Consider the following 72,089-nt stretch of genomic DNA (forward strand, 5'->3'; position numbering starts at 1 on the left):
CAAATGATTCTCCACGTGTTTTTAACATTTCCTCAGACTTATTTGAAAATAGGTAAGGGAAGTGCTCCGGAAGGTTGGCTGAAATTGCTGCTTCCGTACACAATTGGCCGAAAGGGCCCTCGATTACAACCCTCGCTATCGGTAGGCAGACGCTTTGCTTTTCTGCCACCTGCCGAATCCAGGCACACTCTCCTATATAGTCTTCGGAAGATACGCAACTTGGATGCGCTACATCCATTGTGGCCGCCGAGTCCCTCAATACCCTACACATTCGGCCGTTCACTGAGAGTGTCCTCATGTAAGGCTTCAACAGCTTTAAGCTATCCTCTGACTCCTGAATTGTGGCAAATGCCATGTGCCTCTTACAGCTCCTGGCCATGTGGCCCTTTTCTCCGCAGCTGTAGCAAACAACTGGCTTCCGCGCTTCTAACGCATGCGCTATGTCACCAGGCGCCTTTGAACCTGATGAAGGTGCCGCCTTAGTCCCCTCACTGTCCTTTCCCTGCTGACTGTCTAATAACTTGGAATTCTCGGGTTTCCAGTTATTTCTTGCAAACCTCTTGCGTCCCTGGTTTCCCGACCAGCTTTCTACCTTTTCATTTTTTTCCGAAGTTCGTGGTGTACTGCGGAGACTACGGCGTGAGCAGTAATCTTCGGCGAGTTCTGCTGCCCTGTTCATGTCTACGTCTTTCATCCTATCCTGCACCCAAAGCCTTACCTCCTCGGGAATTCCCCGGTAAAACTGCTCAAGTACCATCAACTCAATGACCTTGTCATGGTTGCCATAGACTTGCGCGCTTTTGAGCCACTCTTCAAAGTTGGCTCTAATTTGGTAGGCATAGTCTGAATGAGATTCGTTGCCCCTCTTAGAGTGCCTGAACCGCAGGCGGAAAGCCTCTGTCGATAGGCGACATTTTCGTAGCAATGCAGCCTTTACCCTGTCATACACCTCGGAGTCCTCTTTATTCATTCTTGCGATAACATCGGACACTTCGCCTGGTAGTACGCATATCAGTTTTTGTGGCCAAGTCTCCCTACTAAACCCTGCATTTTCGCATGCTCGCTCAAAATGCACGAGGTATAATGCAATGTCGTCACCCGCCTTGAAGGTGTGGATTAGATCCTTTATCTTTGATTCTCCACCCCCTGAATTTCGATTTCCCACGGACATACGAAGCTCCAGTTCTTTCAGACGGATTTCATGTTCTTTATCCTCGCGATCCCTCCTTATTTCCTCCTCTCTCTGTTCACGGGCTAAGCGCTCACGCTCCTCTTTCTTTGCCAAAATGGTTTCTCTGGCCTCAATGGCCTCTTCTAAACTCACTTCCTCTTTTCCCAAGTGCTCCAAAATTTGTTGTTTTCTTTTAACCGAGCCGACCGAAATATTCAGCTCCTGACAAATTTCGAGGAGTTCTTGGACCTTAAACTTCTCCATCTTAGATATGCACACCGTTTCTCTTCTAAGGTAATTTTGCCCACGAGCCACCCAATTCTTGGTCTGCGAATCAAAATTTACCAAAATCACCCTACCACGTTACCGACCATCTGCGCTAACGAGTCTGGCGAAAAGAAGAGCAAACACGCGGCACTCACCACTTCGATGCAGCCGACGCAGGCGAATCCCACCGCTGCCACCACTGTTGCGCCATTGGGTAGCGTGGTGCGGACTCGGGCCATCCGAGTCCCCGGAGAGGACGAGTAGAGAAGCCGGAGAAGGAGAAAAAAATGTTTATATACAGTATTTACATGGTAGCGTGGTACAACGTGAAAAGAGAATCACACACGAGCGCCTCTGCGCTAGCGTTTTTATACATCGTCCGCCTTCCCAAGATCCCTTGCAAAGAAAATTTATGCGCAGGATACTCCAATGAGATCGTCGTCTTCCTCTCCGTCCCCGAAGAGGGAAAGCCAAACACCGCCTCCCTCTGAACCTAGGAAAGGGGCAAGGCATGCCCAGTTCGCTGTTTGGTGAGGGAGACCCCACGCGCCAGCGTGGCACCACAGTGAGATGACGTGGAATCCCATGCGCAAAGTCGCTCCCTGATGCAGCCAGGTTGACTCAAGCAAGGCAGAATACCCCGTACAGCTGCTGAGTCAACGCTGCTTCGGAGTGTTGCTCTCGGCGGCTGACAAAAGCTTGGTCAACGACTTTTGTGTCAAGAGGAGCCGGCGACGTGGTTTTTCCCGATTGTCCGCGTCCGTCGCCGTCCCGGTGCAGGGTTGACTCATCAACAGCTGCCAGGTGCCAGCAGGCCGCGAAGACCACGTGGAACTTGGGCGAGGCACAACAAGGTCGACGGTGACGTCGAGGTTTTCTTCATCACCGACATTTGGCAGCATGGCGTCGAGCGTCGTTGTCGGGTTCCTTCCGTAGACCAACTTGTACGGCGTCATCTGCGTCGTTTATTTTAGGCGGTGTTGTATGCAAATGTTACGTACGGAAGGATGGCATTCCACGTCTTGTGTTCGACGTCGATATACATGGCCAGCATGTCGGCGATTGTCTTGTTTAGCCACTCGGTGAGACCATTTGTCTGCGAGTGGTAGGCGGCGATGGCTTGTCTGGCTATGTCTCAACATCACTTGAGTCAAATCAGCAGTAAAGGCCGTACCTCTAACGGTGTGGACAACCTCTGGGGCGCCACGATGAAGAACGATATTCTCAACGAAAAACTTGGCTACCTCTTCAGGGCTAGGTTTGGGTAGGGCCTTTGTTTCGGCGGAGGAGGTGAGATAGTCAGTAGCTACGACGATCCACTTGTTTCCCGAATTCAACGTCGGAAACGGCCCCGGTAGGTACATCCCGATTTGTTGGAACGGTCGGCGAGGTGGTTCGATCGGCTGAAGAAGGTCTCCTGGCCTTTTCGGCTGTGTTTTGCGTCGCTGGCAGTCTCAGCATGTCCTCACGTAACGCGCGAAATCGGTGGTAAGGTGCGGCCAGTAGTAGCTTTCTTATATGCTGCTAGAGGTACTGGGATCGATACCCAGCACCTCCACCAGATGTCACGGGGTCGTGACAACGACGAAGGGAGCAGACAGTAGGTCAAAGATTAAACGGTTTATTCGGGCCGAATTTGTGGCCAATAAACGAAAAGTAAAATTACAGCGAGGCACTGACACTGATAACGGCGAGCAGAGCGTCGGCCGTCGATGAACTGACAAGTAGCGAAGCGCGTCGGCACTGATACACTTGCCATCAAATGTTCTAGCGCTATCGCTAGCGGCGACGTCGGTTCCAGAATAATCTGTACTGTTCACGATGTGGGCGTAATCTTAACACAACGATCTACTACAGCCTCGAAGATTTTCGAACATCGTAGGCGTTGTTTGGGCTGAACAAATTGTAACGGGAAGATAACAATACTTGAGGAAAGGAACGTGGCAATATGGTGGTTTTGGGACGTTTAACCCCACATATAAATCTAATCAGTCAAATGCTGGCGGGTACCCACTACGCCATAAATGTTTATAACTTAAGAATAGTAGGCTGGTATTCACTGTGCTATCCTTCGTCATTCTCCAGAGAAGCGTGTTATCCGCTAAACACTTGTAGCGTATTTCGTGTTGCATTCAGAGGCTGACGACGGTGTAGAATAACGCCTGAAGTTGGTATGGGCCAAAGTTAATAGGTTAGGAAAAGCTTTTATATTGTGTTGGAGTATCGGACGGCCAACTCGTTATGCAATTCACATTGTGTGACACCTGATTGGTTTTTGCTGCTCTAAAACGCTTTATTACTTATATTGACGCGACTACTTTCCCGACATCAAGCCTGCCTAAGGCAAGTTTGCAAACGAATCCCACAGGAAGGTTTACTTCTTATTTTGTGCGATAGTTGTTACAGACACCGGCGGCGGCGGACAACTACGACGCTCCGAGTGACGCGTGAAGTTTGTGATTTAATAACACATTTCGCTGTAAAACATCTATTTACTACTTCGGCGGTCGTATTCTTAATACTTTTGTAGTACAGCTAGGCTATAATAGTCTTACATAGGCCATCACGAGCATTTTTTCCCCTTTTTCAATCTTTTACAGATAGAAAAGCGGAAAGAGAGCAGATGCTACCGGCAATAAGATTTAAAAACAACTACCTGAGGATGTGCAGCTCAGAAAAAAAAGGGGGGGGGGGGTATAAAATGGCCGTATGGAAACTGGCGAGAGCAATATGGCAGAGATCAGATCGATAGCACTTGTACAGCTGTCATGCTTCATCTGTTGATGCAGCCTGGCTAAGGTGACCATACCGACAGGTTATACCTACACTTCTTATTTTACACCATGGCTGAGACATTAACCTTCCATAAACCGTTGTCCGGTTGATTATTACATACCTGTTTCGCGAAGCGCCGGCTGCTAGTTCTCGAGAGACTTTGGGCACCGATAATTTGGTGATTTGTGGTACAGGCTTACGGAGAGCTGCGCGAAATTAACTGGGGCTAGAGAGACACGCGGACAAGGGCAGATTAGCAATTCGAAATTTACTAAAGAAAGAACAACTAGGAAGAACACGAAAAAAATCACGTGACCCATTTGAGGTTGGCCCTATAGATAATCTGTCTCCAGTTTGTGCAACGTTACCGAAGGCCTGGTAGGCCACATATCACCATACTTCAGAATAAAAACACCTCACCTACTTTTCACGCTGTCCTATGTTTATGCCGGGATATCAACCATGTTTGACGCAGCAACAAATGACATTTGCAAACCTTACAATACAAGCACAAATAACACGAAGACTAAGCCCTCAGGGATACCCTGCTAGCCATTAAATGATTAATCAAACACGTCCCGGTTTGTCCGATACATTACTTTTCGCAAGACAAGCAAATAAGATACACAGCATGCTTTCCACATTCAACAAAGCCCTCGTTGTGATTAACTTCAGATCCACTCGACTTTTTTTTCTTTACCTTCAAATTTGCTATCCACTACTGCGCAGGCGTAATCTGATTTCTTTCTAAAAAAATTACCTTAACACCAAAATGGTTTCCCACCTTTTTCATACGGTGGTATGGTATAAGCTGCCTGACTAATTGCCTAATTTTAGAGCTCGTATATTGTCCCTGGCTCTCCTTAACCACTTTTAAGGTGTTTGCATGGTCTTCATATACGACACATCGCCAATGAATCAATCAGTATTTATTATTGACGCAATGTACCCAGAATACCGGGAAATCTGAAGTAGAAAACTATGACGAGGTTCTTGTGGCTATTTAGATTGTACAGAGAATTTGGCGTCATTGACGACAACGTCCGCAAGAAAATGGCGAGGCTGCTCACAGGTTTCGAACGACTATTTATGAAAACACGGAAAAATAAACGAGCGCACACACGTACACAGAAAACAAAGCAAGGACAGACATACGAGTCTATGAGCCTCTGTTAAGCATATGACGTCTTATTGAAAAGTCTGTATAGAGCAACACGGACGCACTTTCTGCGGAGTCGAACTCTTGGGCGGTGCGAGGTGGCGTGGTACAGAGACGAGGGGAGCACGCTAGATTGAAGAGGCCACCGACGGCTTGCGGAGGTTACCAAAGAACGTGGAGCCTTCGTTAAGCGGGCGTATGAGGCGGATGACATCAGCGGTCACGTTGAACCCGTCGAACCAACCGGTGAACCACGTCTCAGGGCGTCGACACTGGGGCCAGTAACCCAATCAGGTCGACCACCCAACATCTAGTTCTTGTTCTTGTTCACCTATTTATAGTGGCGCATACCCACTATGGGGGATTGGTCAAGGATTGAGTGGTTTTAAAAGTTATCGTTCAGATTTAGAATAATGGAGATATCAAGTCAAGATCCCTAATACCTCAACCTCCTTCCTCTTAATTCTTCAGCCAGGTTTGCAAATAATTTTGCGTGCCCCAGCGTCTTAATTGTCGTCTTCCTTATCGTGCCTCACACGGGGGCACAATACATATTTTGCGCGCATTTCACCACATCGAAAAAACACAGTGAAAAGAGCAGAGTGGTGTGGTTACACACTATAACACTACTTTTGCCCTTGAGATTGCTTGGACGTTGATGACATGTACAAAGTCGACGTGTGTGAAAAGGCTCTCCTCCCCCCCCCCCCCCCCCCCGCCGTCTTAAACACACGCACCAACTTTCGAGCGGTCTGAAGAACATGAGATGAATCTTTCGAAAGGTGCTGACGAAGTTGTTTGGCACCTCATGCCATAATGGCTGCATCTCCTCTGCTCTAGTGCACCGTCTTTGCATAATTTAATTACGATTGCCTACATATTTTCCAAGCCATAAATATAACTGTGAGTGCGGTGACAAATACGGGAGAGAAAAAAGTAAGAGGGTAAAGGTACAGTTATTGTAGACAAATAACCAAACTTTACAACGCTGTCTCTTGATTCGAGAAATGAATTCGCCGAGAAAAATGTCTCGCGTTCCATTTACTCTATCGAGTCTAAAATGAATTCGATAAACTTGACGTTTAGTTATTTTTTGTACGGACCCACACGAAAATAAAGAATCTGCTGGCCGAGTCACTGCTCAAATGAATGGCGTTTAAGAAACGAAGTCTTCACATCAAATTTCTTTCCGAGACGATTTGTTCCTGGCTGCCGGAGGCGTGACCAGCGGCACTTTTTGCTCCGCACCAGAAAAGGCTGAGCTGCAAGAAGTACGACGCCTTTCGCCATCGCGGCATGATTATCGCGGACTTGCGTCTTTCTTGGTTGTTATAACGCAGGGCCATCAATGATCGTCTTCGTTCCAAGTTCGACCGAGTGGAGTAGACAATCACGTTTCAGGTGGTGGAAATGGCACTATGTGAACCTTTTACATTTTGCGTTTTTTTCTCCTTCGTTTATTCCAAAAGTATACGATGTAATATTTGCTCAGGAAGAAATGGAAACTCGCAGTAGCTCTGTCGCAGTGGAGGTAGCGTAAGAAAAGTGGCGAAGGCTAAGGCTATATATATATACATCGACTTATTGGGTTGAATCACGCGTTTCATTTTTTTTTTTTGCAGACTCAGCGGGTTCATGGCTTTATCCGCCGATGGAAGTTGCCCGTAAAGCAGATGTAAGCGTTAAATCGCTGACCCATTTTTTATTTTCATTCAAAATTGCGTTCATAAATCATGTATCTATGTTGTGTACGAAGGAAACACTGCTTGATACTACGCCAGGAACGCTTATGGAATACGTAAGAATTTACATTACGCAAGTTGCTATACAAAAAACTTGAAAAAACAAAAGCGAAGAACATTTCATGAAGATGCCTTGTTTTATTTCGTTGATTTCATTCGAAGCCTTTAATCAAATGATTGGCTGAGAAAAGAATATTGTTAATTATTGAAGGAATGTTTTTTTGAAAGTGGATTTAAACATTACACTTGCATAAACTGAGCTTTAAAACACGAATGTTTGCTCTCCCGAATGTCGGTTAACTTTTCTGAGGTGATATACGTCATCGAGGCCAGGATCACCACCGACGAGAGCTGTAAACAGTTCTGCGTACATCTAGATTTGCCATTGACCCGGAACTCTACACGCAATAACTGCAGGTGCGAAGGAACCACCGCCCGTCTTCTGCGTCAGTGTTTTTATTTCATTGAGCCGAGGCAAGGACTTTCTGATGCGTTAGATATCCGAACGAAGGATATTTTGGGACAGTGTCAAAGTCCGTCCATGGTGCTTTTCGCATTGAAAACATTATTGCGTTTCATGCGCTCGCTTTTCAGACAGACCCAATTAGGCTTTAAGCTGACTCGTACTCTCCTTTCCTTTGTCAAGACTCTCCTTTCTCCTTTTCAAGTACTCTCCTTTCCTTTGTCGCACTATCCTTTCCTTTGTCGTACTCTCCTTTCCTTTGTTGTTCCTAGTCGGAGTAAAATGGGTGACCATGTCTAAAACTGTCATCATTATGAACGGTCATGCACCACTCTACTGTCATCTTTTATGCCCTTTACCCCTTTCTTAGCACAAGCCTACCGGTTTCTCTGCTTGTTTTTTTCTTCATTCCTTCTTTCCTCCCTCCTTCTTCATAATTGAAAATATAGTTGAAGTGCACTAAAAACGGACGGACAGAAGAGGCTGACAAGGACAGCGCTTGCTCTCACACCCGAAGGCTTAATATTCAGAAAAAAGGGTATTTAAAGCGGATACATGGTGTTTCGCGCAGGTGCATCAGAACAGGGTGCAACAGAAACCGCTCTTGTCAGGATTACGAAAATTGTGCATATTATGTATCATTTGTTATATTTTACAAGTACTATAGGTGTCGAGATACGCGTGCTCTTTATCATGCAGCACAATCGTAGCTTGGCTAACACAGTCACGTCCCCTCTTTCAGATGTGGTAAGATTCCACTGTCTCACATGTTAGCTGATCCTTGTGTCGAAATAATATTTCTGTTTTTTTAAACACAGGGTAGCATTCGCAGTTTTTGAAGTTATCGGCAAGATGACTATTGCCTTATGCCTTAAAATATGCGCGATGTTCTCTAAGGCGGTCGTTCACGCATCTTCCTGACTGGCCTATGTAGAGTTTTTCAGAAGAAAAGGGCGTCATGTATACTACTCCTTTTACGCACTTCACGAACGTGTTACTTTGTTTTACGGAGCAAGCTTTCGGAAATATGGGCTTATTGACGCGTTGACCCAAGCTTGCTAGTTTGGTTTTTGCCTAAAACTTCGCGTCTACGCTTTACCTATTTCCAACGTGCTTTAATTTGTGTGCCAACTTGTGGACGTATAAAATAACAGTCATTTTACTTCACTTTTTTGTCTCCGAACTTGATCTTTGTTTTTTTTTTGCCCTGTATTTCTCTGGCTAGAACCGTGCACACTGAGAAAATTAACTGTTTCGGGTAACCCGCTTTCTGGAATTTTTCCACCCGACTCCTGAAACTTTCGTTGATTAGATGCCCACACGATTTCTGGAAAGCTGACATAACACAAGACTTTACTATCCCCCTCTTTATCAACTTGGAGTGCCCAGACGCGTAATCTAGCACTGGCTTGGCACTTCTTGGTTGATAACACCAGCAAGTGTGTTCTCTACCAAGTTCCAATTTTAAATCCAAGAATTGCAACTCGCTATTTTCAGGCTGCTCGGTAGCGTACTCAAGGCCAATGCTACTTTCCTTAAACACCTTTAATACGTTCACTACCTCTCGTGAAGGATCAACGCCATTTGTGAATATCGGCAAGTCATCCACATACCTGAAGACGTGTTTAACAATTGCAAAAATGTGCTGCTCGATTCCTCTGTCAAATTTACTCAAAAATATTTCAATAAAAATAGACGCTACTAATGAGCCTATTCATATTCCATATCGCTGAAAGAAAGGCCTATTTTTCCATGAAACAAAGGTAGACCTTAAATAAAATGACAGCCGCTCCAAGAATGACTACGTTGACATGGGTTTTTGCGCAAAATTTCATTTCGTTATTTCGGATAGTAATACAGTCCTTTACGAACACAAACATTTTCTCGTGAGGTATGAAGTAGAACAAATCTTCAATCTAAATGCTGAAGGCGTAGCTATGACATGACATGGATTTTAAATTATGAACGTAATCCAACTGGCCCAACTTGCCATCTTGCTTCCTCCCTCTGTCTGCCTTCTTTCCTTCCTTCCTAGCGTTCTATCACGGTAAATTGAATTCCATATGTTCTGTATATTTTCGCAGCCAATTGTTTGCGTAAATAAATCCTGAGGCTATATAATAATAATAATAATAATAATAATAATATTAATATTAATAATAATAATAATAATAATAATAATAATAATAATAATAATAATAATAATAATAATAATAATAATAATAATAATAATAATATAATAATAACTTCAAAAGATATTACATGCCAAGGCACGGCTTGACTACAAGTTAAGGCATGACCAAAAAAAGACATCTCAGTAACAAAACAGCAGCAAATTACGTTCGTGAATGTGTGTCTGGTTGTTTCAGAGGGGTCTTTGTGTTGCAGTTGGCCTTGCTTAATGATGATGATACTCTAGCTGTGAGCGTCACTTTTTATAAGCAGACTGCAATGCATTTTGAGCATTCAACAAACTAGTTGAAAGTAATAAAACCAGTAAACATAGAGATAAGGATACCCTTATCGGCAGCGCCGGATGACAGTGTCTAGCTTATCGTCGTTATAGAACAGCGTGTTACCTCTCCCCATGTCCGGGTGCCTTATCCAAACTTTTCCGCGAAACGTCATTCGATGTAGTAAACGAGCCGATGGGTGACAGTTATCAGAATTACTTTTATTCGCAATATTGTCGGCATGTGCAGGAGTGCATGAGGCTCGCTTTAAGGCTGAAGAGAGCTAGAGGGGGACGTTATCATTTCTGAAAGCCTCATGGGCTGGCTATATCTTGACGTCGACTTCTGTCATAGTAATTCATTACTACCTTAGCTGCCATGACGATGTGACTACTAGGTGGCGACCTTTATTACAGACCTACATACCACAGGGTGTAATAATAATTGTTGTGGTTTAGAGTCTCAAAACGACCATATGTTACGAGATGTAATAATAATAATAATAATAATAATAATAATAATAATAATAATAATAATAATAATAATAATAATAATAATAATAATAATAGGGGTTTCACGCCCCCAAATCACCATATGATTATGAGAGACGCCAAAGTGAAGGGCTCCGGAAATTTCGACTACCAGGGGTTTCTTAACGTGCACCTAAATCTGATGACACAGGCCTCAACCATTTTCGCCTCAATCGAAAATGCTGCCGCCGCCACGGCTGGGATTCGATCCGGTGACCTGCAGGTCAGCAGCAGAGTGCCTTATTCATTAGACCAATGGGTGGGTGTGTATGCACCATTTTAACGCGATAGAGTTAAAGAGCTCATTCCGTAGAAATTCCGGCTTCAAAATCGGCACCGTTATGCGAGCGAAAAATCATCGTCTTGTACGTGACCGAAAGATCGAGAAAGGTTCAAATAAAACAAAACAAAATACATAAAAACTTCTAGGTCTGAGCGACGATCTAACACAGGCCGTTTGCGTGTCAAGCTGGCATTTTGCCACACAGCCACGCATTTTTTTTAACCTGGTGTTTAATAGATTACGTAATAAAATAGTATACGTTATTGCATAGAGTTGCACTGTTGCAGTTTTAATGCGACAATATTCGTACAAGCAGTATACTTAGAAGGAAACTCAAAGGCTAAATTCTTATAGTCTAGAGAGAGTTCATGTGCTACACAAGAAATGTGGCGGGGCTAAGCACCTCCCCAAGATTGGCTACCAGAGCAACAGAAAGTCAAGGTAATTACAAAAACCCCTTTAAAAATAGCCATTCGGATGAAAAGTGTGCGCGAAGAGGTGATCAGCTCTGCTTTGCGGTCCTGCATACGCGTGTTCCACATGTGTATACCGATAAGAAAAAAAAAACACAGCCGCGCATCTACTTGGAGCTACGTTTAAAATAACTCGTCTGCTTGGAGTTACATGTAATTATGCTAACGACTTCGTGTTTTAAAACCGGCCACCCATAACAAAAAGGCACACTCGTTAATGTGCGTATTTTCTTAAGACCGTGCGCGTAGTGGGTGCATAGCAAGTTCAAAAAATTATCAAGCACGTGATTGCTGGTGGTTTAACGCATGCTAGCCATTACACAGAATGCAGCAATATGCGAAAACATCGCTGAAACATCGCACTTTCAAAAATATTAGCTACATTGTAGTAATGCACAATTTAAACTTATCGAGTAACATCATACAATGAAAAGTATGTACTAAGCGGTTGAAGTACGCACTGGGGAAAGGAAAGCGAAGCTTGAAGGTCCCCAATTCATACGTGCCGTTTTTATGACGTTGAAAAACAGGGCTTTCTGTTCTAATGTCATAAAAATGATCACTAAATCGATCAGTCAATCTTGTGTCGCAGAACCCGAGGTCTAAATAGGCATGACAAGAGAAAACAATTTAGGAATAGTAGGAAAAGAGCCTGGTGGGATCGCCAGCTACGAGAATGAAATATATGAATAAAATATCAATAGAATAAACAGGGAAATAATAGGCAACAATCTGGACATCAGATGCTTTTGATAGACAGATACGAACGAACGGAGCTTGTCTCATAATTTAAAACGAAGGTTGAACGCCAGTCAGTGCTACATAAGACTCCAGATTAGACGAGGAGCATATAGCTATGTTCACCCGATGCTTGTTCCCTGCCCACGACTGGTTTGATGAGTGGGTGAAGTTTTCGACAATTATCGCAATAGAAATGAGCAGGCATCTTAAGTTGAAGTTCAATCCGGTGTGCCTGCGATGTGACCACTGTTGCTGAGCATGCGCGCCTTCCCCCCACCCCCCGTTCTCACCTCGCAATGACCAGCAAAAAAAAAAAAAAAACGCTGCTCGCGCTGCACAACCGTTCATTTGATATGTGGGGTTTTAACGTCCCAAAACCACCATATGATTATGAGAGACGCCGTAGTGGAGGGCTCCGGAAATTTAGACCACCTGGGGTTCTTTAACGTGCACCGAAATCTGAGCACACGGGCCTACAACATTTCCGCCTCCATCGGAAATGCAGCCGCCGCAGCAGGGATTCGAACCCGTGCCCTGCGGGACAGCAGCCGAGTACCTTAGCCACTAGACCACCGCGGCGGGGCGCACTACCGTTCATTTGACCTGGAAGGTAGTGCCGGTGGGTGATTTCTCCTGTGCGTAATTGCTGAACAAAGAAATTTCGCATCGTTCGTGTTAAAAGCACACTGCGGTTCCTTGTGTCCGATCGGAGTATTGTGTCTTTCATCGCCCCTTAGCAGCAATTGGCATGTTCCAGTAGGGAACACCAGTCTATCACTGCGCGCTTTGCGCCTCCTCAGGTTTCTCTCCAGTGGAACGACTGAATGATCACCAGCGTCAACACCACCGCCGCCAGTGTAAGCGTTAGTGCCCGCTTCTTCGCTTATTCACATGGTTCTTTTAAAGACGATACGACGGAAAAATTTTGGTCTGTCTGTCTGTCTGTCTGTTCATTTGTCTGTTTGTCCGCCCTAACGATACCTCAAGCGGCAACAAACGGCCAACCCCACCGCAGCGCCCACCCATATTGCTCAAGGTTTAGCGTTCATAGTTGTGCTATTGTCAATTAAAAAGCATTTATTGCGCACATCTGGGGCGCCATAACAACGCTTCGATGTTTTCTATGTCTGCCTTTATACTAGAAAAGGCACACACAAGTAACTCTAATGAATGTAGCGTTTAATCGCGCTACGCTGAGAGTGAAACGCGATGCTCCAAAAGGTGTTTCTAACGCTTTGCTACGACGTCATGGTGGTGGCACCTGCCCGTCGTTTTGCGTTCTACACCTTATCACCTCCGAGACTGGCGCGCATCTTTTCCCGTGGGCTGCGCGCCTTCGTTTTCGAAGACAACTGCCAGATGGCACTTGCGTCTAACGTGCCTAGATGCGCTCGTTCGCCTCCGCCACTCGCTCGAGGCACTCTGACGCAGCGCCTGCAGAATACCATTCACTAATTTTCTTGCGCAGAACATCAAATAAACGTTTTGTTCACTCTCTCCAGACGCAAACTATCGTCTTTCGACGAAATTTACAGTGTAACATGTAGATTCGGGTCAATTTTTTTAGCTGGAGATAGTGTAAGATTTTTTCACAAGCGTGGCTCTTTTTCTCTCTCTATACACTATTGTGCATCATTGTGCACGCTGCGTGAAGCACATTGTCAGGGCCCAATAACACGCTGAAATAAGCCGGGAACTTTGTGGATTTAAACAATGTTTGCACCCTCAACCAAAAGTGTGGTAAACTAGAAATAACAAGTGGATATTTTCACACTTTTTCCTCAAGTTTTGTTATCACCCTGTAACACATTAAGTAATGTTCAGCGAAAACCATGCCATCTGTGTTTGAGAAGCTTCGGGACTGTAGTAAATCATTTAAGATTACGCGCGCAAAGCGATCTTTACAGATTAGACACTTTTAGTTGGGCGTACGTAACGAGCCTACATACGCAGCACTGCCACAGGAGAGAACTGCGCATGCGCAGTACGTAACGTATGGATTTCAGGGGAGCGCGAACGTCCGAAATAACACGCCGCGTACGTAACGCAACGCCTACTACGTTACGTTCTCGTGAGACCTCGGAAAAAAAAAAAAAAACAGAGTGAGAGTACATGGTGGCAGCAGTGGCGTTCGACACAGGCAGCAACAGCGGACCTGATGCAAGGCATGTGTATTTCACAATGAAAGGCGATGTTTTCGTGCCAGACAAGGTAAATTCAAGCGGCGCATTGTGGCATCCTGATGATTCAGAACAAATTGCCTCACGTTTCACGAAAATCCTCAAGAATCGCCTGCGATAGATTGTTTGAGGGAACGCGACTTTTTCTGCTAGGCCTAATCGGTGAATGAACCCGTAAATAAAACGGCACCTTGGTATGCATTTTTAGTGATAGTGCAACATAACACACCTTGGACGTTGTGCAAACTTTCACTCCTTGAATGTGCCGGTAGTACATCCTATAAGGTCACGAATACCTGGATTGTGACCACTTGCTGCGTGGTACGCTAAGCCTTATCCGCAGCTGTACTAGATAGAACGCTGTGGTTGATCGAGTGCAGGTCATGCCCGATCAGACGTCGTTCTTACATAGCGCACCCAAGTTCAAAACAGCAAAGGTGAATGTGCGCTTCCAGTGCCCCCAGGAACGACGCTAAAATATCTACACAGCGAATGCTACGGCCTGACTTGTACGACGGTGAGCCTTCCACTGGCAATCAGGATGTGTTTCGTGCAGATCAAAGATGCCACGTTAGTACTGGGACCATGGTAGTGGGACCCATGGCATGCTTCTGACGTCATTGGCGCTGATAATCATTACAAACTCTTGCATCCCGCATAACATGTATCTGAGTGAAATGCAGCAAGATACGTTAAACTAAATGTGCTGTCGCGCGCTCCACTTTCTGCGCACGCAGAGTAATTTACAAAGCGTACGAAGCTTCTCAATTTACCCAACTAAACATGTCTATCCTTATAAAATTTACGTGACCACCAGCGATAATAATGATGGAATATTCCACGGCACATGTATATATTCCGACGCGCTTCACCGCTTGTCAGTTGATCGACAGCCGACGCTCTGTTCGCCTCTATCAGTTAAAGTGTGTATCGCTGTAAACTGACTTTTCGCTGACAAGCCACATGCTTGGCAAGACATGGAGTTTCATCTACGACCATCTACAGTCTTCTCCCTTCATCGATGTCATGATCCCGTGACAATATTGTGGTTTTCGTTGGCTAAATCCGCTTGGGCCTCGAATAATTTCTCCCGCCAGTGCCTTCGGTTCAAACGAGCACTGCTTGTAGGTCAGATGAACTTCTAGACATATTTTTATAGTTCTCTTACAGAAAACCAGAGGGGGGCTAGGGCTAAAGTCACAAGCATACGCCTGACTGGGGCCCTGACTCCTGCACAATCAGTGCTCGGCAAGCGATGTAATAATAACAAAAAAATACTATGTAGGCACTAATCATATGATGAAAAACATAATAGACATGAGAAACATAAGAGAAATAAATCACATGAATGAAGGAAGTAGCATAATGAACAACACGACATATTATTAAACCTGCGGCCATTGGCAATGACAGTAACACGATACAAGGACGACAATATACGACAACAAATGATATTTGCAGATCTGTCTTCGGTACACTCTTAAAGGATCAATTGTTTTATTATATCTAAAATTTTTTGTCTGCATTTAAGAGCCAAGAAATTTTGTACCTCAAGAATCGCGTGCAATAATTTTGTCTGGATTTACGTAGCGTGTAGTTACTCACGCATAGGTTAATTGCGGTCTGTAGTTGTTTGAAGACAGCTGGACTCAGAGCTTTGCCCAGCTTTCTTTACTTTACACGAACACATAAAGTGGGAGCTTCTATGTGTAATGAAGACTTGGTAGAAATATTTTATACTTGACTTCATGCCTAACGTCTATGCATTAAAAAAAGTGTCCCCGCGGTACGAAGCCCCACACGAACGACTGCGCGATGGACAATGTCAGCCTCACTGGGGACCAGTGCCGACTGATTTCGACCAACCACGAACCCTTCGTGGCTTTGCTGGCGTCATGTCATGCCTTCATGCCAAGACATCACCGGCTTTCTTTAACATCCTAGGTAGGCGTGTGCTATCGCACTAAGAAGACGATGCGCGAGCTAGAGGGTAGTGCGAAAGTGGCGGTAGAGGGGCACCGACTGTATTTAAGTAGTTATAACGACAATGGTGAAATATTAACATTCGCTTTGTTACTAAAAAGAATAATCAGCATGATCAATCACTATCTATCGCAAAAGTTTTGGTCAGAGTAGATTTTAATGACAGCGTGATGGTGCTCCCATTTTTGTACTCCACAAATAACTGACTCGCAATTTAGGGAATTGTCCAGGAACTGGGCAAGTTATAACAGTAAACAATATTTCAAACGCAGAAACTTCAAACGGACTACAAGGAGCCTAATATAGCAGTTTAGTAGTGTCAAGAAACTCTATGAGACGGCGCTCGCTCCTGTAGTTCTTCGATTTCTTCTCGACATGCTAGCATAACCAAATCGAAGCTACAACTGTTGAACCTTCTTAGACAAAAGCGTTCTTGGTATGATGCAAGCGCGATGCATCAAAATAATGATCAAATTTTTCGATCATGCTAGCATGTCACAAAAAGTCACGACACGAAAGATATAAAAAAAATGATTACGGGAACGCCAGAACTAAGTCATTGCAGTAACAGCCGCTATAGCTCAGCGGCAGAGCACTGGTCTCGTAAACCAGGGGTCGTGAGTTCGATCCTCACTGGCGGCAGGTTTTTTCTGTGTGCAGTTTGACGTTTTTTTTTCGTAGTGTCTTCTGGCACAGGGTTTTTTTTTGTATGCATGAATGTAAAACAGCATGGTATAACAAGGTTCACCAACTCCTCCATAGTTCATGCAAAGATGTGCAACACAAGGTGCTGTGGAAGTCAGAACTGCTGAGTACAAGTTATACTTACACAGAAAGGATGAGTTAACCAGAGGCCCTCTATGCTTAATTTGAGCATTGCGTAAATGGAAGGAGACAAGTGTTACTCAGTATTGAAGCTACTCTAAATACGTTTCTATGGCGAGTCAGATGATTTAAAGGGAAGCTAAAGAAATTTTACATTTCTAAAGAACACTTAGTTCGCGTGGGCGTACACTATCATCGACGATTTCGCAACCTTTTCGGTTGACGTTATTGGAGGAAGAGTTTTAGATCACGCGAACGAAAAGCGTGTATTGTTGTGCTCACGTCACGGGGCTGAAAGTGGGGTCGTGGAAATCTACGCCAGCTTCGGTTCTGTTGGCGAAGCCGTGCTGCATTCAAACGGACAGGCAGGCCCCGCTGCTGCCTCATCCGAACAACGAGAACTGCGAAAAGTCGATGTTGACATCCATAACACCGAAGACGTGTCTCTAGCCCACTAGTGACACGTCTTCGGCCAGCTGTGCGCCAGAGAAAGCCTGGAAGGCCTGGATAAGCTGTGCGCCGTGTTATTTCGCTGCTCCTTGTGCATGCGCAACACGGCTCTCGATAAGACACGGGAAACAGCTCAATATCGGCCAGTATAGCTTACACTACAAAACAGCTCCACTCCAGGAAGTGCGAAGCACCGATGTTTCCCACAGAAACACGTAAAGTCAATAGCAATGAGGAGACGCGTCCTAGCGTCGCTATACAGACAGCATCGTAGACAGCATCCATCGCAGAAACACAGCCTTTTCTGAGCCAAGGCGCTTTAATTTGCCACTCGGAGTAGCGTAGGTGACGTAGTCTCTCACGGGCGAGCAGGTGTCCAACGCGAGAGGAGTGGGCGGCAACCCTGGCAACCCTGCTCGGTTGCTCAGACCTTCAGGCCGAAAGGGTCCTGGTTCAGAGGTCTAGGCTGGCGACTGTCGCCAATTAGGTCCCGGAATAAGGACTCCACTCCCTATCTCAAATTAGGCACTTCTTTTTTTGTTTTTCGGAGAATGTTTTCACTCACTCACTCACTCTCGAGTTTTTCTTGAGCGAACCCTTTTCTTATCTGCCACTTGTTTTACCGCGATGAGCGAAGACAGGAGACAAAATGACGAGCTACGACGACAGGAGACGCCAACAGTCCGAGTGCAAAGGTGCTTAGCACATAATAAGCACATAATTTAAGCACTTAATACGCAGTTAATTAGCACCCTAACTTATGGTGCGGTGCGAACCCTCTCTAAGAAGTGTACTCGACAAAAACTTGTAATTTAGTATTCTTGCTTAGGTGGCAAGCAACGTGGCATACCTTACAGGTGTTTGGAAGTTTTCTAGCACGCTCCACGCTAAACGATGTAGGCACTCACCTTACAAAGTAGAAATCAAAGGTAATAACTTGCAGTGCGTAACAAGTTCAGACGTCACTATATATACTGAGCGCTATAGAGGGCAGACGTGCACGCATTCTTATGTGGATTAATACCGGCGTTAAAGAAACCACCTCCGATTCGGCATATTGGAAAATGCGCGCACTACCACGGAGATACGAAACGCGATTGGTCCACTGACCGCACCATCATGCGGCATCTCAGCGAGATTTTGTAATTAGCTTGTTTTTGTGGTTCTTGCGTGCATTTGATTCGCCTTTGGCTGTTACAATGTGTATCGTTTTATTTATCATAAGAGCACTCCGATATAGCACAGGCAACCAAAACGTGTCTGTATCATTGTCCCTCTGATGCACGTTCCTCAATCGCTTTGTTATAGAACGTGTGGAATTCTTAGGAATATCTCAAACTCAGTAGCTTTCCAGTGCTTTTTCCACTAAACCCTTACACGCTATTGGCTAACTCACTCGGCTGCTGACCTGCAGGTCGCGGTGTCGATCGAATCCCGGCCATGGCGGCGGCATTTTTCATGGAGGCGAAAATGCTTGAGGACCGTGTACTTTGATTTCACGGTACGTTAAAGAACCACAGGTGGTGGAAATTTCCAGTGTTCTCCATTATGGCGTCTATTATAACCACATAGTGGTTTTGGGACGCCAAACCCCACCTAATAATAATAATAATAATAATAATAATAATAATAATAATAATAATAATAATAATAATAATAATAATAATAATAATAATAATAATAATAATAATAATAATAATAATAATAATAATAATAATAATAATAATAATAATAATAATAATAATAATAATAATAATAATAATAATAATAGTTTCTTCTTTTTCTTCTTCTTCTTCTTCTTCTTATTATTATTATTATTATTATCTTCTAAAGAAACTTAGCGTATTAAGTGCAGACGTCGAAAAATTGGCCGCTACCAACCATCATTACACGTGTCTTCCTTTGCGTGTGAAGTGTTCAGTAAGAAAACACATAGCACTGAAATTTGTGTCTGCTGACTAAGCTTTCGTTGCGAAAATAGTCGTAAATGCAGCTCTGAGAACATGTTTCCCGCTGCGGCAAGGTATTGCCTTTCGGTTTCTATGCGGGAGAGAGAGAGAGAGAGAATAAACTTTATTGAAGAATTAAAATTACGTGACTAATCCCGGGTGGAGCCCTCTTGTAGAGCCCCACTGGCCACAGCGGCTCGCCGGGCCTGGTCTAGGGTCACTAGTTGGCTCCCCAGTGCCAGCTCGGAAAGCCGTGCCTCCCAAGACCACGTTGTGAGTGTTTGTAGTGAGCGCACCAACCTAGATACTGCATTGGCTGGCCGCTCGGTACATTGGTAGGTTATGTGTGTAAGTGTGGCTGTGTGGTTATTACACCATGGGCATACCCCTGTTGTGTATATCTGTGGAAAAATTGCGTGTAGTTTTGATATGTGGGGGTATGTGTTCGTTTGGAGGCGGCGTCAATCCCGGGCTTGTTGGCTGCTTAAGTTCGGATGTGGAGGGGCGTACGTGCGTCTTGTAAGGCGTTGGTTTTCCAATATCTGCCTGCTTGTTACACTTTGCTCTTCATGATGCCCTGTGAGGTGTCCTGAGGAGAGTCCTGCGTCTCGGCCAGTAAGTCCGCGAGCTACGCAGTTTGCCTCCTCGTTCCCCCCCAGGCCGTCATGCCCTGGGCACCAAGTGACGCCATGTGCCTCCATCAACATGGACCCCAAAATATCAGTGACGCACCTTGGAAGTGTGCCTCTAAGGTATAAGCGACATTCAGCTTGTGAGTCTGTCAAAATATACGCTGAGCGCCCCCTTCTTTCAGCTTCTCTGATTGCCAAGGCTATGGCTGCTGCCTCTGCGGTGGCACTTGATCTGGTGCGTAGGGACGCGCAGGCCACGACTTTGCTTTGGTTAGTCACTGCCAATGCATATGCTTGTTTTCTGGAGCCTTGTGGTGGCGCGGGATAAAGACTGACGTCGGTAAAGTAAGCGTCTGGATCGCTACTTCTCTGCAGGAGTTTTCGTGCTCGCGCTTGACGGCGCTTTTTGTTGTAGAGCGGGTGCATGTTTTTTGGAACTGGTTCCACGAGTATTTGATCGCGTATTTGCTTGGGTACAATGACTGTCTCATCGCCACAGTATTGAGGGGCGAGTCTATGCGGGAGGCATCCGCTGAGGGCTAAGCGTCTCCTACAGGACCTAAATGAAGTTCTTCCAGTCCAGTCTACACACAAGTAAACACAAAGTGTAATCTCACTAGAAATCATGAAAAGGTACTGGCTGAAGTTTTGTACACCTGAATAGAACAATCTATCTATCTATCTATCTATCTATCTATCTATCTATCTATCTATCTATCTATCTATCTATCTATCTATCTATCTATCTATCTATCTATCTATCTATCTATCTATCTATCTATCTATCTATCTATCTATCTATCTATCTATCTATCTATCTATCTATCTATCTATCTATCTATCTATCTATCTATCTATCTATCTATCTATCTATCTATCTATCTATCTATCTATCTATCTATCTATCTACCTATCTATCTCTATCTATCTATCTATCTATCTATCTATCTATCTATCTATCTATCTATCTATCTATCTATCTATCTATCTATCTATCTATCTATCTATCTATCTATCTATCACTCTTTACACAGCTCTAGTGTTTAACGCGACTGCTCTGGGCAAGGGCAAGGACGAAGTTGCGGGCAGTTTGCAAAGGTGAAACTATAGGTGGTCATGTAAAAACAAGGAGTGGATACAGTGGGACAATCTATGGTTTTTTAACGCGCACTTGGATACAAGTACACAACCATCTTGCATTTCATGTCGGCTATTTCTGAACAATATTTGCTTTATAGTCGGTGAAGTGGTGGATCAGTGATGGGGCGTAATGGGATGTTTGCAAGGCTGAAGTAGTGGACAGTTAGCAAAGGTCGAATAGTTGGTCACGTACATACATACATACATACATACATACATACATACATACATACATACATACATACATACATACATACATACATACATACATACATACATACATACATACATACATACATACATACATACATACAAGGGATGGACAGATCCATGCCCTCAGGAGCATCGCCCCTAATAATTTTCTCGAGTGGTTGACAAACCCTTTAGACACCCTGCCACGCGGTTTCTGGTCCCGGCCCCTTTGTGGGTGATTGCCATGAGTAAGAGGATGTCGCCGCCATCATCATCTAGCTCATGCGCGACCAAGCTAAAGAAAAAGTAGGACAGACAGAGATGTCCGGTGGCGGTCAAGCTTCAGCGGCGCCGTGGGCAGCCCCCGCGGCCACGTCCATCTTTCCACCTCGTTCTCAGCCTCTTCGTTGGCGCCTTTGCGTTGTCTGCAGTGCTTTGGGCGTGGTCGCCATTGGCATCGGCGCATCACTGGCCTTGCAGAGAATAATGAGCGGCTCTGGAGCAGGTTCAAGGGGACTGCTGGAATCCGGCCGACGAGGACGTGCGTCCACGTGGTCGCCATTACAGCAGGGTCGTCGAGACTCGGCCCCAAGCTGCGTCGGCGAAAGCTGTCGCCATCTGTCCAGGTGCGTTTGCGCTGCTGATTGCTGATAATTGTCAGTTCCACTTAAAATATGGTCGTCGTACTTATGGTTCTCATCAACCTAACCCCGCCGATATCAGCGGAAAAAGCTCTTTCACGTTTCACCAATTAACCTGGTCCTGTGATTGTTATACCGGTAGACTGCTGTAGCGGCCTACATGACTTTCTGTCTTACCCTTGCGGGCATGCCTTCTCTTAGTCCCCACTCTGCAACTCATAATGACCAGCATTTATCTTACGCACTAGATGCCCTGCCAATTTCTTTTTTATTATTACTACTAATACCCTGTCACACGCACAGCGTTAACTGTGGTTATGATAAACGCTGATTTACAATGCCAACCTAAGTTAATGTGAACGCGACTTGCCGTTGCGACACATTCTCAGTTGATTCAGTTGAGCAAGCCGATGAAATCTTGTGCTGATCATGTGGTCATCAAGAAGTTTGGGCACATCCTCGGCACGTTTCGTGGTACGAGTCAACCTTTGTACACCTTGGAGACAGTGTATTGATTCGTTACAGCGTCCACAGCGTATTCAGTGTCTGAAGCTGAGTGACAATGCGAAACGCGATTCGCCCAAGAAACCTGTAGTGATACTATCTTTCTAATCTCTCCGAGGACCGAATAATCTTTGGTACAAGCCATTCCACGGCGAAGGTATAATTTGCCACGAGATTTTCTCCACTACTGTTCGCGGACTGCCAGGAGCCACGTTGCGTGAAAATTAGTAAACAACGAGGCGCTACCGATGAGCTTGCGCCCGTTCAAGGCTGGTGCGAAGCTCACCAGCCATAACGCAGCGTCTCGATTTGTGAGAGTAAACGGCTCTTGCCAAGCTCGGTTGGCGATAGCCATAATTAGGAGATTAACTGCTGTTACACCTGCTGCGTATATAGCTACCACTCACCGTGGTTGGCCACCATAATCTGCTTAACCACAAGTCTATGATGTTTTTAACACCCGCTTGTTTCCTGACCCACTCTGTTCTTTTCTACAAAATGCCTTATGGCAACCGAATGGAATATGCATAAGTTCTTGTCGAAAACGGAAAACAATCCTTCTATGATCAGGAACAGCCACCACGGAAGCTCAGGTAGAGGAGCTGAACACCCAAGCTCGAGAAAGCGGGTTCGACTTTCGGCAATTGTGACCGCATTTAAAAGACAGCAAATAGGAAGAATAAAACAACAAAAAAACAGGCATAGTTACATTCATTTGCACAGTACAGAACTTCGGTGAAATAATAATATTTTGAATGTCCGCGTGTTAGTCTGTCAAACACAACAACTTTACTTTCTATCACATTACTTTTTCCAACTTCTTCGACGTATTTGGTGTGGAAACCTTTCACCTCACACTTATTTATAGCAGTTCGTAAGTATAGGAGCACTTCTTAAATGTGAAAATGTCTCTATTGATCACTTTTTCAGTCATTGTTTTTCTCTTTTTTATTGATTCAGGTACATTGCAGAGTCTCTCCAAGATGGCGATCCCTGCGACAACTTCTACGAGTACGTCTGCGCGAACTGGAGTGCCACGTACCAATTACAAGGCGAGGCCGTGTACTCTGAGGCCATCATGAGCACGCGTGAGTTAGAAGAGAAGCTGACAGCCATGCTAGCGTCTGGCACTGAAGACACGGGTAGCCGCGCCATGTTCGACCTGTACAAAGCCTGCCTGAACATGTCTCCCTCTGGTTCAGAAAAGCTGGTCTTCCAAGAGATCCTCGACAGCGTCGGCCTTAACGGATTTCCGTATGCCTGGAGCCTCGCCAGCTCCGCCGCTGTTGCTGGAAGGCTTCTGCGAATCACCGGCATCTCGCCATTCGTGCACGTAAGCCTGACGGACAGCGGGATCATGCTGCATGGTGCACGAACACTCTTCCCGGACTTCGTTTATGTGGCCAACGCGCATCGCGGTTGGTATATCGATGCGGCTCGCCGTATTGCCCACATGCCCATGCCGGAGCTCTTCGATTTCGAGCAGGAGCTCGTGGCGCTCCTCAGCACACCCGCCGAAGAGTTCGTGACAGTGTCCCTCAAAGAGCTCGAGTCTACTGCAGAGTGGAATTGGGCAGAATTCCTAACGAACGCGGTTTTCAGCATCCGTACGATTACGACTGCTACCAAAGTCACGTATGAGCCCAAGCGAATTGGGGTTGGCTTGCTCGGGCTCATCTCTTCCACGAAGCCAGCACTCGTGCTCAACTATCTAGGGTTTCGACTAGCGCTCGCGTATGCGCCGATGTTTCCGGGCAAGCGGTTTCGCAAGCTGAACGACGTGGCAGTTGCACAGACGGTCGGTTGGGAGGACGGCTGGGGTGAGCGTCGCAGCCACGTCTGCACCACAGTAGCGGCGCGAGCCGAACCGGGACTCGCGGCTTACTTGCTGGCCGTCCAGTCGAAACACGAGGAGAACGAGCCAGTGTTGAAGAGCGTGGCGGAACACGCCAAGAGGGACGTCCTCGAATTCCTCGGTGAGATGTCTTGGGTGACGGCTTCGTTCCTGGCCAAGCTAGAACACCGCGTCAAGACGCTCAAGACAGCTTTCTTCGCACCGACCGAATGGTCGAAGTTCGCATTCCGCACGTCTCAGTGCCGTCCATTCAACTGCGCTTCGGCTAATCTTCGAGCAGTCGACGTGTTCCGGAAAATGGTGGCACAGCGCCAGCGCCGTCGCCTGGCGGCCAGTCGGCGACCTTTTCCGGACTACCCGCTCGACTTATTCGAGACAGAAAGTCGCGTGCTCGATGACGGCACGCTGTTCGTGCCTCTGGGCGCCATGCGTGGGGCGTATCATCACGAGGCTTTCTGGGAGTACCACCTTCCACGCCTGCTGTTCCAATTGAGCGCCGCTCTTTTGGACGTGTTCCGGGACGTGTCATTTCAGCTACGCTCTATCTACACTGACTTGCACGGCCGCTTCGCAGTGACTGAATCGTGCTTGCGCGAGGACCGGCTGTCTATGAGCGAGGCTACGTCAGTGCCATTCTCGTCCAATGGTACGGCTCGGGAGGACGTGCGCGATCTGCTGGCTGTCGCGGCGTCCTTTCGAGCGTATAGTCGGCTGATCGGTACCAGTAGAGAAGGTACACTGCCCGGTTTGCCGTTCAGTAATGAGCAGCTCTTCTTCATACACTTCGCGCTGAACCGCTGCGAGAGGTACGACACTGCGTACGAAGACCAACTGCTGCGCCACGGTCGCCGGGCTCACGCCAGATACCGCGTAAACGGACCTTTGCGCCACTCGATCAGCTTCAACCGCGCATTTCAATGTCGTCGCGGCTCGTACATGAACCCGCGCCGGAAGTGCGTTTTCTAAAAGGTGCACATGCAAAACTTTCAAACGTCGACACGTGACATATTGGTAATTAGAAATATTTCGGCTGAGCAATTCGGTGTTCATAAAAATAGGAAGAAGACAAAAAATACTAGAGACAACTTGGCCTCTTCTCTCTAAATAGGAAAATATAGCGCTTGAAGTGGAGTTACATTATTCCAACTGCGTCGCATAGAAACGTCGTCGAGTACAACAAAATATATTTGGTGCAAAGATTGACCTTGATACTCTGAAGTTGTGTGTCATCACGACTTCAAATATTTCCACGGCCTTTCGTTGTACTGGTGGTCCTTACAGATACCTATAGAGTAGTGTGCATGTACATGCATACAGCTGTTGAAGATACGCTGAGAACTAGCTCACAAGAATACAAAACCAATCAGCACGTGAGGAAGCCTGTCAGCTTAATGACAAGGGATTTAAAAATAGCCTCGGAATACTTTGCTAAACCAAATGTGGGGAGATGAAGTAAATTCAAGTATGTATGAGCGTATCTTTGTTGCTTATGTTTGTTTATAATCACCCGCCTCTGTGTACACAGTGTTTAAAGGCGCAATTGTCAATCAAGTGCTAAAAGACTGCCTACACGTACAAGCAGCCACTCTAACGTATATGTAGCTGTCTTCTCACTTTGCGATCCTATCCCATTCACTAATTAAAAAGACAACAGGTGGTGTAGCGTATGCGATAACGATTCTTTAATTATTCTTATCATATTGACGGAACGTTTACCCTACGTACAAAGCGAATTTGTTTTCGTTTCTCCTAAAGGTGTATGCATTAACCACCATCCGTATGAGAGAAGAGCTGAATGTAATCAGGGCAATTATTAAGTAATAATACTCAGCTAAAATACCGAAGCATGAGTGACAGCGACCTCGGATAGAATTATAAATTTAACTTATGCACAATTATTTTTCCGGTGCATCACTTAGGTTTATCACATTGGTGACCCGACATTTATAATTGATAATTTGACTGAAACCCACATATTTACACAATTTTTAAGTGCGAAGCATTTCTTTGCGTACTATATACAAGCACTTGACATCTGTCTGTCTGTCTGTCTGTCTGTCTGTCTGTCTGTCTATCTATCTATCTATCTATCTATCTATCTATCTATCTATCTATCTATCTATCTATCTATCTATCTATCTATCTATCTATCTATCTATCTATCTATCTATCTATCTATCTATCTATCTATCTATCTATCTATCTATCTATCTATCTATCTATCTATCTATCTATCTATCTATCTATCTATCTATCTATCTATCTATCTATCTATCTATCAATCAATCAATCAATCAATCAATCAATCAATCAATCAATCAATCAATCAATCAATCAATCAATCAATCAATCAATCAATCAATCTATCTATCTATCTATCTTTCGAGCCGCCTACGTCTGGGTGCTCTCATGATCACTCACTTAACTTGGGGTGCACCAAAATTAGTACGGCAGGGTAAGATGGCTTGGCGAATATGGCGCGCTGGCAATGACATAAATAATGTCACAATTTTGTCACGTACATCATCAAACTCTTTCCAAAAACAGTGGCACATACCCGGGGTGGGTTTCTGCCACTAGCATGCGGGATTGTACCACAGGTGATATACATTTTATATCTACCCAGTAATGGCAAGAACACACATCGGTAATTTTAACACTTGAGCATTGATGAAAAGCTGACATAGGCAACGTTTACCGGAAGAATGCAAAAAATAAATGTCAGTGCCCCAGCAGGAATTCAATCGCATATTATTCTGCATGTCAAATAAGTGTGCTAGCACATAGTGATGTCAGGTCTCGGAAATTATTCACAAATTGACTCTAATGTTTGTGAAACGTGTGTGGTAGCAGTACCGGCTATTCAACTTTATGAACATGACATCTGTACTCCTAGGACACGGCCGTCATGACCAGGTAACGTCAATTGAAGATAGGCGCCATCAAGTGAGGTTGATTTGTGTAGCAGCGTCAAAGTCTACTATCCTCGACAGCCCCAGTGTAAACACCAGCGCTTCATATCAGCTTATACTGCTTCTAATATTGCTAATATCCATGTTGCTGTGGGCATTGTTACGCAACTGTAAAGGACTGCTAATAGAAAACATATGCGGCTGTTTAACACATGTGTGTGCGTGTTTTTGTGCATCTACCGAGCGCCACTTCATACCACTTTCCTAAAAGAAAATTACAACATATTCACTTTGCAACCGCATGCTTCGCATAACATTGGTTCCCAAGGTACGTGGGATCTGCCGAGAGAGAAAAGACTTTATTGGACACAATGGGCCGGCAACTTGGTCTCGGTGGCGTTAGGTGGCGGCTCGTAGTCCCTGGACTCGGGCGTTATCTCGGCCTACCAGACGGCCCAAAGCTGGTCGTTCAGCTCTGGGCTTTGAAGAACCGCTTCCCAGTGGCGGCGACGCCGATGAAGAAGGTCCCCCGTGGTCCCGCAGCTGGAGCGGTGGCAGGAACGAGTGAGCTTGAGGCTCCCTGTGATTTGGTGCGACTGTTGTCGCCGGCACGTTCCCAGAGCATGTGGCTCAGCATTGCTCTGTGCCCGCACGCTTTACACATATCGGTGGGGTATAGGTTCGGGTAGAGGTGGCGTAGAACGACCGGGCTAGGGTAGGAGTTGCTTTGGACTTAGCGAAAGCTTTCGGCATTGTGCCTGTTTAATTTCTTGTGCGGTGGCGGGAATCTACGCCTTTCGAGCCTATAGAGTTGAGCGATGACACGGAACGTTGTAAGACGATCACCCCATGACTATTCTGAATCTTGTCGCTGCGTGCCTACCAATGTGTCTTCATCCAGCAAATGCATCGCCCCGCTCTCGGAGTCAGAGGTGGCGGCCACGTAGTGGGCCGCAGCTCGGTGAGTGAGATCTCGAGCTGCGGCGTGGGCCGTCTCGTTCCCCGCCAGCAGAACGCTGGTGTGTGGCGGGGTCCACGGGAGGAAAACCGTTTAAGTTTGAGGTTGTGAGGGCGACGTCGCGTCGCCATCTCCGCAGGTTTGCAGGGTGCGCGCCGCTTTCCGCGAGACACGGCCGCGTGCGAAACTGCGGCCGCTTATTACAATTTCTGCATGCGGCACTGCGGCGAGTGCTAAGGCTATCACAGCTTCTTCGGCCGCCTCCGTGTGTCCTGTCGTCAACGTGGCACTCGCGACAGTTGCGTGGGCTCTTCTCCCTTCTCCATATCTCGCGGCGTCTACGTATACCACGTCCGTACTGTTACCAAACTTCTTTTGAAGCTGTATAACACGCTCGTTACGCCGTCCGAAGTGGTGCGTCGGGTGCATATTCCTTGGAATCGGCGGAACGATCAAGCGGTCGCGAACTGAAGCAGAGACCTCCACCTTTTCTCCTCGCTGAGTGTAATATCTGATGCCCAGCGACTCAAGGATGTGTCGACCCGTCTTTGATTTTGTTAAGCGTTCGTATTGCGCAACATCATGGGCTTCAATTAACTCGTCGAGTGAGTTGTGAAGTCCTAGCTCTAGAAATCTTTCGGTGCTCGCGTTGATCGGGAGGCCGATAGCGCTCTTGAAAGCCTTCCGTAGCATGCAGTTGATTTTGTTTTTTTTCTGGGCCTATCCACTTGAGGTAAGGGGCAACGTATGTTATTCGGCTTATCGCGCAGTCTTGCACGAGACGGATCGCGCAGTGTTCGCGCAGACCATTACGTCCATTCGTGAAACGACGCAAGAGTCCGATCGCGTCGTCTACTGAACGACGGAGTCGGCGCATGGTCTGACCATTATGGCCATTTGCCTGTATGTGTAAACCCAGAATTCAAATTCTGTCTACGTGAGGTATGGGAGTGCCATGTGCCAACAGAACGCGTATTTTGAAGGATTTCATTTCCTTGCCACGTGGGGTTTCGCGGCCTGTACTTGTGGGTTGTAGATTAAAAGTTTGGATTTGGTTGCTGAGCACTCGAGGCCCTTTGCAAGTACTCCTCAACTTTGTCTACTCTCACCTGCAGCGTTCTCTCGACGTGACCGTCACAACCTCCTCCGGGAACCCAAAGGGTGATGTCGTCCGCGTATATACGGTCACACAATCCGGATATTTCCATTAATTTCTCTGGTATCCCCAATAGCACTAAATTAAAAAGTAATTGTGATAACACGGAGTCTTGCGGCATGCCCGTCGAGCCCATTTCAAAATCTTGTGACTCTTGGTCGGCGATGACGACACTTGCGTGCCTGCTTGCAAGAAAATCACGTATGTAATTGTACATTTTTCGACCTAGACCTGATGCCTCAACTTGTTTTATTATCAATTCGTGTTCGACGGTATCAAAGGCCTTTTCAATATCCAGGCCAAGAATCGCCTTGGTGGAGCTTGTAGTGAAGTTTTTTTTTTTACTTTAGAATATGCGCATGAGACGTTCCGCAGGAATAGATTGTATGGCTTAATGTATACATATTCACAAGCTTAATTATGCTAACGTGCGTGATCCCACCAATCGATAATATATTTGTCAATGTAGTTCAACCAGCTAGACATGCAAGGTATACTTTATGAATTTTACAGAATACGCATCTCTGCCCTGAAATAAAATGTCACTTCCCTGCCTAATTTACTTGAAGCACAAGAATTTGCAGAGCCATTCCCACATTTCGAATGATTTAAAAATGAAACTAGCTGGCGTAAAATAACCTGTCACAAAATTTTCATCATACGCGCTCTCTTCGTGCTCTTCTTTCATCTTCTGCTTGGCTCCCAGAACTCGTGGGCGGAGGAGCATGGAGTGTAGTGAGAGGAAGCACAAAGTGGAGGAGAAATCTGAGGGTGACGAGGGCAGCGATGAAATCAAGAGGAAAATAAACAGAAAGACAGAGAGATATAAGAAAAGAGAAAAATCTTGGCGAAAACGCCTCCATGAAACAGCGGGATTTGAGCCCACGTGCCCACGATCTGGAGGCGAGTGTCTTCACCGCTTGGTTATCCAGGCAAGTAGCCAGAACATAGCATTGCCATGTTTAGTGTTGTACAGCAAGGGGGTAGAGAAAAGAGGGGAGGGTGAAGAAATTGGAAAGGAGGAGGGAAGACAGCGAAACACAGTGAAACACAGCGTACAATGAATAAGAGAGAAGTCGGAGGAAGGAAGCAACAAAAGGGAGAAGGCAGGGAGGTTAACCAGAAAGACATCCGGTTGGCTACCCTACACTGGGGGATTAGAGAAGGGGACAAGAAAGACGAGAAAGATGGAAGAGAGGGAAAAGAGAAAAAGTGTGGGGGAGACTGACTAAATTCCCTGCAGCGTGTAGAACTCTACCACATGTCAGAGGCGTTCACACAAGGCAGTGAAAGCCCTGCTGTGTTTCCTGAGAAAGAGAAGTCGAACGAATTGAAAAAAGGCAGGAAAGAGAGAAAATCGAGGCGATAGAAATAAACGGAAAATGGACAGGAAAAACAGTGATGAAAGAAAAAAAGATGGAGTGAAAGAAAGAAAGACAACAAAAGAAGATCTTCCAGCTCTATAGAGAAATATACAGAAATAGAGAAAAGAAGTGGAGAACGCTAGAGCTTAGCCTTGAAGAGTACAGGTCGGGACAGCGTAAGCAGGCATCGTGCGCAATATTTCCTTCCGAACTGCTAACGTGCTTCGGTTTTCGGTGCATGCCTCAACCGTCTCGTAAAAGCACGATAGATTGCGCGCGTAACACTGGCCATTTCAAAGTATACCGTTCAGTGCCTACTGCAAGCACAGTTGTTAAGTACAGCATAATTACTTTTTTGCGAATAAGTGAAGGCCCCAGTCCCTAGGACAACACTTGAGTCAACGCAGTTGTTCACATTGTTGATTATTGTGCTGCTGCTGTATAAATATGTCTGAGTACATTACAAGGAATCGGCTTCTAAACAGCCCCTCGTTGCTCAATTGAGATCTCTTGACGTCAGGCGTGATTCTACGCTTCTGCCACGCAATATATGATGCGCTAAGGAGATTACTTCAGCTACATGACGTTTATGTAGTGTGTCTTTTTCCAAAGCCGTTTCAACAAATTTTGTGGCTGCATGGTAGAACATCTGCTTCCTACGCCCAGGGCCTGTTATCGATGTTCGCTTGGACCAGGAAATTTTTAATATTCATTTTATTTGCATTTTTCTCAATTTTTAGGTCACGAACAAGATGACTTTTTGCTCAAATCTGACAACGCCCACGCCGACACCGACGTCGACGCCAGAATTTCCGTAAAACGAGCTCTTTGACGGTATCGCGTTAATACGTTGAACAGCGCACGCTTACCGGTCAGTGCTTCGCTGTGCCAAGAATATCTAGAATTTCTTTCCACACTATTGGACTCCCCCCCCCCTTCTTCCTTACAGCAACATGGACTTCATTTTAAAAATATAAAATGTTATCTGAGACTGTGATAAACAATTGAGTGTAATAATGCACGCGAGTTATCGGCCTTCTGTCAGGCCTCATGTGCCTTTAGTAGGAACACTCAGGGGACTGTTGTTCGGAATAAAGGCGTTCCACGTTTTACCATGCAAAGTATGCAGAATTTCTTCAGCTACCCCCCCTGCACTTGAACTAACCGACGGATTAGGTGTCTAGCATATGCAGAACCTGACGTGCTTTAAATGTAGTGACGTCACACGACTGAGTGCGCGAGTGATGGTAATACAGTGCTAGTTTGCACCAAATAAACATTATCGCAACTGCTTATTGAATATCAAAACTTCAGCTGAAACTCCAGGCTTTCATTATGGAAGCCTCATTCTCGATCTACCAAGGGCATTTAACGGGGTAGCATTACAAAGATCGTTTCGCAGAAATTAAGGTGTTGGCGTCAATGTAACTGTCAGCCTCGGTGTCGGTGGCAGCATCGTTGGTAGTCAGCAAACGGTTGGCGTTCTCCATGAGCGAAAATTTCAGATAGATGCATATGAATAAATAATATAAATCTATGGTCTAAGGGAGAAACGAACCCACGGCTACTGTCTGTCAAACAGTTATTCTACACTTCACGCCTTTGGATCAAATAGTGCGTTTATCCAGTTTAGACATGCGCTGTGTGAAATTCAATCACGCACTTGCTTGTATGACGTCATTTATGATATTAGAGAGCATCACGTCTGCATGTGTTAAAAACCCAGCCGGTCAGTTCAAAAGCTGCGAAGGCACCTAAAATGGCATACGCAATCAAGAAGATGCTGTGATCTTTGGTCTTAACGTTAGACTAATCATCTACTTCCGTCTCACGTTACACTCCCTGATATTCAAATAAAATTCTTATTGCTGCAATAAAGTTCGAGCCCCAACAGTGCAAGAATTTCGAAGCATTGTTATGGCTTGATCACCTCTATAGTTTAAGCACACCTGCCTCAGGGTAAAGCGAAAGTTCTAGTCGATGTAGAATGTGTATTTTATAGAAATCCAATGAATCACAACTGGCGAGACTAAAGAACACCTATACCAGACTCGCTGGTTAGGTTGTACAGAGGCACTCATATTACAGATTGGTACGACCGCATACGTTAGATGCAAGACAGTGTGTTCCTCTAAGCATTAATTCTATGATACTTGTGGCAGCATTCACTGTAAAGTTCCCAAAGTAAAAATCATGCATGTGTTACATCGAAGTGCATCTCGGTAAATGGTCAACAAGGATTGTAAAGGCACCGATGCGATGCGCGTACGCCAGTGTGCAGGAACAATAATCACGGCCGATTTGAATTTCTAATTCTTGTCGACGTTGTCTTGGCTTATGCCTGTGAAATCTAAATGAGGAACGGCCATAAGCATTGAACCTAATCTGAGCGACCTCTTTTATTTCTTTTTTATTTGCATATCAGGCCTAATGGTGTGATTGGCGCTTTACGAGCTTGAAGGAAAAGAAGAAAAAGAAAAGACTCGCCTTCTGCGAGATGAAATGCCGGTCCACACAATGGTTACTGTAAAACTAGGGAATAACCATCGATTCCATAGTGCGACCAGTTTTTCTACTAACTATTGATTAGGGTAGCGTCCAAATAAATTATTAGCGATGTTATGAGAAGCTGAATGATTTGGCATAATTTAGTGCGCGTGCGTCTTTAAGCGCTACAAATTCCCATTGGCCTTGAAGCGCTCAAGCGCTCAATTCCCATTGGCCTTGAAACAGCGGGGTGGCTAAAAAAAAACTGCGCCGACAAAGCTAATCACAACTTCCATTCATTACATTCATGTTCCTTTATCCCTCAAGCGTTCTGTAAAGACAGTGTGCAATCTTACCTCAAGCGGGAAGATATTTTTCCCAGTGCGTGCAGAAACAGTTCGCTTGCAAGATGTTTATGTGGCAGAGCAGTCTTTACGAATTTGTGCGACGAGGATGACAAAGTTGGTTCCTAAGAGCGTGCGATAACTACGTGGAAGTAAGCAAAGATATACCGAGAAATTTATAATGATAAAGAATATCCCAGAGAAAAGTTAGTGACAGACAGTAGCAGGCACTGAAACTTTGTGATTTTAATGACAAATTAACTACAAAAAACGAAGCCAATAGAAGACTTACGAGCGGGCAACGAATAAGAAATGTAAAAAAAGGACCGAGAAAGAAATGCTGGAAGAGAGCAAGAGAAGGTGGAGAAATATCAGTTGCTGAAAAGAGCGAAATGGTTTGTGCGTGAGAAATATATTATCGAAATATATATCTTGCACAGTAAAAAAATAATAAAATATTGAGAGAATATACAGGAATGCCACTCTGTGCATAACACCAATATTGTATATGCAGGAGGCTGTCAATCAATCCGCATCTTTTCTCTTTTCGAGAAATTTTAAGTGCGTGAGAATTATATTATCGAAATGTATATCTTGCAAAGTAAAAAAATAATAAAATATTGAGAGAATATACAGGAATGCCACTCTGAGCAAAACACCAATATTGTATATGCAGGAGGCTGTCAACCATTCTGCATCTTTTCTCTTTTCGAAAAATTTTAAACCGACTTTCATTAAAAAAATTCCTCACAAGACGTAAATTTCATTTCAATAGACATGCAATAGGTAAAAACAAGACCAGAGGAGGAACCTTACATTTAGTTCGTCTTTCTCAAGTATTTAGGACTTCGGAACGCAAGAAAAAGAGCTCACATATAATATTTATTCAAGGTTTCGTTCAAGAAACAAGACTTTGCTACCAAAAAGGCAAATTCTGCAGCAAACCTAGTCCTCGTACCTACTGTTTTCATCGCCGAGTTTTAACGTATTGAAAAGTAGCGGCAGAAAGCTCAGAATTTTGATAAGGATGTTCTTAAGAAAAACAAACCGGGAATACAAACTCCGAATGTTGTGCGAAAAAAGAAAGATTCAAAGAAGTTTTTATTCGTGTTGAGCATGAAAGCCAGAGAGAAGAGAAGGTAACGCTTCTCAAAGCGGCTTCTGCGAGCCGTAGGATGATTAATCTTGCACAGAATCACGAGAACGAGCCACCTGATTTCGCATTCTGGTGTGCATGTTTGGAGACTGCTTACAAAAAAGAAGGTCTCAGTATAGTCAATATGCGGCACACTACCCTTGAAGAAAGAGCTAATGTTGTGCGTGACTCTCATTTTCAATTCAAAGTTTCTTTAGGAGTTATCATTGTCTTATTCAAGGTGTCGTGCACTTTTATAACATCCATTAGAAGTTCCGAGGCTGTCTGAAAATGACTTTTATTTGTTTTTTACCACAGATGATATGTGGGGAAGTCACACCTTTCAGCGCGAACTTCTGAAGCTACACTTGGCCGTATTGGTTATGCGATGCCTCGCTCTCTCCTTCCTCTCTCTCTCTCTATCTCTTTACCTTTTAATCCCATACGTTTAATCTCTTCTCTACCCCCATACCTCGTGAGCTACTGTTGAGGTGTCCTCACCCTGAGAGACAATTACGGGGCTCACTTGTCTCTTCTTTTCATTCAAAATCACTCCCTCTTTCCCCCACTGATAATATAAATCTTGATGCCCAAATAATGACAAGTAACTTCGCGTGCGTTGGTTACTTGTCCCACAGAAAATATTGCAAAAGTCTAAAATGGTATAGGCGTAGTTGAATTAATGCCAATACTTTTATGAATGCTGGCAATTGAAGTTCTTTTACTTCATTGACTTTTTTACTCGCGATAGTAATGTTTTATTGCGATAGCAATCACATGGAAGCTTTTGGCTGGATTTCGCCGCCGGCGTGGGCGTCGATTTTATGCACTGTATATGTAGGCGTATATATATATGAAAACGCAAGAAAGAAATAATGCACAAAAATGTTCCGGCAACCGGAATCGAACGTACGTGGGGACCTCCACGTCGTAAATGCGAGCCGTTGACCACTGAGCTACTGCGGCGTTACCTCATTAAGCGTTCAAACGGCAGGCTATTTATATCTACCACTCACCGCTGTTAGCGGCCATCTCGGGGGGGGGGGAGCTATCGTGTTTTCAACATTATCAACAAGATGATGCAATGAGCGCGTGGCGGCTCTCATGTGTCACGCGTACTTTGGCCCGTAAAGCGAAGGTTCTCTAGCGCGCCCTTATTTCCCGGCGGGGAGGCTGATACGTCTTTGGCTGGTGTTGGGCTTGGAATGGAACGATTCTGTTGTAGTTACGGGGCGCACAAAGGTCACTGCAATCGTTGCGCAACCTCCGTTTGCGAAAAGGGCGCGCTTTTCAGACACTGCGAAGTAAGAACTGAGGAGCTCATTCGTGTTCATCTTTGCCTCTGCATTTCGTACGGCATTTGTGCGTGAGAAACGTGCGGCACGTTTCGATCTGCTTGCCATTTAGCACGTGACCTTCCGATTTGTTACTATCGCGATCATTGTTGTGCCTTTGTGGCAAAGCTGTGACTTTTTTTGTGATTTAACATGTCTACACCTCATAAAAGCTTCATATTTTCTTTCTTATTTTACTATCTGGTTGGACATTAACAATGCATATATGTAATTTGCACTGTATCTTGTAGTTATCTCATACAGGATGCTTCAGTTATCCCATAGCACACATATAAAAAAAGAAAAACAGCGTTACGTGAACCAAACCAAGTGAATATAGTTCCCGATATACTGCAGTAAACACAAGCACTTTTTTCGTTATTTACAGGGCATTTTTCATAACTATATTTGTAACTCCAAAAGTGCTCACCCAATAATCAAAATGTAAATGAAGCAAATGTCCGCTTGTTGAAGCGACATATCTCAGTGCTACTTCAAACTACGCACTCACTGATCGGGCTCATTTTTTCCTGTTAATATAGAAAGCCCACGAGTTATGAAAAAATAACGTGTCACTGTGCTGTACCCGTAAAAGAAAGCTTACTGAGCTTACTGAATGAATGAGCTTACTGAATGCAACCGCTTTGCCTACTTTCTATTGCTATAGAGACAGCGTTCCGCGCATTTGGCAAGGGCAATCGGTGAACAGGTGTCAAAGCTTTCCAGGGATTCCTTCCCCTTGATTGTACAGCGGCGCAATTTTTTTTACTATTGTGGGTGAGCGCCGACTTCTTTGTGCGTCAGCGCCGTATGCGATAGCGCCAAGTTAAAGACAGGGCGAGAGTAAGTGCATGCCCACGAAGTGCGCTCAGCTGGGCCCATAGGCCTCGGAAAGTCTCAAATTCCACCCGTCACTTAACGGGGACGAACACATTGACAGCTTGTGGGGTCTCGATGTGGCGATCGCCACGCTCTTGGAATGAACGGACACAGCAGACACGATCGGAACAAACCAAACAACTCACATTTATTTAACTGCTGTTCATCGACGATATCGTCAGCCGAATCCTTACACATCCTTATGACATCCTTACACAATATTATCCTTACACAAGACATCCTTACACAATATTAAATAACACTCAACGGCATGGCAGACAAGATGGTGTCTTTAACGCCTGACTCATCACAAAGGCCCCCCGGCAGACGGCCCGGGGAGCCGTGCACCGGAGTCCCACTGCGAGAGACAACCGTTCGCGCCAAACGCCAACAGCCGAAGAGACACTCGCTCAATTCTTTGGGGTCGCCACCAAGGCTTGCCGCCAGGAGGTCACCGCTGGCGCTACCGATCTAACAATGATGGTGATAGTGGTGGTCAACGCTCGCGAACACAACGCCACCTGCCGCTCAATAGTTGTGACCCCAAAATACGGCTTCTGCGCGAGACAGGTGCGCCACGAGGCACAAACTACTTTACAGCAGGTGGCAGCGCTTCCACAAACTAAAGCACTGCGTTCCAATCTGCCCTCGGAGACGCCAAAAAATGTGCTAGAGGCACCATAGTGAGCTTATGCTCAAAGCGAAGAGAGCGAACATTTCTGGGAGAAAGTGCTCTTTTCTACACAATTGAAGGGTAACATTTGAATTCTGTGTTGTGCGTAGTACTTCGAAGCCCTACATTTGTTTAGCGATCGCCGTGCCATGAGAGTTCTACAATAAATACTCATATCAATGACAATGAAGGGGGGGGGGGTTAAACAACAAGAGGGAAGGCAGGGAGGTTAACCAGGCACATGCCCGGTTGGCTACCCTACGCTGGGGGAATAGGAAGGGGGCATAAAGATGAGAAAGAGAGAGGAAAGAGAAGAGAAAGAGAGAGAGAGAGAAAAAAAAAGGAGGATTGTCAGTCAATCGGCTGGAAGAAGCGTGAAACATGCACTGTCGCTGTTCGAAGGGGGCAGCTGACGCGCATATGCGCGGTTGGTTTTCATCCGACGTTTGGCGTGGGCCTCGGCGTTCGGTTTTCTTTGTAGTATTTTTTTTATTTGCTTCTGTAAGTCACTGCAGTTGCTGTAGGCACAGTCACAGTACTTATGTATGGTGCCGCACAAACTGTCATACTGTCGAAGGCATCGATTTCTGAAAGTTCCACAGGTAGATTCTCTTTGCTAATGCGCGCATATGTGTTATTTTTGTCGGTATTTTCACTTTGAGACCTTGCTTTAGCTCTCAGTGTTGTATATGTGTGTACTACGTACATTTTCACTGATCCTGCTCGTGCTCGAATGCTCGCGCTTTTCTCGACTTTCGCTCCAACGTAGTTTGTTTGCGAAAAACCCCGCCTTTTTGTGTCTTCAGCTTGACCGCACTATGTCGTAAGACGATAAAAAAGTGTGTGCGGGGGTGGGGAGTGGGTTGTGGTGGGGGAGGGTTAAAGTGTGCTTGGCAAAAGCAGGAGCTGTAATGCGAAGCTGTCACTGAAGCTCCTCATGCTTATTTTGATGAGTGTTTTGTAATGACAGTTTCTACAAACGTTCGTATTGCATCTGAAAACGAAGGGATGCTGTTTGCGAACTTTTGATAATGCGTCTAACACGTTACATTTTTTTTATTCAAACATCATTGCTGGTAGCTATGAATAAATAATCTCGTTCCACGTATTCACTCATGAATTGTTTTTTTTCTGGTGCCAGCTGCACTGAATTCTTTTGGGTTCTTTGTAACCTTTGTACGCACATGTACTTTGTACCGAAGGGCACTTTCGTGAGCTGCTGGGCGTATCGACGTGCTTAAAACAGTCGAGATAAAGATAACGAGACACCCGTAGCCCAGCACAAGTCCATCTGTTTAAAAAGAATAGCCATAGAATAAAAAAAAATCAGTCGAGGTGACCGCATAAGCGCACACGCACCAAGCATGGAATAAAAAAAGATGGACATTTGTTTCTTTCCATACATAAAAAACAAAAAAAAAACAACCAATTTCGTTTTTCGATTCCCGTTTACGCAGTGCCATCTATTCGGGGCCCTCGGCAGTTTCCTGCGCCACCACTGCTTATCTTTTGAACCGTTGTCAAGGCTATGCAGTTTTCCTTTTCTAAATTCGTTCGGCTTATCGTTCTTGGTTCTTCCTTTGTGAGAACGTCTGTCTGCATTAACTTACTTCAGAAGAACACGCTGCGCGTCTTGCTCGAATCTTATATTCCGAAGATCAGCACGCAACCGACAAAATGAACTATGGAGATACGTCACACGCCCCCGCGAATGAGATAAGCTGAAGTGAGTTAATACAAGGCGACTTTATCACATAGAAACAGCCAAACAGACGAAGGGTGCAGCTGAGTGCGCTTCACGAACATGCGCTTAATCTCGCCCTGTTTGCAACTTGGCTCCATCTTACGGCGCTGACGCACAAAAAAGTTGGCGCTCGCACAGTATAGTTAAAGATAAGGGTGGATGTACGTAGCAATCATTATCTGTATTTCACGGTCAACGTTTCTCATTGATAACTTGACCGGACCAATGTTCTGATTACAGTCTGGATGGGGAAGCTCAAAGCGGTGCATTTCTTCGCACGAGAAGTGGCAAATAGCGGGATACGTATTTCTTTCTTCTGCAATTCTTTGATGCTAGCTACCTCAAAGGGAACTTGTTTCAGGGTGCCGTTTTCCGATGCGTGCTAACAGGCGCAACAGTCTCGTCACGCATCAAATTTCAGACTTCGCGGGCTTTCTTTATCAATAGGAAAAAAAATGAAAATGCATCTAATTGATTGATTTGTGGGGTTTAACGTCCCAAAACCACCATATGATTATGAGAGACGCCATAATGGAGGGCTCCGGAAATTTAGACCACCTGGGGTTCTTTAACGTGCACCCAAATCTGAGCACACGGGCCTACAACATTTCCGCCTCCATCGGAAATGCAGCCGCCGCAGCCGGGATTTGAACCCGCGACCTGCGGGTCAGCAGCCGAGTACCTTAGCCACTAGACCACCGCTGCGGGGCGAAAATGCATCTAGTACGCTGTTGAAAGTAGTGCCATTGCAGGTCATTTCAACAGGTGCACATCTACTTCCTTGACACTTCGGTAATCAGGTGCGTATTGCTTGAGGTAAAAATAAAAGTATGACTAATTAATCGCCGTAATTAAAAATGGTTTTGACTACTACAGCACACTGTCAACAATATGCTCTAAGCTGACTTCGCGTGAAATCGTTCCCTTTTTATTAAATTTGCACTGCGAGATAATAGGAACACCCTGTATATTATGTATATAATATTTGTCGATGCTCCGCATTCTTCAATATCATTTATGACCTTCGTGTTTCGTTACCATGCTCGTAAGGGCTCGCTTCTGCATTTATTTGTTGAGAGTTTCGTGAGAAATTTTCGCTCTGCTGAAGTGCCACGCTCTCGAAGAAGAGTAGGTTTACTGTAAATCAATCAATATACAAGCAAAAAGTAAATGTGAATGTGCTAAGAGTAGCTCCAATGTCAGTACTGAACTCCCTACTAATGTTCTAGTTATTAGCCCAACAAAAAGAAATAAAGTTGAAAAATAACGCAACACTGGACAGGGCGAAATGTGTAATTTAGTGGAAAATGAAATGACGTATGTCATGCTATCTTCTGAACGTCATCATCTTAGTGCTCTTCTCACGATTGTCCCCAGCTTGCAGATTAAGGATTTCACTAGCCTCTCGTTAGTTAAAGAAATGAAAGCTCTACTTTAAATGTCTCCGTGATTCATAACCATTCGATTGTATACGTCTAAGTACTAACCCGTACCACCTCTGAAGTTATCTCTTAACAGTCACTTAAATTACGTTCCAGATTGCTGGAGGTAGGCACACTGAAAGAATTTCTACGCATTGCTTTAGTTTGGTAATTTATTTGTCAGATATACGTTTCATTTCTCAATATTCATGTTTTTGTCTGACTCCAGTATAGCTCAGCAGATAGCCTCAATGTGTTGATTCGTTGCGCCAAAGATAACACATAAGGTAACAAGTCGAGAGCATGACCAGTGGGCCAGAACGGCCGCCAAGGACCTCGGAAGATGTTTTTCAAAAGTTGGATCCCTGGCAGCCTAACCCCAGACGCCGCAGCAACTGTTGGAAAGTAAAGTTTTGCTCAACTAATTCACCATTGATCACTTCCTCAGAAATTTTTATGACTGAAAGTTTAATATCATAGCCGTAGAAAATGTAAGGACCAAACCTGAGAAATGAAATGCATGCATCAATATAACTATAGAAATGTGGTCACCCCCTTTCCCCTCCAGTGATATTCAGCTGGTAACATACTTTTCTTCACTGCTCCTACATCTCGTTTCCCTTTCATGCAGCGTTTACAAACAGCACTGTAGATTCATAACTGTTCTATGCATTATACATATTTTTGCTTGCATGACGCACTATACGTGGCTATACGCTGGGGCTTTACCATCCCCCCAAATCCTGTACATTCTTCTCACCCTCACTTCCCTTTCGCACCCCCTTTGGTATACTAAACAATATATGACTACGCTATACATGACTATAGTACACATGCATGGTTTTGTTAACGTGACATGTGACATGACACATTGTACTCCGACAACGTGGAGCAATAAGTTAGTTATATATGGATCGGTTGCAATCACACGCGTGCAATCTCCGGGTGATAGCGAATCCTCAACTCAGGCAGCAGCGTTATCTTTTTTTTTGTCTCCTTTTTATCCAATGGAGGCGCATACTCGTGCCTGGTTTTATTTTCACCTTGAAGAAACACCAGCATGTTGTATTACGAACCGACAAGCTGCCAACCAGACTTTTCCAGTGTTGAGCTTAACAAAGAAAGCAGGAATTTTTTCGCGTCATCGATTCTCGTGCTTTAAGCTTTCTTGCCTTGCCGTCTGAAGTAAAAACAGGGGAATTACCTTTGTACAAATCCCCTGTGAGTCGTCACTCAATTGAAGCGCTTGTATTTATATAGGCACTGCTATTGACACTGCTGCCACAATTTTTTAATCCTGGAAAATCGCTTTCTTGCCCCCCTACTGCATCGCGGAAAGGAGCATTTCAAAACGAGGCTCGCTAAATGAAAAGAACGATGTTGATAAAACCGCAACGCAATATGAGTGAGGATGACGCAAGAACATGTGACTGGTTCTTGTGTCGCCCTCGTTTGTTTCGCGATGACTTTTTTTTTCGAAAGTCATGAAACAACTCATCCAGCAAAACGTCTTATAAAAACGGCACATTCATCACTTTCGTTTCCATTTTTAGCTTGTTTGCATGAGATAGACTTCATGTCATCCGTATAATCAAGTTAAGTTTTTCATTAGTTAAAAAAGGGAAAGTTGAAAATGCATGTTGAGACCTGCAATGCATTTTGCGGTCGAGAAATAAACTAAGAAATGAAAGGAAGAAATGATAAGGAGATTTAGCTATATCAGGGGTTCTCAGACTTTCTGGCATTCATGAACCACAATTGTTTCTCCAGAATGTTGCACAACCCCCAAGATTCTATTGAGTTTGAAAACTTAAGCGGAGAAAGGGGAGGGGGGGGCTGTTAACACCTTTAGACAAGTGCAACCACATCAGTATTAACCACGCACGCATTGGCCAGTTGTATTTCTTCGTTATCGAAAACCATCGCCATTGACGTGGGACTCCCGATAATACACGGACTAGTGACTACCCCGCCCAGCTCCGCTAATCACGCAGTGCAGTGTGACGTCTTGTTTGCTTTGTATGCCCTCTCTTGTTTTGTGTGCCCTCTCTTGTATGCCCTCTCTTGTATGCCCTCTCTTGTATGCCCTCTCTTGTATTCAACACTGTGGACCCGAAAAGGCCCACAGTGTTGAATAAATAAAGGAATAAAAATGGAGCGCCCGCTGATACCACAATGCATGCTGCAGGCACCGCGCTGCGTATATGCTGTGTGTTCATGCAAACGAAGCGTCGTATGTATACTTATGGTGGCCCGCTTTATAAGCAAAAAAAAAAGGAACAAAGAGTTAAGCTAGACACACAGCCTAAGAAGCGACGACCAATGCACCGATTGTAAGGCTAAGCCTAAGTTATTCAACGTATAGTTCACAGCCGGCACGAAGCGACGCATTTGGCGCGTATCAGAGAGGTCAGTGCGTGTTTTACTTAGTAAAATAACATAGAGCCTTGGCGAGTCGCCGTGTGTGGCACCGATGCGCCATGAGCCACGAATAAAGTGCTGACGTGCCCGATAAAAGAGCCGTGGTAAGGGTAGCCAACATTATGCAGTTTACAGCGAAAACTTGAAACAGATGATTTCTTACCTATACACAGATATGAAGTTTGACGTCTGTGTGCATATACAGATATGAAGAGAGTATTTCAGTGGAAGCCTTAGAAGTAACCGAGTAAACTCTGCCCTCTGCTGGCGACTGTCATTTCGCCATGACGAGTGCGACGCCGTGTGCAGCTAGGAGTCGAGCCATACTATTCTATCAAAAATTCAGGCGCTGCATATAGTTCAATTTCTTGATTTTACGCGCAGCTGACGGTACAATACCATTCTCCTGAATACGAGCGCTCGCCCAGCTAAGCTGCCTGTTACGTCACAGCTCGAGAGTGCGCCAATGTTGCCCGACTTTCAGGCCGCTCGCATGTTTATAACTATATTCAATTATACATTGGGTGCTCTACTAAATGCACCTAAATTTCTTGAGCTTACTTGTAAACGCACCGAAATTCACCCACAACACAGAAACTATAATCGAGAATTAGCTGTCATGGTATATTCGTATAGTTTGAACAGATTTGAACGTTCACAAGCATGAATTACCGGCGCTCTATGCGCTCTGTCACCCTGGACATGCACCTCGTGACAGTTTCATGACACGAACTTTTGTAGCAGCTACCAAGTGGGTCTCTCACTTCCCGCAGACAGTCGATGTGTGGATGGATGCGGTGTGTTATAGCTTCGTCAAGTGCAAAATACCACGCGAATTCGCTTGTCTGAATAAATAAATTAGTTGCTAATAGGGATAAAGGGGCACTAGATTGCACTCGTTCTTGCCACTCACGAATTCCTACAATGCCCATCACGTAGCCCCTGGGCTTTATGAAACCCAGCTTCTGTACCGATAAACAATACATACAAAACCATTTATCCGATTACGCCTTCTTGGAGGCACGTAATGGAGAGAAAGCTGGCAAGCACTTCCGCTTAGAACGCTTGCTGACTGTTTAGATCCAAGTATTCTGACGCGTGTTTGCAGGACGCGATCAAAAATGTCAGAAAGAAATTATGGATAGTTTCTCAGCCTGGTATGTGCGTTGCTTTATTAGTCAGTCATCAAAAGATATACTGTTGCACGTTATGCCCATTTTAATCCAGGAAATGCAATACTATAGCGAATGCCCCGCCGGAACTTCAATGAAACTTGTTTAGTGAAAAGGGAAGCCCGAAACCAGCCCGAAGCCGAAAGTAATATCCTGACCGACGCTGCTGGGAGTCCAAGGGCGATGGGCGAATTTTGTTCGGTTGCGTATCGTCGCCATTCGGAGAACAATCGCGGACAGAAACAGGCACTGTTACCACGGGTGTTTCAAACGTGCTGCTATGGTTATACGGAAGCGAACCAATACGAGCGTCCATGTTCTGTCGTAGTGAAAGAAGGATATATATTGTCGGATCAACGAAGATGGGCTTGCTGCTACCGTGTCCTCGAATTGCAGGCCTTGTCAGGCACGTCAAGGAATTTATCGCGTCCTTTCTAATGTGCTTCGCATATTGGACCGTGGGACATTGAACTCAAAGGATGAAAATAAAAAAAAATTGCCCGCAGCTTCCCTCGGGGGAACACTGAGGAGGATGCGGACCATATAATTGGTTAACGGGGTGTTAAAGTGCGACTCACTTGGGTCGATGGCTAAATTGGTTAACGTGGTTGTGAAATGGGGTGTTAAATTACGACTTACTTGGGCCGATGGCTAAATTGGTTAACGTGGTTGTAGGAGGGGGTGTTAAATGAGTGAACACGTACACACGTATGCGAAAGGGCGGCGCTGGTCGAAGGGACGTCGATCATTGTGTTTGTGGATTCGTTGGAATTCATTTCACCGCGACCTTGGACGTCGACGCGCCGTACAAACCAACCGACGAGCGGCAACTGAGCGAGCGAGCGCCGACCTTGAGTATATATACAGCACGACGGCGCATGCACTGTCAGCTGTTGAATGTTCTCGAAGCGCGACGCCACATGCGCGTCCACTGGAAAATCAGGAGAATTGTAGATGTCGAACGCGGTGTGTAGAGAAGGAAGGGTGCACAGATGGTGGAGGAGTGAAGCGCGCGCGGTGTGTAGAGGAGGAAGGGATGCACAGATGGTGGAAGAGTGGGCGACGGCGCAACGGCGCATGCGCGCGCGTCAGCTGTCGAATGTTCGAGAAGCGGTGCGGACGGCGCGGACGGCGCACTACAAGGCGCGAGTATAAGATGCTTCCGCATCTAATAAATAATTGCTTGTGACTATAGCTAGGTGGTCTGATGTCAGCTATGAAAACTAAAAAACAAACAAACAAGCGTAGATGATCTCTTTGTTTAAGAATGGGCACAACACGACAGCCAAATGTGTCCTCGCAAAGACAGTTGAGCGTTCATTGAGCGTTCATTGTTCTTCCCCAAAAGTGAAGGAATGAATTTCATAGCAATAAATTGTAATGTGACGTGAAGAACGGCAAGCAGCTCGAAACATGCAACCCACTTCTAAAGCAGAAGGGCGAAATGTTGTAGGCCCGTGTACTCAGATTTGGATGCACGTTGAAGAACCCCAGGTGGTCGAAATTTCCGGAGCCCTCCAATACGGCGTCTCTCATAATCAAATGGTGGTTTTGAGACGTTAAACCTCACAAATCAATCAAATCAGAAGGGCCGATTGGAAAGAACATGCGCAGAATGAGCACGAACTAGGAACTGTGACGGCTCGACGCTTAAAGTACGCGCCTCATACACATTAGGTAACACATGAAATGAACGTACAATGACATAATAGCGAAATGCAGAGCCGCCCTCTGTATTATGCCAATGTATGGGGCTGACTTTGGTCCCTCCCCCGAGTCACAGCGTCCCCCTCTTTATTATGATAATGACTCTACGCGCCACCCTTTCAAGTGTTTTTTTTTTAGAACGCCCCTCTCTCCTCTCCCCCCATGCGCACGCCTAATCACAAGTATCCACCGGACAAGCACAAACTAAGAACTCTTACAGTTGTAAATTTTTTGTGTGTGAGTGGTGTGCTCCTTTTGGGTTCTTTCACACTTGAGAAGTGAAGTGAAAATGAAAACGCCAGAGTTGCCGGAAAACCACAACCGTGCGTGTCGAGGATGTTCGCATTCATTCTGCCTCATCTCCCTGCCGCGGCCATCGCTACCTTGAGAGTTAATTCAATTTCGCCTGCTTTCTGAGAACCAAACTTTGTACCGAATTCTAGTTGTTCATGCAAAGTAATGAAAAAAAAAAAACAGCTCGCACCTTTGTTTCAGGAAATACGCTAGCAGAAATGACACGAGTGAATGCACCAGCAGCAGCGGCGGCGGAATCTACCGGCTGTAATTGTATATGAAAGCGAGACACGTTGGGGAATGCCGACTCACTGCTGCTGCACCGTCTAATTCCAGAGTTCTCGGTGATCGTAATCCGCACAAGGCCCTCGATCAACGCGTCTTCGTTGAGGCCGTCAAACTTCGTCGTGCTGCACGGGTAGTTTGTGATTCGAGCCGATGCGAGCCACCATCGACGCTTTTGCCGCCATGTTGAATCTGCGGCCGGCTGATTAGATCACGTGGTTTGTAAAGCGCAGCAAAATCCGTGAAGCAGAAACCGGATCCGCTTTCGCGTGGTGATAAAATCGGTCTTGAACCGATTCTTGCGCTCCGGCCGTGCAGCGTGGTTTTCCGGCTGCTTGGGCGGCGAAAAGAGCCAGCTTCCGGAGGGTTGTGCCGCTTTCGCTCTCTTTGAGGCCAAGTGTGAATGCACGCTTCGCAAAAGCGGCCACTGCAGAGAAGGAAGTGACCTTCGTGTTATCCGCAACTCCAACGCAATCTTGCGGTGAGCACACACGACGTACAGACCACTTTGATCAGGAGATAAGCATGCGCATCGTAACACATGGGGTGACAATCTGTGAAACACGCCTTTTGAGCCTGTCTCACCATTCTCGCTAGTGATAACTAAAACGCTGAAATCACCGAGCTGCGAGTACCACCAAATGTCAATAGTGTAATAAATGGCACATACCCACTCTAGGGCGGGTATGTGCCACTGGTGGCTACATACTACTACATACATAAGAGACGGACAGACCCACGCCTTAAGGAGCTTCACACCTAAAACACTTTCGCATTAGAATGGCCGCCCAAAAGAGTGTTGGCTTTCTTAATTGTGATATGGTCACTCTCTACGAGTGTTTGACGTCACCACCACGTTCCCTGTGACAAAGTCTGAATTTATAACATCCCCTCGTGCATAATATGACTCTCCGCGAGTGAAAACGCGCAGGCACTGGGACATATTCTCTGTATGGTTCCACAACACGCTGCATGGGCTGCAATAAATCTCTGATGCTCACTGCTGGAAGGTCATGTCTTAGCTCTCCGCTCCCCCTGGTATATATGCATGCTGAGTGTTCGTTTGCCTCCTTGTAGGATAAAGCAGAATTGCTGAAATGGGCGAAACGGTAGCAGTCTGACTCGACCATTTGCTTCAGGCTCTCAGAGGAACCGTGAAACGGCTTATGCAATATATTGTTACGTGATTTTGTCTGACTTAAAGAGGGCATAGTGGGGCATACCCAAGTAAGGTGCCTCAGACTGAGAGGGAAGAAGTGGACGTTGTCGGTGAGCTGCGTTGTGGCTGTGGACTGACAACTGTTATTTTTCACGTAACATTTTGGTGGAAGTGCTAGGTGCTCTTCTGAAAACGGAGCTACGCAGTGGACGCCTCCTTAAGTCTGCTACCATGGCTCCGGGTGAGGTTACGGCTTCGCCACTTACCTCAGCAACGACAGCAACCCGGTACGTCGCCCTAACGCAACCCCGTGATCCCGGTACCTTTACTGGAGAGGACAATGCGAATGTGGACAAGTGGCTTAGCATGTACGAGCGCGTCAGCAAGCAATATGGCTGGGACCTAACCGTCATGCTTGCGAATGTCATTTTCTATCTTGACAAGACCCCTCGCATCTGGTTTGAAACCCACGAGCACGAAATCACAAGCTGGGAAATGTTTAAACAACAGCTCCGCGACCTTTTTGGCAACCCGTTTGGTCAACAGCTCGATGCCCGAAAGCAATTGGCTGTACGTACACAGACGTCCACTGAGCCCTACTTGACTTATATTCAAGACGTCTTAGCTTTTTGTCAAAGGGCCGATCCCAACATGACTGAGGCTGACAAGATTTCGCACGTTTTAAAAGGAATCGCTGACGATGCGTTCAGCCTGCTTGTATTTACCAACGTAACGACCATCGACGCCGTGATCAAAGAGTGCTGCCGTCTCGAGCAGGCGAAGAGTCGACGCATTTTGCAGCAATTTCAGCGCCTACCCAACACCGCGGCAACGTCGTCTTGGGAAGCCACTCCTTGTCATCCGTCTACAAACGAAGACGTGACGTGCATCGTCCGACGTGAACTCGAGGCCGCTTACCCGGCTGCCAACAAGCCGACGTTGCCCGACGCCTCAACGCCAGCTGTCGCCTTGATCCAGGCTGTTGTCCGCCAGGAATTCGCTAACCTTGGTATCCTGTCCACTGCACCCACACTGGATAATACTGGTCCCTCGATAGCTTCTGTGGACATGAGACGTCGCCGTCCGTACTCTATTCGAACCAGGAACCCGTCTGAATGGCGAACAGCTGATGATAAGTCAATATGCTTCCGCTGTGGTCGCGCAGGACACATCGCTCGTTACTGCCGCAGCCAATGGCCATCTATGTCTTCTGGCTCGTACCCCGCTTACAGTAACTCATTCCATCCACCAAACCATCGTTATCCGACCCGCACTGAGTCTACAGCATTTACTGCCCCTGAGGACTACGGCCACCCTGTCCCGTCGTCGCCACCACCTCAAAGCCGCCCTTCTCGTTCAAATACGCGTCGCTGCTCTCCCTCGCCATCGCTCAACCGCCGCATGTCCCCGGAAAACTAGGCTGCGCAGCTTCTGGAGGTGAAGCTGCCCTGTCGACCTTACCCAAAAATCTTCTGTTGCCCTTACGTTTGAACCGAAACACCCTAGAAGTATATGTTGATGGCACACCTGTTGAAGCTTTGATAGATACGGGCGCTCACGTCTGTATCATGAGTTCACGTTTTCGTCGTCGCATTAAGAAGGTCCTCACGCCCCCCTTGACCAGTGCGTCCAAGTTGCAGATGACGCAACAGTCCCTGTCGTCGGTATGTGCACAGCTCAACTTACCGTAGCCGGTCATCAAGTGGTCGTCCTTTTTACCGTGCTTGCAGCATGTCCCCACGACCTCATACTAGGCCTCGATTTTCTCTCCGCCAATTCTGCTCTGATTGATTGCTCCGCTGGTATGCTCCGCTTTGAACTGGCACAAATCAGTGCCGCCCCGTACCAACCTACATGCCGATTACAATGCAGCGACTTTGTTCGCCTGCCCTGCAAAACTGGGACGTACGTCGATTTTCTGTGCTCACCAGCTGTGCCCGACGGTGACTATTACGCTACGCCTCTCACCGATGTACTCCTTGCGCACAATGTTGCAGTGCCCTATACGGTGCTCAGCATCACAGATAACAAAACTTGTCTACCTCTTGTCGATTTCGGCTACATGAATCATGTGCTTCCACAAGGCATTTCTGTGGCCCACCTGGGTCCGTTGCTCAATTCACAAATTGAAGTGCTTGCCTTAGACACTTGTTTCACCGCAGCGCACATCACTCGCAACACATTCGGGCAGCCGTCAAATTGTAGACATGATCGCCACTGATCTTCCGCCTGCGCAAGTTGAAGCCCTACAACATCTTCTCGAGGCCTACCAGGATATTTTCGATTTTGGTGACCGACCTCTTGGGCAGACGTCCTTTGTCCAGCATCGCATACACACAGGTGATGCCAACCCTGTTCACCACCGTCCCTACATAGTGTCTGCTTTTGAGCGGAGCATAATTCAGAAGGAGGTGAACAAGATGCTAGCGAAGGACATTATTGAACCATCTATCAGTCCTTGGGCATCCCCGGTGGTATTAGTTAAAAAGAAGGACGGATCGTGGCGATTTTGTGTGGACTATCGCCACCCTTACAACATCACCAAGAAAGACGCACACCCTCTGCCACGCACTGACGACGCCCTTGATTGCCTCCATGGTTCCGCCTACTTTTCTTCCATCGATCTTCGTTCTGGTTATTGGCAGATTGCCGTGGACACCATGGACCGAGAGAAGACGGCTTTTGTAACACCCGATGGCCTCTACCAATTCAAAGTCATGCCTTTCGGCTTATGTAATGCCCCCGCCACCTTTGAGCGAATGATGGACTCCCTGCTCCATGGATTCAAGTGGTCTACGTGTCTTTGTTATCTGGATGACGTGATTGTGTTTGCTCCCACTTTTGAAGCGCACCTTGAGAGACTGTCGAAAATTCTTGATGTATTCCGTCTCGCCGGCCTTCAGCTGAATTCATATAAGTGCCGGTTTGGTCGCCGTCGCATTACAATACTTGGACATATTGTTGACGTTTACGACGTACAGCCTGACCCAGAAAAAGTTCGCGCTGTGAAGGACTTTCCTGTGCCAAAAACCGCCAAAGATGTCCGCAGCTTTGTGGGGTTCTGCTCCTTTTTTCGGCGGTTCATCAAGAACTTCGCGGAAATCGCTCGGCCCCTAACAGATTTACTCAAACCAGACGAGACGTTTACCTGGGGTCCCTCGCAAGCAGCAGCATTTTCCGACCTGACCACTTTGCTCACTTCTTCTCCTTTGCTGGCTCACTTCGACCCTACGGCACCGACCGAAGTGCGCACCGATGCCAGTGGTTACGGAATAGGCGCTGTGTTGGCTCAGCGACAACGTGGGCAGCATCGCGTGATAGCTTATGCCAGCAGGCTGCTGTCCTCCTCGGAGCGTAATTATTCCATCACAGAGCGCGAATGCCTAGCGCTGGTGTGGGCAGTCACGAAATTTCGCCCTTACTTATACGGCCGACCATTTATAGTTTTCACCGACACTACATATGAAATTGTCCCTGATAATCCATCAACCTCTTCCGCTCTGCTGTCAAGGGACATCGTCCACGTATCAAGGCTTAAGCGTTACCACACTGCTCCTGCTGTGGCCCCGTAAACTCGCCGGGTCGGCGCTTTTACCGCCGGGGGTCGTGTTCCGTGATTTCGTCTGACTGAAAGAGGGAATAGTGGGGCATACCCAAGTAAGGTGCCTCAGACTGAGAGGGAAGAAGTGGACGTTGTTGGTGAGCTGCGTTGTGGCTGCGGACTGACAACTGTTATTTTCCACGTAACAATATTAAGAGTTTATAATACAACAATATGAAATAATTCACACTATAAGTTAGACGACGCACCACATACGAAGGCAGCTACGGCTAATTAAATGTACACCCCTCGTCTGGCCATTGCTGTTCCCTTCGAGTCATCCAATACTTCCACATTGCTTCCGACCGAAGCACATTCGACGAGAACAGCGCCGTCGAGTGTGCCCGGTAGCACACCCGTTGCACGAATACTGGCTGCAGATACGAGGCAAGCTGAGCAATTTAGATCAGCTACACTAGTTGCCACCGCACTAGTGGCCATTCTTATTTTATTGTAATGTACGACAACAATCTTCAAAGGCATCCGGACAAACGAAACGTACTTGAGAATGATTACTGAAGAACTCAAAGTGGGGCAACGTGTTTGTGCCTTCAAAGGTGCAGTAACAGCCACAGAAACGTGAGTTCGGGCATTGCTATAACACTAGAAAGCAGCTAAGACACCTTGCGGCATCCGGCAATAGGAACCTAGAGATATTCTCAATACCCATAGATTGTCACACCGCCAAGCGGAAGTCACGAGCATCTTCTCGACGGGAGGGGGGGGGGGGGGGTTAGCATATGACAAAATGGAGGCACTACGCAGTCCCTCCCTTGTTAGGCTGCGCTAGCCTCTTCTTAACGCATTAGCAAGAAAAGAGCACTATAAGTTTGTATGTTTCCTGCCTCACTGAAAGAACCGGCCCTCTGTGACACAATAAAGCTGATTCGTTCTGGCGAGATGCGAAGCTTTAGTGAAATTACGTGGCAACTCGTGCTTTTAATGGTAGCCCACAGCGTACACATCTCAGCTTCGCGAGGTTTTTTGTAGTCACATAGCTTAGGTAAACGTTATGGCGCGAGCTTTTCAGTTGAAACACACCTTTATTTACTTCCATATAGCATTTGTGAGTAATTTTGCAGTGCGTGATTTTTATAATATTGAACGCTGGAAGTCACGCAAGCTCCCAATTTGCCCCTATTTAACGAAACATTGTCAAATTAGCGATACTATCAAGTAGGAAATCTTCCCTTTGTCAGGAAACCACTGTTAGGAATCCTGTTATGAAGCACTGTTCTGAAGCCATTTGCGGACGAGTCACCTACACGCTTATCGTAAGGGCGAACAAACGCAGTTTTTCACCTGCGCGTTGGTTTCTTAGCAATGGCTGCACCCGAAGGTTTTAATTCCTGTCGTGGCGGCCGCATTCCCGATGGAGGCGAAATGGCTGAGGCCCGTGTGATTAGATTTAGGAGCACCTTAATAAACCCAATGTGGCAGAAATTTCCAGAGCCTTCCACTACGGCATTATATTATATGGTGGTTTTGGAACGCTGATCGCCAACAAATCCAACAACAAGCAATCACCGCTCCGCTGCTTTCTGTATTGATGGTGGTAGGTGGCAGCACACTGCAAGCGATTTGCTTGTTGACCAGTTCGAGAGCAAAATCTTCTCTCTACCCAGATGTCCCTCTGATTGTAAACACCTTGACACGGAGTGGTGTTAGCCGTTCGGTGGAGAAAATTTTTCTCCCTGATTTCAGTAGAGGTACTGAAGTAGAACGTCTTGACGAAGACTTTTTACCTGACGCAAAAGGCTGCTAGAGTGCCATTAGCGGCATCGATGATGGAAGGGCATGTGGCTAAATAAGGAGGAGCACGTGATACTGGCATCCTTTCGCACATTAAAGGGCCCCTAAACTACACCGAATTCAAAGACGAGCCAGTAGTTTCTTCCTCGCCTTCATTACCCTTGCTGCAAGCGCTGCCGCACCTTGGCCACTTATTCGTTATTAGACCAAATTATTACAATTTGGCCTAATAACTTCCCCTATATTTTCCTTGGCATTATTGTCGGTTATATCTAAATAATATTGTGTCAAACACGAAAAAACTAGCCCCTAAGTATGCACCTCTTTTCTTAATTTATTAACGAGGGTCTTGTTCTGGCAGACTGAGTGCATTTAAGTTTTATACGAGGGACTATTGGTCAGCTGCCAGCTCATAATAAGTTTACGTGCTATGTGACGCCAAACAAGCTCCTAAAGCGTGTGCCACACTCGCCACCGTGGCTACTGGTGGCGTTGACTGACACTTTCACGTTTATGTTGCATATTTATCAAATAAAGTGGCTGGGGGGATAGCCGCTGTGGTAGCTCAGTTGTTTGAGCATCGAACGCGTTAATCGAGGTCACAGGTTCGGTTCTCTACAACGGCAGGTTATTTTATCACCCACTTTTTTTCTTCACATTTACATAATACAATTTGGTCTAATGACTTCCTCTATATCTTCGTAGCCTTCATAGGCATTATTGTCTGTTAGTTAGATCTCAATGATATTGTGTCAAACACCGAAAAAGAAGCCCTTAAGTATACACTTCCCGTATCTATATATATATATATATATATATAATTAGATATAACAGACAGTAATGCCAAGGTATACACTTCTTTCCCTTATATATATATATATATATATATATATATATATATATATATATATATATATATATATATATATATATATATATATATATATATATATATAGAGAGAGAGAGAGAGAGAGAGAGAGAGAGAGAAGTGCGGCGATGGCGTAGTGGTTAGAGCATCCGCCTCGCATGCAAGAGGTCCGTGGTTTAAAATTCCGGTACCGCACAGTTCCCAACCGGATTAAAAAAAAAATCCGCGTGTTGATGGAACTGCATTAAGAGGCCTGGGGTGCGGCCTCACCGGCAAACACCGCCGAGAACGCACTCCCTCACCAGAGAAGGATTGGCCACCCTGGTGCAGTATCTGGCCACTACCTCCCACATGCTTACGTCAAATAACTCACGGCCCTCAGTCCCCAGCAGCTGCGAAGCAACTGACCACGGCGGCGGTCAGATCTGCAACGCAGCAGAGGGTGCTAAGAATCTCTGGGTCCGGACAGGCCGCCTTTGGAACCTGAACTTGGCAACGTTTAATGCTAGAACCTTATCTAGTGAGGGAAGTCTAGCTGTACTATTCGAGGAGCTAGAGGGTGTTAAATGGGATATAATAGGGCTCAGTGAGGTTAGGAGGACAGATGAGGCCTATACGGTGCTACAGAATGGGCACGTCCTTTGCTACAGGGGCCTGGCAGACAAGAGAACTGGGAGTGGGGTTCCTAATTCACAGAAACATAGCTTGCAACATAGAGGAATATTATAGCATTAATGAAAGGGTGGTAGGTATCGTAATTAAACTGAATAAAAGATACAAGATGAAGGTAGTACAGGCTTACGCGCCTACATCCAGCCATGATGACGCTTCAGTTGAAAGCTTCTATGAAGGCGTGGAATCGGCAATGAGTAAGGTAAAAACACAATATACTATAGTGATGGGCGACTTTAATGCAAAGGTAGGGAAGAAGCAGGCTGGAGACCAGGCAGTAGGAGATTATGGCATCGGCACTAGAAACGCCAGAGGAGAGCTACTAGTAGAATTCGCAGAACGCAATAATTTACGGATATATATATATATATATATATATATATATATATATATATATATATATATATATATATATATATATATATTTATTTATATATATATATATATATATATATATATATATATATATATATATATATATATATATATATATATATATATATATAACGCTAATAAACGCTGTGCGTCGGCAGTTTGGCGAGCCTGAATACGGCATCGGGCGAGTTGACGGGCCTCCTCGGCGCATTGAGCGAACAATGCAGCGTCCGTGTTGAACATGCTCAAGTTGTTGGGAAGGAGCATTGCGTCGAGCATTGTGGTGACCTCTCGACCATGAACTAAGCGAAATGGGGTGAAACCTGTACTCTCTTGGACTGCTGCATTGTAAGCAAAAGTTACGTAAGGGAGTATATCATCCCAGTTCTTGTGATCAACGGCCACATACACTGACAGCATATCAGCTATTGTCTTGTTCAACCGTTCAGTGAGTCCATTTGTTTGGGGGTGATAACCCGTGGTTTTCCGATGTTCTGTACCACTTAGTCTCAGCACTTCTTGAAGCATCTCTGCGGTGAAAGCTGTACCACGATCAGTAATTATCACAGCTGGCGCTCCGTGACGAAGTACGATGCTGGTGACAAAAAAACTGTGAGATTTCGGCTGCGGTAGCTTTGGGCAGGGCCTTTGTTTCGCTGTAACGCGTTAAATAATCGGTGGCAACCACAATCCACCGGTTTCCAGACGAAGAGGTGGGAAATGAGCCGAGCAAGTCAATGCCAATTTGATGGAATAGTGTCTTCGGCATGGCGATGGGCTGTAGTAGTCCTGCTGGTCGGACAGGTGGAGTCTTACGGCGTTGGCAGTCACGGCATGTGCGGACGTACTGCTTGACTGTCTTCGCGAGGCGGGACCAGTAGTATGAGCGGCGAATTCTTTCCAATGTGCGCGTGTAGCCAAGGTGTCCGGATGATGGTTCGTCGTGACAAGCATGTAAAATATCGTCCCGAAGCGAGGTCGGCGCAACCAGTAGGTAAGTAGCCTGGGTATGGTCGAAATTTTTCTTATAGAGGACTCCATCCCTGATGCAGAACGAGGCCAGCGAACGTGCGAAGTTTCTAGGAAGGCTGCGTTTTCGGCCTTCGAGGTAGTCAATCAGCGGGCTTAGCTCCATGTCGTCGCGTTGTTGTTGAGCCAAGTCGGTTGCTGACACAGAGGAAAGGAATGTATCGTCCTCTTCAACGTCCGCGTTCGTACTTCCAATTGGTGCACGAGAGAGACAGTCCGCATCAGTGTGTTTGCGTCCTGACTTGTGAATGACTGTAACGTCAAATTCTTGCAGCTGAAGGCTCCAGCGTGCTAGACGACCGGAAGGGTCTTTGAGGTTGGCGAGCCAGCATAAAGAATGGTGGTCGCTAACTACCCTGAATGGTCGACCGTACAAATAAGGGCGAAACTTTGTTATAGCCCAAACAACGGCTAAGCATTCTTTTTCTGTTGCAGAGTAGTTTTTCTCTGCAGATGATAGTGTTCGATTTGCATAGGCAATCACGCGCTCTATGCCATTTTGCCATTGAACCAGTACAGCTCCAAGTCCGACGTTGCTGGCATCTGTGTGTAGCTCTGTGGCAGCGTTGTCGTCAAAGTGACCGAGTACAGGTGGGGCTTGGAGATGGTTTCGTAGCGTGTCAAAGGCGTGATGCTGATCATGGCCCCAAACAAATGGTACGCCGTCTTTCGTAAGTTCATTTAGCGGTTCAGCGATTTTAGAAAAGCCTTTGACGAAGCGTCTGTAATATGCGCAGAGTCCCAGAAATCGGCGGAGGTCGCGCTTGTTCGTTGGGACAGGAAATGCGGCAACAGCTTTCGTTTTCTCAGGGTCTGGGTGTATACCGGCGTGGCTGACGACGTGACCAAGAAATTTCAGTTCCTCGAATGCAAAGTGGCATTTCTCAGGTTTGAGAGAAAGTCCAGCTGTTCGAATCACCTGAAGAACTGCCTGTAAGCGGTAGACGTGCTGCTCAAACGCGTCCGAGAAGACGACCACATCGTCAAGGTAGACAAGACACGATTGCCATTTTAGCCCAGAAAGAACCGTGTCCATCATTCTTTGAAAAGTAGCTGGTGCCGAGCATAAGCCGAATGGAAGAATCTTGAACTCGTAGAGTCCGTCAGGAGTAATGAAGGCGGTCTTTTCGCGGTCGCGCTCATCAACAGATATTTGCCAATAGCCGCTGCGTAGATCCATGGAAGAAAAGTAACGAGCATTGCGAATGCGGTCCAGCGAGTCGTCAATTCGTGGTAAAGGATACACGTCTTTCTTCGTGATCTTATTCAACTTTCGGTAGTCGACGCAAAATCGGAGAGTACCATCTTTTTTCTTTACTAACACAACAGGGGACGCCCAGGGGCTGGTCGATGGCTGGATGACATCGTCCTTGAGCATATGCTGGACCTGTTGGCGTATAACGTCTTGTTCTTTTTGCGAGACTCTGTAGGCATGCTGTCGAATGGGTCTCTCGGTAGGCTCGGTGATGATACGATGCTTGGCAAGCGGTGTTTGGTTAACTTTCGAAGTCGTAGCGAAGCAGTCCCGAAATGAGCCAAGTAGCTTCAAGAGACGTTCCCGTTGTGCAGACGGTAGACCCTGGTTTACATCGAGATTGCTTGCAAATGTCATGGCGGAATCGTCGCACGACGAAAGAGTAGATAATGTTGAGGGACCAGGGTCGTCGGCAATATCTTCAAGGTATGCGATCGCAGTGTGTTTGGTAAGATGGCGATACTCGTCGCTGAAATTCGTGACTAATAGGCAAGCCTGCTTTCTACTGGGCTGAACAATAACTCGGGCAACGCAGATTTGTTGTGCCAAAAGTAAAAACAAATTTCCTTCTGCAATTACAGCATCGGGGACGTCTTGGCCACATTGAACGTTGATAAAAAGGCTGCTGCGGGGAGGCAGAGTAACAGATTCGGAGGATACATGTAGGGCAGCCTTAGATGAGCGGGCGTTTTCCGGTTCAGGATGAAACGGGTCCTCGAACGACACCTGCAAGTCTCGTAATTCAATAATTGCGCCGTGTTCGCGAAGAAAGTCCAGCCCCAGGATGAGTGGACGAGAGCACACAGGTAATACGAGGAAAGACCCTGTGAACATCGAAGCACGGACTCTAACACGGGCTGTGCACATTCCAGTTGGCGTCACGAGGTGGCCCCCTGCCGTGCGCAACGGCGGTCCTTGCCAAGGCGTAGTTACCTTCCTCAGTTGGGATGCTAGGGCGCTGCTCATAACCGAATAATCGGCGCCAGTGTCGACGAGGGCAGTGACGACGTGATTATCGACGTGTACGATGATGTCGGCGGAAACAGTCTTGTGACTTTCGGAAACGACTGTAAAGTCACAACGGTCTTCGTCGGGTCTTTGCGTCGAAGGAGGCTCTTTGACAGTTCGTTCGGACGCGGCTTCACCCCCAGGAGCCGCGGTTTCTAGTTTCCCCTGTGGGGACTCGGTGACCGGCCTCTGAAAGGAGCATAGGATGACGAGGGAATGCTAGGTGACGTGGGGCGGCGAGGTGATGGAGATCGTGATTGGGGCGTGGACCAAGGCGAGGAGCTTGCTGGCCCGTAAGGTACGCTTCGATGTCGCGGGGACGCTCACCGTAACGCGGGCACCGAGCATCTGGGTGAAAGCAACGGAGACCAAGTCGGCGGTACTGGCAGTTACGGTAGACGTGACCCGCTTCGCCACAGTGGTAGCAGAGTGGACGGTTATCGGACGTACGCCACACGCTGGCCTTTGTGGCGTTCTGCCGCGATCCAGACGGACGATAAGCTGGTGCACTCTGAAACCTTGAAACGGGTGGCGGAGTCGAAGAGGTGCCCTGGAATCGATGGCTAGCCTGATCCATTCTCCCCGTGGTGAGATCAGGGCCATGTGGTGCAGGAGATCGCAGAGCCGCCGCATAAGTCAGCACAGGGGCCTCAGGTCTTGTTGGCGCGAGTGGGGTGACCACGTGTCGGACCTCATTTCGGATTAAGTCTGCGAGATCACTTACGGGTGGTTGGGGTCCCGCTGCTTGGAGTTGGCGCAGCTCGTCCCACACGACACTTCTTATGAACTCAGCGAGGGCATGCCTCTCGCTGTCAGCCCCGATAAAGCATGCAGCAGGGGTCAGGTCGTGGCGTTCATACTGTGACGACCTATACTGGAGAGTACGCTCCATTGTGGTTGCCTCGTTTATAAACTCTGCCACAGTCGTCGGTGGATTGCGCACGAGTCCGGCGAAGAGCTGCTCTTTCACCCCACGCATTAAATGCCGCACCTTCTTTTCCTCGGACATTGCAGGGTCAGCACGCTTGAAGAGTCGAAGCATGTCCTCGACAAACATCGAAACTCTCTCGTTGGGTCGTTGGTTCCGAGACGAGATAGCCTGCTCCACTCTCTCTTTCCTTTCAGTGCTGCGGTACGCATCACGAAACTGTCGGCTGAACTCATGCCACGTCGCAAAGGAACCCTCGTGATTCTCGTACCACGTTTTGGCAGAGTCTTCTAACGCAAAGTAAACTCTCCGCAGCTTGCGAGCTTCATCCCATTCGTTGATGTTGGCAACTCGATTGAAGTGGTCAAGAAGTCGTCAACATCTTCATAAATGTCTCCATAAAATGAGCGTGGTGTTTGCGGCGCATGAAAAACATGCGGGAGAAAAGAATAGGCATCGTTGGTTTGACTCGCCTGGTTTTTAGTTGAAGTTGCCATCTCGTGTTGAGAGAGGGGACCGTACTCGGGAGATAGTCCTCGCAGGCGGCGACTGCTTCGTGCCGTGGGAGCTGTAGCTGTCTCCAAGTAGCTCGGTGTGTCGGCTGAAAATCTGCAGCCGAGGCGCATTTACCCCGCACCTCCACCAGTGCCACGAACGTAATAACAGAGAGCGACGAAACGACGTCTTGCTTGCCCTCAGACCAGGACGCAAAAGCCCTCTTCTTTCTTCACTTCCAAGGGATCCCCCCTTGGAAGTGAAGTATATATATATATATATATATATATATATATATATATATATATATATATATATATATATATATATATATATATATATATATATATATATATATATATATATATATATATATATATATATATATATATATATATATATATATATATATATATATACTTATACTACCTCTCCTACTATACTAGGTAGTATAAGTATATATATATATATACTTATACTACCTCTCCATGGCACGTTGTTTTGTCACGCTGAAAGCTTTATTATATAAGCAACTGCTCATTTTCCCTTTATGCGTCGTTTTTATTGTAGTCTAATGATCAACAAGAATGTGAAAACGTGCTAATAGAATGAAGAATAGAGCGCATATATAGAGAGACAACGTTCTGGCTTCAAGACTCATCTCTACTTATTCTCGAGCCTGAGCTCCGCTGCTTAGACCCAAGCGGTGATGGAGTGTTTACAGGCGAGAAGATGAAGCGCATACATGAGTAATGCTCACGTTAATTTCGCCGCGAAACGACCAGCTTGGCTGTGACCTAAATTGGGTATAGAGACGTCGAACGAAGGGTTTTACACGCGAAACGTGGATTATCTCCCGACAACGGAAGCGATGGTTCTAAGAAACAAGGAGTGACACGATACGCAATGGCAGTGACACGATTGTTTGGAGGAGATATTTGTTCATTAATTATGTAGGGTCTAAAGATCTGGCACTGGAACATTTTACGCAATTTGGGACCACGAGTAGGTGTCCAGAGGAGCACTTCGTCGTCAGGATAGAAAGAAACGTCATATGTCGTACCACTGCTTGCGATGTTGTTGACTGGCTTATTTATCGAGACGATCAAAATGCCGACGTTTTTGAAGTATCAAAACGAACTGTTTTGGCGAGGGTCGCAGAGTTGTTAGTGGGAGTACGCAAGAAAGAAGCTCCGATTATGAATGTTGCCGAACGGCCGTAAATGAGGTAGAATGGTGCAGACCTATTAGTATACTTTGGATGGTGGTATTGTGAGCAAACGTCAATATTGTCAAGATTGTGTGACAGTTGCAGTGAGCTAGTCTAATATAGATTCATATCATATAAATTATGGTGTGGTGGAATCGTTCTGTCATGCATGTCATTGGTTTAAGGGTGGTATGCTGATGTTGTCTTGTGAACTGTGTCACATGTGTTAAGCATTTCTTCAATAACAGTGGTTAACATAGTCTTGTCGCGATTGCTTAAGAGGATGCGAGGCGCATCATGACGTATCACAATGGCTCCGAAGAATAATTGGGTCACGTTAGAAGCGGAACTGGAGTGGACATCACTGGTATCTGTGTAGCGCGTGAGGTAGTCAGCCATTGTCACGGCCCAGTGATATGCTGCAGACGTTACGGGAAGAGGTCCGACGAGGTTTATTACGACAATGGCAAAAGATTCCCATGGATAATAATAATAATAATAATAATAATAATAATAATAATAATAATAATAATAATAATAATAATAATAATAATAATAATAATAATAATAATAATAATAATAATAATACCTTTAATTTCTTTAAATAAAACAGTACATGTGATTAGGCCTGCCAAAGCCAGTTGGTGGCTTGAGTGGCAGAGCCTGGCAGACAGCACAACAAACCGGACGCGTTACAAGATTGTATTTCATGGCCTAAGAGAGATGATAGGACACAAAACAACGTGCACATAAGACTAGAAACACCAGGGCATAAAAACAATAGTTACAAGCATTATACAATAGTTACAGCAATTGAAAGTGAAAAGGTATAAAGGAAAAAAAGAACAGAATTATAGCAAATGCTTCTTAAGCGAAGTACCACACTGGATGACTGTGCAGCATCATGCTTGCGAATGAGTGTATATGAAATAACACACGACATGCATTACAATTGTAGACATATACGCGGTAGCAGTTTCTTTAATTTGTATTTTGCTTTTGTGCGAAAAATTCTGGGTGGTAGTACATTGAAATAGGTTGGGACATAATGGGCTCGTATTCTAGTTCCATACCTTGTTGAACACCGCGGCCTCCAGTAACGTACTTTGGGCCTTAAAGAACGAGAAGTAACATACGGAACCAGGAATATGGTATTGATTGTAGCAAGCCAAGTAGAGGGTAAGTCAACCGCTTGCGGCGTAGACATATTTCGCATGTAGAAACACTAGAAAGAGAAAATACGCAGCCTTACCGCGGTAGTCTAGTGGCTAAGGTACTCGGCTGCTGACCCGTAGGTTGTAAAGATTAAATCCCGGCTGCGGTGACTGCATTTTCGATGGAGAGAGAGAAACAACATTTATTTACGCATCCGGCGCGCGGGAAGTCACCGGCCCCGCAAGGCGCGGGTATTCCCTATCTGAAGACTATGGCTAATAGAGTCCTATAGTCCCAGGGCCTAGATCTTGAGGACGTTGTGCTCCAGCTAGGCGTTGGATACTCGGGCTCCTCCGCTCCCGTTGTCCGGAGCATCGGCTCTCTTTCTCCTCTGCTTTGCTAGGGCCTCCTCAAGACGCTGGATGGCCCTTCGTTGCGTCGTTGAGTCTTCGGAGCATATCCATGCTCCCACCTCGATGGAGGCTAGAATGCTGTAGGCCCGTGTACCGAGATTTGGGCGCATGTTAAAGAACCCCAGGTGATCGAAATTTTCGGGGCCCTTCACTATGGCGTGCCTCATAAGCAAAAGATAATTTTGTACTTTAAACACCACATATCAATCAATCAATCAGTCAATCAACCAACCAATCAATCAACTAATCGATCAATCAATCAGTCGTTCAGTTAAAAGGAAATACACAAGCCCCCTTTTGTAGCCTGAAGCCACAAGAAAACTTGTACGGGTTCTTTAAGCTTTTTAGTTGCCGAAAAATTTGCCTTTCTTAACCCTTTCGTCACCTTGCAGCATTGCGCAGAACTTTTTGCAAGAAGAGACGTAATTTCACCTGAAGCGGAGAGAATGGGCCAAAAGAATCGGCTGCTTACGCGGTCGTACGTTTTTCGAAATTACAAGTCGTGAAAGTGCACGAGGGCCTGCGGACGAAGTGGACATGGAAGAACGGGAACCCACCAGTGTCCGTCGTTGTTGTCAACGTATCGGCACAGTACGTTGTTTTCAAGCTTGAATTACCGGAACTGCCGGTGCAACTTTTCAATAGGTGGGCGATATTTTAGCACAGGCGTTAACGTATAGATCTTGCTGTTGTCAGGATGGCAATTGAGTCTAGCGATTTAAAATTAAGGTGCTGGCAACCGCTAGTTCTGATAACGTCCTAGGACGAACACTGATAGCATCCTAGGACGAACACTGAAGGGACTTGCTTACAGAAGGTAGTGGGAGAAGGTGTCAGCATCTTGGTGTTTCTTCCGAGATTAGTGAAGAACGTCAAACGTATACTCTTGCAGCCAGAGCACCCAACGGCCGAGGCGTCCGGACAACCTATTTTGCGATGACAACTAGCGTAGGAGCAAGGTGGACTGTAATTACGATTAAGTGCTATCCGGAGGATATGGGCGGCATTTCATACAACCCTAATTACAGCCAATCATAATTGCTGCTTGGTGAACGGGTATAGTCTCGTTCAGCATTCATGAGTTTGTGTGTGGCGAGGTGACGACTCTCTCTCAATTCGTTGTATGCCGCTGTAGGAGGGCGGCACCTGCGCCATGGTTTCTAACGCCAGTGTGCATGTAAATAGAGGCATGGTCATTGAAGTGGTAGAGGACGGGGTCAGATGTAAATGCTTACATCTGACCTCTTCGATTGCCACATCGCGTTTGAGGGTGTCAAACGCGATGTGGCAATCGTTTCTCCAACGCCCCGCCGTAGTGGTCTAGTAGCTAAGGTACTGGGCTGCACACCCGCAGGTCGTGGGATCGAATCCCGGCTGCGGTGGCTGCAATTTTGATTGAGGTGAAAACGCTGTAGGCCCGTGTGCTCAGATTTGGGTGCACGTTAAAGAACCCCAGGTGGTCGAAATTTCCGGAGCCCGCCACTACGGCAGCTCTCATAATCATATGGTGGGTTTCGGACGTTAAACCCCCCATATAAATCAATCAATCAATCAATCAATCAATCAATCAATCAACCAACCAACCAATCAATCAATCAATCAATCGATCGATCGTTTGTCTAAGTAGAGGCTCTGTCCAACGTCATCACCATGTGCAATGGCGACGCAATGGAGCCTAAGTCTGAGATGACGCGGTGAAAGTGAAAAGCAAAGCCTCGAAAACTTCGCAATTGCCTTTAATTTTTGGGCCGAGGGAAGCGTATCCCAGCATTCAACTAGTAAGGATCTGGTCTAACACCATATTTACAAACAGGGCAGCCCAACACTATAGTGTTAATTGTGGGAAAATGATAATTTTTGCATTTGGTTGAATGAAGCCCAGCGTTAGAAATACGTGTTAAAATTTCCGTTCAGCCATTCATAATGATGATGGAAAGTGAAGAAAAATCACAGCATATTCATGAAGTGAATGATGATGAGTGGGGCGAAGTTTCGGAGGGTTTCATCCGTAAACCATAAATCCGTCCGACCGACCGACCGTCCGTCCATCCGTCCGTCCGTCTGTCCGTCCGTCCGTCCATTCATCCGTCCGTTCGTCTGTCTGTCTGTCTGTCTGTCTGTCTGTCTGTCTGTCTGTCTGTCTGTCTGTCTGTCTGTCCGTCACGCTAGCGTCATCTGCTGAGTCATCCATAAACTAGGCGGTCACGAACCGGTCACAATGGAAAGATAAACCCACGGCTTTAGGAGCTTCGCCCCTAAAAAAATGACGAAGTCAGAAAACAAGAACAGGTTTTCAACTTTAGGCCACAAAGAACTGTGTCGATCATAACGCCGAAACGTTGCCGGAGCGTGGCATATAGTGGACGGCATTACACTGAGGCCACAAGATGTTGCAAACAAGTGTTGTCCTTGTTGGCTTCGTGCATAGGTATTTGCCAACACCCTGACATGACATCGAGACTTAAGTATCCAGCGCCCTGGATGGAGTCAAGGGCACCGTCAACTCGCGACATCAGCTACACGTCTTTGTGCGTGATCTTATTCAGAGCTCGATACTGGACACGAAATTGTTCGTTCGGACCAGAACAACAAAAGACGAACAAGAACTGGACGATGGCCTGATGATGTCGTGTCTGAGCACGTTGATAATATCGTACTTCATGATTTTTCGTTCTGTGGAAGATACGCGGTATGATCGGTGGCGTACAAACAAATTGTAAAACTGACGCGATGCACTACGACGGAAGTGCGCAGCTGAGTATTGGAGTGGATGCCGAAAGAAGCACTGCGTTTTCAAGGTAGTACTAAGAGATCACTCACTCACTCACTCACTCACTCACTTACTCACTCACTCACTCACTCACTCACTCACTCACTCACTCACTCACTCACTCACTCACTCACTCACTCACTCACTTATGAACTGATGAACTCATGAGGTGGACAACCACTTTTTTTCCAACCGAAAAATATCACAGCCATGCGTGTGACAGCGAATGCGGGGGTTTCAGAAAGCCCCTCGTATACGTTTATCGCAAGCGAGGCTCTGTTCCCGCTTCCGTTCTTGAGTGAGTAGAATCTCGTATAGCAATTCCTGGGAAACCTACGCAACAGTGTTGCAACTGCCGCGCTGTCTTGTCTCGTTAAAGTCAACGTTAGAGGAACTAATAGGACAGGGTAAGCCTAATCCGCCCTATAATGTTTCAAACGACCGGCTGCTTCGTAGTAATTCGTTCGATGCAATGAAAGAGGAAACGCGAGCTTTACCTCTATCCCCGAAGCTTCCGTGCAGCAGCGTTATTCCTCGAAGGAATCTCTTATTACCACGACGTGAACCGAGGGACGTCGGGAGGCGCTGCGTCTATTCGATACTTGCAAAGCCACCATGGTCGCGCTGCGAAACGTGAAGCTCGCAATTGTGTTCGGTCGCCGCGCACGACTGAACGCTCGCAGCGTCGTGGCGCTCTCAAAGAAACCACCCGTTTTTCTGATCCTAGCCTGCGTCTGAAAGAACAAAGCGTTATCGGCGTTAATCACGAACGATTGAGAAAGAGGACGTTTTTCAATGCACGTGGAAAGAATGGCCGCGTTTTCTCAGCCCGCTCTTTTGCTGAATGGTCTTGCGATCACTTTGTGGTAAAAGATGGCGCCCCTGGTTTGTGCAGATGAACGCTTAAAAAATGGTTGCAGTAGGCAGTAGCTGTGCGCTGGAGCTCTGAAAGCAAAGATTGAATTTGGTGCTTCTATCAAATACTATTGACTAATGAAATAGCAGCAAAATGTATTCATTGTTCAAGAAATATGCAAGTCAATGATTCTCACGTGTAAAACGTAGAAATACGGGAGTGTATTGGAAAATATGATCAGACGAGTCGCACTTCATTTACATTTCTGCCAATTCCCAATTTCACAAATGCTTTTTCGCACATGCGCATGCATGTGCACAGAACCGTGCGTGAAATCCAAACAGAGAGCAGAATTCGAAAATGAAGGGTGGCTTTACTGAAGTCTTCGAAGCACACGTCTGTGTACTATTAGCAAGATTCAACTACGTGTTCTGGGAATGTGAAGCAATCGGCTTCACCTTCAGCAAGGACAGGTGGGCAGTGCTCTGACGTAGCCCCGAACTTAACATTCAAACCCTGGCCGCCCAGTGTGCCCATGAAGGTGCCGCCAAGCAGGGCTTGACGGTCTCTACGTTGAATTACACGAGTAGTTTGGGATCTTTCTGCGTTTTTTCTGGATCAAACGAAAGTTTTAATAATCATCATCATCAACGTCATCACGCATCTGACATGTGAGAAAAGCACCTCAAGTCGGCCTTCCTTTTACGACATAATGAATTAGCTAGAGAGAGTGCTTATTGACCTTTTAACAAGCACGAATGTGCGATTTCCATTGTATTCAAACTTCATTTCAACTAATACTAAGAGCGAAGAAGAACAGAAGGGAAAGGCAGGGATGTTAACCAGTCTGGAACGACCGGTACGCTAAATATACACTGGGAATAGGAATGAGCGAGTTTGAAAGATGGAAAAGGTGAGAGAGAGGAGAATACGCACGCACGCTGGGCTCACAAATGATGATAACTGAGAACATGTTCATGCGCACTAACTGACGTAAGTCCAAAAGACGTGGTAAATAACTTTAAAGAACGCCTCGGAGGTTTGCGTGCGCTGCTGTCTTCGTCACGTGATCAGCACGTGATTGAATCCTGCTCTCCAAACTTTTTACTTCATAAAAACGGTATGAAATAAAAGGTTCGGCGAGCATGAGTGGAGCGTATAGCAATGAAACATTGCCCGGTTGAAAGTAGGGACCGCCGGGATTCGCCGTTTCGCGATGAAACCAAGATAGTGCCAGTAAGGAAAAAGAATGGACGACGGCTGTTGTGCTTCACATCACTCGAGGCAGCGCTTCTGGCTTGACGACGTGTTCTCATGACGCCACTGAGAGCGAATAACTCATATCAAAGTATGAACATGCATCCACAAGCGCTAAAAAATAAAAATAAACAAATCAGCTTGCCAACGTTCCTCACGACACTATATCATGCCATCTGCAAGCAGAGCAGCCGCACTTCGTCACTTTACTACAGTCACGCTTAAAAAGTATTCATGTTGTCGTAGAGCACGAAACCATTCCGCAGACTGGAGCTGGCATAGTAATTTATGACACATGCCGTCTACATTTACCCGGCTTTTCTTGGATGGTTATTAATGTTCTCGCCACCACCGGCGGTCAGACTTAGTGGGATAGAAGCCCACTGCGCGTTTAGTCACCACTCTCAGGACTCGCAATAAAGTTTTACCAACCAACTAACTACCCAGTGAAATGCTGACACGCGTAGAAAAAGAAGAGTGGCATCTAAGTTATAAGGAAAGGAAGTGATATCCCTGTAGTAATGTGTAGGTTAATTAGTTTTTTTAATACGATGCTTTGTCTTATGCCTGCACCCGTAGACCCTCTGCATTATTTAATATTGGCTGATACTAATTAAATACTGAGTCGTACTACACTGCAATATATTCTGTGTAGTCCTAGAAAAAAAATAGACAGTGAAATTTCGCGTGAGACTTCTTAATAGCTGACTTCAGGGATACGATTTTGTTTTCAATAGCTTTTTTGGCTCCTGAAAAAACAAATTGCCCACGTTTACTGGTTCAACTTACCTAGAAGATAAGGCACTAAAAATCAAGCATTTTTAAATTGACCAGGTGTTCATCAGGCGCATCACCCCCCTCCCCCCTTTACCATACTCACAAAAAGTAAATGCAAAATAAGGGGACCCAAAGCTTTGCCTTCAAGAGTCGAACGTAACAGCGATGTCCTCTTCCTAGTGCCTACTTCAAACACTTAGTGGATGAAACTTTTTCGAACTTGCATTATAATCTCCCTTCGTATTCCCCCAGTGTAGGGTAGCAAAGCGAGCATGGGCCTGCTTAACCTCCCCGCCTTCTTTCTTGTTGTTCTCATCCTCCTCCTGCTATGCACCCACTATACGTGGCCTTAAGAGAATAGAGGCCGTAGCGTGCGAGCCTTTTGTATAGTGAGTTACCGGCTTTAAACCACGAAGACATAATAATCGCATGTTCCGACGCCCGCTGGCAATGGCCACTTGTGCCACGCATTATTCCTGCAATATTTTGTGTTGTATTTTGAAGCATGAATAAGTACATGAAGCATGTGTTTGTAAAGCACGAAAGTTACTCTCATGACATTTTCAAGCAGAAGTTATTTTCTCTGTATTCTCAAGTGTGTTTAGGAAAAGTGGTTAATGACTTAGAGTACTTGGTACTCACTATGGGAAATCAACTACATATTTCACGTGTAGCTTCCAATGTTGCTCAGTAGACGCGTGACCCTGTGGTGGAACATCCGCTTACCGTGCAAACAACTCGGTTTCAAACCCCACTCGGACCCATACAACCCGAGTTCAATTCCCACTCTCCACTAGAGTTTTTTATCATTTATTTTATTCGCATTGTTCTTGAGTTTTCGGCCAGCCATAATATGACGATTTTTTTCCCGCAACAAACGACACCGATGCTGGAGTTTCTGCGAAACGATCTATTCAACGATGTAGCGTTATTAAAGAACGCATAAAAACTGACCATGCTGGCCACCAAAGATCACCCAAGCCTGCGACTGGACAAGAGAACTGAAGCGAGGAACGAACTGATTTTGCCCAACGTTTTTTAGTCTGAACCAATGGTTGATAAAAATAACTATTGGTGTATTACGTTCTGAAATAACGGTACATGGTTATGCAAGACGTTTTAGTAGAGAGCTTTGAAAATTTTGACCATATGATGCTCTTCAACGCTCACTTATATCTAAAAACGCCGGTCTCAATAATTCGGCCTCCACCGAAATGCAGCGTCCGTGACAGGGATTCCAATCTGCGACCTTCGATTCTGCAGGCGAGTCCCCCAACTACACCATACATTAAGGCGGGCTGAATGGATGGTTACTGACGACGTTTGATGAAACAGCTGTTTCCTAAGAAAATAAATGAGGGGAGGTGAAAGAAGGAAGATTGTTTTTTGGAGCACTCAGAAAGTCACTACATATTCATACGACGAGACGGGAGGCTGCAAGGAAGGCGCGACAAAAAAAAAGTTTCCTGAGAATACTGTTTTCATGTTGTTGACAAACATCGTGTAATAAGATGTTAGAAAAAGAGTAAATTGTGGCAAGCGGTGTTTGACGTTTGTCAGTGTCATCCTTTATGCCATTCGTCTCTCCTTTGCACCGAAGTTCTTCCAGGACGCTTCCCGTAAAGCGGGGCTCTACTATTTTTATTCCTTTGGCACGGATGACTGCGTCGCGCCAGACGTTTGTTGTTTGTTCAGTAGTTGAATCTTTCATTATGTTGTTATATATTCAGATACTATTTCAAATCGCTATGCAGGTACTATTTCAAGACGAGCCCACCTCTGGAGTTTCACTTCTGCCGTGCACACACCTGGATGGCTTGAATGCTAAAACTGGCTTCACGCTTTGTTTGATCTTGCAACGCTCCACTTGAACGCCTTAGGTTTTGCTTTTGACCCTCATATTCGGTTATTCATACTTTTTCTCTTTAGTGTTACCATTTATTTTTCTGTTTGAAGCAACCTTAGTTGATTTGGCACACGAAGTGAAGGCATGTCATGTTCTATGAAAGTTATATGAATAGTAATTTCTGAAAAATCTAGACCACCAAAATAGAGTTGAATAGAGTTTCTTTTGTTTTTGGAAATCTTGATTTATGAAGTGTTCCCTCATATTTTTTTCGTTCTCTAGTATCATCCGGAATTGTTTTGAGAGAGAGAGAGAGAGAGGGAATTTTATTTTGCTCACTTTATGGAGAAGGGGCTGCTAGAAGGCGAGAGATCCTACTCGAGGTAGGCTTCCTACATCACCTCACCCCTTCTTAAAATAGCCTCCTAAAGTTCCTGGTTGCTGCTGCAAATAGAAACCTTTCATGGCCCCTGACTACCTAATTGTTTACAAAAGCTAGGCGAATCGAAATGATTTTGACACGTTCCCGTAAAGTGGTTAAGGTCCGCTTTACTGACAGCACAAAACATGCAGTTCGCAGAATACCTTCCGGGGTAAATTTTTTTGGCATAAGGCAGGGAAGAGAAATTTTCTGGCTTGGTTAGTAGCCTACGTCAGTAAATACAGTTAGACTCACCTAAAACATATTTATAATACCGTTAAAGCCATCAGCCACCTTCATAACAGCAACCTGTTACCGGTTACCAGTTACTTTTTTCAGCAACTTGCAAAAGTGTCTATAGTAACGTCGGCTTTACAGATTTTCGCATAGTTATTTCTAAGTTGGAGAGACTTGTAACTATTACGCTGTAAATGTAACCTGAAATACCCAAAATACCTGCCATTTTTTTTTTGTAAAAAAGTACCCTAAGCAATGCTAGTTGAAGACTCCCAACTTTCTAGAACTTTCTTTTCAGTGTGCTACATCTTCTCTACCTTTAAACTTTCTTCTACTCTAGAGCTCCTCTCACAGTTAAGGAGGAGAGATCGCTAAGAGGATTATCTGAGCTGCAGAAAACCAAGTTCTGAGGTTGGTCTTTACGGAAGCTTCAAGTTTACTACAAATCAATCCTGTCGAAACTGAAAATCTTTACGAGTTCACGTCTGTTTTTTTTTAGCGTATATACCCTTTAACCACTTGAGTTTTCAACTATGTGTACCGGTGCAGCATTAGGACGGCAAGTTTATAGCCTCCTTCGTTCGAAACTTCGAGCTAATCGGGCTTGACAGGGGGCTAGACAGCAGTCGATCGCAAAACGGCTGAGAGCCAGAAATACTGGGAACAAGCGAAGTGGTTCTTTTAAATCTCTGTGGAATTGATTGTAAAAAGTTCGCTCCTACTTACCACAACAATTGCTAACAAAATGCCACAGGTGTTTCCTCTTTTCTGACAGTGGCATCCTGAGAGTACAATGGCAACAAAAACGAAAAAAAAAGAGCTTAAGTCGACCCATCCACCATATATAGTCACACACGTGCTTGTGAATGCCCGGTATATAAAGTGCAGCGGTTTTTGTTGCAAGCCGACGCGTCGGAATGAATCAACCACGATTCGAAAAGTCTTTTTCCACCCCCTTGGTTCACAAGCCAGCGTTGTTGCTCTGCTTAGGTCAAAGCTATGGCCTGCTGTCAGGCTATGTTGAAGAGAAGCTTCGTTTTAGAACGCATTTCATTGTTTGCTTTAGCAACATGCAGCTTGTGTTCATTAAGCCTGGTTTATCCGGTCCTGCCCATTTTGCTGATAGTTGAATCGCAATTCCCGCTCCGCACTTGTAGATGCCTACGCTCTCTCTCTCTTTCAACTCGCTATTCCCCAACCCAAGTGTAGGGTAGCATACCGGATACTGGCATCTGGTTAACATCCCTGCCTTCCATTTTCCTCGTTTCTCTCTGTCTGATCGTCTGCATAGGTGTGATTTCGGTTTCGCG

The 72,089-nt window shown here is 45.8% G+C and overlaps 1 protein-coding gene and 1 non-coding gene across 2 annotated transcripts; both read left to right on the forward strand.

The window, feature by feature from the left end:
- The first annotated feature begins 16,790 nt into the window (after nt 1-16,790).
- On the forward strand, nt 16,791-16,862 carry TRNAT-CGU (transfer RNA threonine (anticodon CGU)). Its single transcript has one exon. It is a non-coding gene; the product is annotated as a tRNA-Thr (tRNA).
- Nucleotides 16,863-21,729: 4,867 nt separating this feature from the next.
- On the forward strand, nt 21,730-25,374 carry LOC119165422 (neprilysin-1). Its single transcript, XM_037417605.2, has 2 exons — nt 21,730-22,034; nt 23,514-25,374. The coding sequence occupies exons 1-2, from the start codon at nt 21,730-21,732 to the stop codon at nt 25,372-25,374; spliced, it is 2,166 nt and encodes a 721-aa protein (XP_037273502.2).
- The last annotated feature ends 46,715 nt before the right edge of the window (nt 25,375-72,089 follow it).

This window comes from Rhipicephalus microplus, chromosome 1, assembly GCF_043290135.1.
Source record: "Rhipicephalus microplus isolate Deutch F79 chromosome 1, USDA_Rmic, whole genome shotgun sequence".
NCBI lineage: Eukaryota > Metazoa > Arthropoda > Arachnida > Ixodida > Ixodidae > Rhipicephalus > Rhipicephalus microplus.

Bases quoted from the DNA above. Each gene is read 5' to 3' on its own strand.
- LOC119165422 (XM_037417605.2), top strand. From the start codon at position 21,730: ATGTCCGGTGGCGGTCAAGCTTCAGCGGCGCCGTGGGCAGCCCCCGCG. The intron at 22,035-23,513 runs GTGCGTTTGCGC...TTATTGATTCAG, and splicing joins AGCTGTCGCCATCTGTCCAG to GTACATTGCAGAGTCTCTCC.